The sequence below is a fragment of the Gymnodraco acuticeps genome, unplaced genomic scaffold (genome assembly GCF_902827175.1).
Source record: "Gymnodraco acuticeps unplaced genomic scaffold, fGymAcu1.1, whole genome shotgun sequence".
Classification (NCBI taxonomy): Eukaryota; Metazoa; Chordata; class Actinopteri; order Perciformes; family Bathydraconidae; genus Gymnodraco; species Gymnodraco acuticeps.
In genome coordinates this window covers 2,021,099-2,089,862 of record NW_022992284.1, presented here as the reverse complement: position 1 = coordinate 2,089,862, position 68,764 = coordinate 2,021,099, and the positions used below count along the sequence as shown (strand labels likewise).

The 68,764-nt window shown below is 42.7% G+C and overlaps 2 protein-coding genes across 5 annotated transcripts in view; both read right to left on the bottom strand.

The window, feature by feature from the left end:
* Positions 1 to 20,919: 20,919 nt before the first annotated feature.
* On the bottom strand, positions 20,920 to 41,516 carry zbtb46 (zinc finger and BTB domain containing 46). Its single transcript, XM_034207475.1, is given in 5 exon segments — positions 20,920 to 21,785; positions 21,787 to 21,891; positions 22,052 to 22,072; positions 22,074 to 22,273; positions 40,434 to 41,516. Coding segments are annotated over 4 exon segments (864 nt in total). The 5' UTR covers positions 22,239 to 22,273; positions 40,434 to 41,516; the 3' UTR covers positions 20,920 to 21,212.
* Positions 41,517 to 62,632: 21,116 nt separating this feature from the next.
* uckl1b (uridine-cytidine kinase 1-like 1b) overlaps positions 62,633 to 68,764 on the bottom strand; it is a 20,423-nt gene continuing 14,291 nt past the window's right edge. For 2 of the 4 annotated variants that reach the window (XM_034207466.1, XM_034207464.1), the window contains exons 8-15: positions 67,593 to 67,609; positions 65,746 to 65,844; positions 65,537 to 65,630; positions 65,027 to 65,089; positions 64,778 to 64,900; positions 64,392 to 64,499; positions 64,138 to 64,294; positions 62,633 to 64,018 (exon numbers count right to left, since the gene is read on the bottom strand). In XM_034207466.1, the coding sequence (XP_034063357.1) occupies positions 63,939 to 64,018; positions 64,138 to 64,294; positions 64,392 to 64,499; positions 64,778 to 64,900; positions 65,027 to 65,089; positions 65,537 to 65,630; positions 65,746 to 65,844; positions 67,593 to 67,609 (741 nt within the window). In that variant the 3' untranslated portion in view covers positions 62,633 to 63,938. Of the gene's footprint in view, positions 64,019 to 64,137; positions 64,295 to 64,391; positions 64,500 to 64,777; positions 64,901 to 65,026; positions 65,090 to 65,536; positions 65,631 to 65,745; positions 65,845 to 66,506; positions 66,527 to 67,592; positions 67,610 to 68,764 lie in introns of all 4 variants that reach the window. The other 2 variants (XM_034207465.1, XM_034207463.1) reach the window with 1 other exon arrangement.

The following is a 68,764-nucleotide window of genomic DNA, read 5'->3' as shown; positions in this document are numbered from 1 at the left end:
GACTCTCGCGCTCCTCTCTCTCTCTCTCTCTCTCTCTCTCTCTCTCTCTCTCTCTCTCTCTCTCTCACACACACACACACACTGTGTCAGTCATTTCTCTTGCTCAGTATAGATTAATGATCACAGATCAGATGGCTGGATACACGCTCTGTATGCACAGTTGCACTTACACACATAGATCCGAAAGGTGAAGAGATAGAGGTATTGAGGACGGGGGGAGAAGAAGGGGCGCGACAGATAAGAGTGACACACATACGAAGTAATCCGCGGCCATCAAACTACTCGCAGAGGAAGATATAAAAAGAGGAGATAAAGTAGGAGGAATGAAGACACAGGAGAGGAGGCACGGACAGAAAGAGAGAGAGAGGAAGATTAAAAAAAGGCGGGTGTAGAAGCGGGGGTGTTGAGCTGTAGAGGAAGCACAGAAGATACACACAAAACACACACTCATGCATCCACGCACACCCACTCCCAAACCCGCGCACAAACACACACAAAGTTAATTAAGGAGGGGGTGTAGGGGTTGGCGCAAGGGGCATGAGGTGCAGGAATTCATTAGAGCTCTGCCCCCTCCTTCAGTGGGCAGCCCAGCAGCCACAAGAGTCAATCAATAACATAGATCTGCTGTGGGCCAACAACAAATACACACACACACACAACTATAGGGAGAAAGGAGAGGCAGACAAATGGAAGGAGAGGAAGCGAGGGAGAGAGAGAGGGAGAAAAGAGGGTCACCTCTCTGACCCCCATCTCCCTCCACTCATCTGTTCATTGGACGAGCGAATGACCCCTGACCACTTTTCCCAGCATCCCTTGGACTCGTGCATCTACAGATGGAACATGTCCGCCCTCTTCATACTATACAATAACAATGCTTCAGTCACACTCTGCAGATTAAATGGCCGAGTTATGGAAAAGCTTCATGATTTCCTCACACATAACAGTCAAATTCTGGAAAATGTGTGAAACTAACATCTGTGCTGTACACATTAGGGAAAGAACTCTCTCCGTCCTTCCGACACAATCTGCCGTGCCACAAACAGAATCCTGCGTTTTGAGGATTTATCCGCATTTCTGAGACTAAGCGTGAGATATTAGAAATTAGTATTCGGCTGACCACAAACAGGCTTCCGCACCAAATAATCGGAATATACTACATAATCCTCCTTCACTTATGTAAGCTTTATCGGGCCCAGCGTAGATGGTGTGTTACTTAAACCTCATCCTGTTCCGACAGATAAAATCATTTACCCACACCAGAAAGACCCGCACCTAATCCTATGCACGCAGCTTATGGATTTCATCATACGTGTACCGGTTTCTCCAAGGATTTGTAAACACACATATTGTGCTGTCTTTCAGACGCAATAGGTTTATCTGGAGTTTTAGAGACACTGTGGTTACATCATTCCTTGTGCACATATGCTGAGTGTTAACGTTGTCATGAGACAACCTATGAATTTCAATGCCATTTGATATGCTTTGAACGGCATGGTCAGATGCAAAAAAACAATAGCATTTCCCTCATCTATTTCCCCCTCCTTTCTTCTGCCTTACAGTTGCAGTGGCCTCTCTACAGTGAAGGGAATTTTAATTTCCCCCTTCATAAAAGAGTCCGAATAATTTAGATTTCTGCTTTCTGAAGAGATCCTCCGTTTTTAATTGGTTGCCATGGTAGCCAGGCACCCTTGGCTTCAACATTTATGCTAAATAAAACCCCCTTTTAAAAGGAGAAGAGACAAATATGTGGAAATGGTGCTTCTCTTTGTTCATGTGAGTGTTTGTGTGTATGTGCGTGAGCGATGCTGCAGCTATGTGGAGGCTTGAGTGGGAAAAAAACAAAGGCGGAATAAGACTTGCCTTGGAATAAAGAGATGTGTGTTGAACTATACTTCAAATGTGTTGTGAGGGATACTGCATTTATCGTCCATTGAGAGAGTTACGACTAATGGATAGAAGATACAGTTTATGGTGCTGTGGTTGGAAGGTGCACTGTATATCTGAGTAAGTGTGTGTGTGTGTGTGTGTGTGTGTGTGTGTGTGTGTGTGTGTGTGTTTCACAAGGGGATGTTGTATTATTAGAGAGCACGCTTTGACGCAGTAAATAGAAGGAAAGAGAGGGCCTGAAAAGGGAGGGAAGGGTCAGCTGACCCAGTTTGACCCCTGATCTTCTGTTCTGATTGTGTTCAAGGAGTATGTCTCTGTGTGTTTGTGTGTGTGTGTGTATCTCACCAAGTACCCCCCTTCCTCTCTAAATGAAGAGTTCTGTTTTCCAAAATACTTTTGCCAGATAGATGAATTAATGAAGTAAATTGATACACAGCCGCTACTTACAGTATGGCACACAAACAAATGACCTGGCTGTTAATTGACACTCCTTGACACACACTCACACACAAACACATATATATATATATACTGTACACAACTTCAAATCAACAGAGACAGTATCCAAACACAATGGAGAGATTGGTGGTTAAGCAACGAGTTACTGAGACTTGTCGACCACAAGAGAGCTGTCAGAGAAGAAAGTAGGGCTTGTGTGCATGTTTGAGTATGGCAGTGCAAACAAAAGAGAAGGACTCACTCACTATGTATCTTTGTGTGTGTATATCAGTGTGTGTTTGTGTGTGCATAAGGAAGTATTGCCCCAAGTCAGCCTGGTAATGGCTTTGCCAGCCTGAGGTTCAAAAGGCCAAGGCATTACAAAAGCCGTGTTGTCACAAGACTTTGCTATGCGCTGCATTGTCCGCGCGACATTACAGCGACATGCTTCATAACAAATCGCAAGTGTATTTTTACAAGCAGCTCGGCACACTTGGACATGCGATTAGTGCGTGTTTGTCCTCGAGTGGACAAAGAGGGGAGGGAAGGTGGAACTTGCTTCCTCAGCATGCCAGAGTTTGAGAGGGTAAAAAAGTAATTTCAGCAGAGAAGGGGGAGTGAGGCACTAAAACAGCTCAAGAATTCAGAGGCAATTTAAAAAGCAGTGTGGGAGAGGGGAATGAAAAAAATGCTGGGTTAAAAAGGAGGGAGGATGGAAAGTAAAAGAGGTTGTATTCTCTCTCTCCCTTTCCCTCTGTCTTCTTTCCCTCACTTGCGCTCTCTGTTGTTTTTAGGGACTAGTCGGGCCACAACCTCCAGGAGAGATAGGGAAGGGTGGGTGGTGGTGGTGGTGTGGTGTGTGTGGATAGGGAGGGTAAGCATAAATCAAGCAGAGCCTGAAGGCTTTAGAGGAGGGAGGGGCAGAGGGAAGAGAGTGGTAAAAGACAAGGAAGAGAGAGAGAGAGCGAGATGATGGTGCTGGTGGTGATGGTGGTACTGCTGGGGGCTCGGAGTAAAAGAGAGAGTGTGGGTGGAGGGGAGGAGAGGAGAGAAGAGGAGCAGAGCGATTGCAAGAGTGGTGGGGTGAGAGGTGGATGGTGGGGTGATGGAGTGTGGGTGGGTGGGTGAGTGAAGGGGGAGTAAGGAGAGGTGAGGGGGAGGTTACAGAGGCTGTGGGAGGGAGGGTGGATAGTGATGGTGGGGGTGAGCGAGCCAGCTACATTTGAAGATGCATGTGTCTCTCTATTGCCAGCTGTCCACGTTACTCTGGTGCTTTCAATACCCCAAAAACAGACTAAAACGCATTCAGGACATCAACTGTGTGTATTGTAATAAGTTAGCAATACACAACAAAATGTACATTTGGCGCAGTGGTCTGTGCGTTTGATCATCAGATCAAGAGGGCGCTGGGGAACTCCAGTTCGAAACCCGCTCCCGCCCCACTGCGTCAGGCCGTTGTGTCCTTGGGCAAGACACTTCACCCGAATTTGCTCCTGTGGGTATTGTCCACAGTACACATTACTGTGCATTTGTAAAGCGCTTTGAGAGTCATTGATAAAGCACTATAATAAATATACGGATTATTATTATTATTATCATATATGTGTGTGTAATGTTGGGGATTTGTAAAAGGAAGTGAAGCCCTAGTGCACCTTTCGCTTTTTTCTGTTGTGTTTCCTTATGTTAACAACATTTGAAATACTCAAGGAAGATACCATGGTGTGGACCCCGCAGATTTGGCCCGCAGCTGCTGCCTCGTGGATATTTAGTTTTTTAGGGCTGCTAAGAAGATGGCCACACTCTGTAGCAGGCTAGTCGGGCTAGTCAGTCATTATGGCTCTCCCAGCTTCTCTTGTCTGTATGGGTGGTATAATCCCCCCTGTCCCCCCTGGCACTTCCTTCTCAGGATTGTAAGCAATTTCATTTAATACAATTATTGAAGGGAGCTAAAAGTTTCTCAAGTAAGGGAGCCTGAAAACTGTTGTTAAGCATTAGCTCAGGTGCTAACAGTCATACACAAATTCACACAGTGTATTAAACATGTAAAACCTGTTTCTAAATTGTCTAAAAAACATTTCTGTTTTGTAAAACAGTTTATTTAGAAGAGGTCAATAAACCTTTATGCTTTCTATGATCATTTATTTTGTCAATATCACACAATACATCATCTCAGCAGTTACGTTCACGCTGTTAGCTTTGATGACCCACGATACAATTGCTTTTTTATTCTCTTTCAGTTGTCTGCAACAGAAACATATAAAGTGAGTTCTGCTGTATTTAAGATACACAAATAGCAGGATGTGACAGTCTGCTGTATCTTTCTTGGCAGTGATGTACAGTTTTATTGCATTCTTCAAAAAAGGACAGCAATAAGAACAGATTTATAAAGGTTCTTTTTTTCAAGTGTTCTGGTGGGACGGAGATCTCTCTAAAAAGAACATGAAAAAAATACAACGTTCTGTTTTCAAAATTAGCCGCCTTGGTGTGGACGTATGAGTGAACAAGGGAATGAGTGAAGGAAGGTAGAGAGAGAGGGAGCGGGTGAGTGTGTGGGGGATGGAGGATTGCAGGGCTCAAGGTAATCTGGGGAGTTAATGCAGCTTAGAGGGACTGAGAGGAGTGGGAGGGAGGTAGATAGAGAGAGAGGGAGAGAGAGAGAGGGGAAGGGAGAGAGGAAGAGAGGGGGAGTGATGGCGGAGGGAGAGAGCGTATAAAAATAATAGGGTCAACAGGGAAAGAGAGAAATAAATGAAGATGTATCAGAAACAAAAGCCGAAGCAACTGAGGGGGGAGAACGAGAGAAAGAGAGTACAGGGAGTGTACAAGCTGGCGAGATAACAGAGTGAAGGGTGAGAGAGTGTGCGGAGTGAGATAAAGAGTGGGCTAATGAAAGGTAGGGTGAGGCTCAGCGAGTTGGCGGGTAGAAGGGAAGTCGACAGAGAGAGAGAGCGGGGGAGAAGTCTGTATGGGGAAAGAATGCTGGGTGGGGAAGGAAGGCAGACACGCAGGGCTTTGTGTTAAAAGCAAAAGAGAGAGCGATGGAGAGATTGAGAGAGAGAAAGTGGTTATGTCTTCGCTTGGGGAGGAACCGGTGAGCGGGCAAGAGCCCAAAAGCTCGGTCCAGCACCGTCCAGGGTCATGTTTGAAGGGTGAGGTGGGAGAGAGCAGTGAGAGGAGGGATAATGGAAAGCGACAATACTTTGGGTGGGGATGCTGTACAGAGACTGAGGGTGAACACTCTGACTAACCAGCTCAGAAGCTCAGGGCCACTAACTAGCCATAATAACTTCTTAACTCCTGATAATGAATTTAACAGCCGAACAAATTTGGTGAAGTCAATACGTTTCCATCTTGTTCATCTGGAGAGGATTGCAAAAATGAATAATAGAACATGTATGACCGTTCGTACGGACTGTTTGCGCCTTCAGATCTGCCGACTGCACATGTTGAACATATCAGTACAAAGACATCAAATGTAAGATGTACACAACAGTGTGTGCATCTGCTGTCTGTGGCTGTGTTTCTTTTTGAGCTATATCAGGGACTTAAACACAGCTCTGCTTTTTAAAAAGCCCAATGAGGGCACGAGATAAGTTTGTGCACAGATGGAAGGCTGACAGGCAGGTAGGCCATCCAGTCATTTTAGCCGGGCCGGCTAAAATGATTGATCGTGCTTTTTACAGCACTACGGCTTCCACAGATGACATTTTTATGGATTTTTTGTCAAAGCACTTAAGATATTCATTGCTATCGGATGTTAAGAGCATTCCATGGAATACAACAAAAAGTGTATCTCGAGCCGGTTTCTCAAACTTACCTACCCCACCTTTAAGGAGTCTACACATATGCGCAGCGTCTCTATTTTCCATCTAGGGACTGTGGTTGCATGTTATATCTGCCTCTCTCTCCCTTTATTTCCTGTGTGAAGTTATGCGGTGTGCTATAAAACAAAATGCAAAACAAAATAAGTAACAATATAGTGTAACTGTTTTCTCCTGCTCCTTGTTCATTAATCATTTAAAAATAAACCTATTAGCATTGTTTCATGCATGTTATGATTTTCTACAAATCTTCACACATTTTCCCAAAATATTAGTGTCAAACTAAAATAATCAAATAGATCTGTGCACTAGCAGTCAGAACAATTCACAATGTGTATGTATACTGTTGGTGAAGACAGCACTAGCCCATTCTTTCACCGTTTTACGGAAATAACACTATCAGGTTGGATTGTTTGACAAGTTTGCTGCCTGACAAATGCACAAAAAAGACACCACATGAAGACGTACGATCAAACACTCCAGTCGCAAACAGGCGAGCCGAGAGCAGATGACCAGCACAAGGGTTTTCTCAAAACACAGTCAATGTCACTGTGCTCCGTCCACAGAGGGACCCTCCACAGAGAGGGGAGCCGGGGGTGTGACGTGTTCCCTATAGAGCATTAGTGTGTGGGGTCGTGCTGCCCAGTGAACAGAGAGCACAAGAGCTATTGCCCCTCTCCTCTCTCCCATCTTATGATATTAAGACTGTGCTTGTATCCTTGGCAACCTGCCTCCAACAATGGAGAGAGCTCTGGCCTCAGCATGGGAGGAGGACGGTGCCATAGAGAGGGAAACCACGGATGAGGGAGATAGAGGGAGATGGAAAACTGGCAGAGAGGCTGTGCAGAAAGGGAGAGTTAGTTAGGGAAGGAGGTTGCAATGTTTGTCTCTCACAGACGGGCAACTGAAGTTACACGGAGGAAGGAAGTGAGACAAATGAGACGTGGATGAGAGGGCACAACCTGTGAAAGCAACATACTTCATGTTAGTGGATAAGTGGAGATCTGTGTCACTCTTGAGCTGATACAACTTGGATGGATCTCAAGACCAAGTAAGGTCAGATCTGGACCTTGAATCACACATTACCTCAGCAGTCGTTGTTTGACGCGGTTCTGAATCCAAAGTTGGAAAATGACTTCCATTTTATGGGTTTAATTTCCATGTCCTGACTTTATTAAAAAAGAAATAGAGACATGCAGTACTAACACTTTTTTTTATTAAAAGGATGACTTTGGAGTGATTTGTCTGTAAGAACTCACATTTACAAGGGAGTTAACACTTTTCTGTAGGTTGGAATCATGTGAGATTAGGAAGAAAAAATTCCCTCAGCATGTTCCCCCATAACGATGCTAGAGTATAACAAGTAAGAACAGTAGAAATGACACGGTGTGGACGAAGGGAAAAACCAGAGCGAGGGCCGCATGCACATAGAGGACTGTGTTCATCTTCTCTTCCCCCACTGCAGCCGAGCTGAGCCATTGAGATTAATTGCTTATGATCAAATCAGCAGAAGCAGAGCAAATTAAAGAGCGGGCCTCGTTCGTCCCCCACACCCTCCCTCACCTCCACAGCACAAACCCCCTCTCCTCCACCGAGCCAGACCCAGTGGACACTGCTTGTGACGAGCCCCGGCGCTTATTCAAAGCTACAAACGTGTCATTTCCTCTTTCCCCCCGGAGAGGAATATAAAGCTCGGAAAGGGTTTGAAATGGAGCAAGGGGTCAGTGTGTGCAGGCGTGTGCACACACATACAGTCCCCACAGCTTCAAATGGATACAGAGGCACAGGAAGTCAGTGCCCTAAGCAAAACTACTGAGATCTCACCCCGCTTCTCAAAACTGCTCCTCTCCCTGCTCGCTGTCCCTCTCTGGCTCTCTCATTAAGAAGCCATTAGAGAGAAGGGCAGCGCAGGACCACATGACCCCTTCCTAACCCTTGTTACACACCCCTGAAAGGGAGGGAGACAGAGAATGAGGGAGGGAGGGAGGGAAGGAAGGAGAGAAAGGGTTAAAAGATATAAAACAGTCAGATAGCAAAAGGGAGGAGGCCAGTGAAAACAGAGGGTGAAAGGCAGAGATGGCAGAAAGGGAAAGAGTATTATGTAAAAGTTCAAACAATGAGCAAAAAATGAAAAGCAGTCAAAGATCAGACAAAATAACCTCCATACAGAAATGTTGATGGTTTTTGAAGCAAAAACAATGGATTCATTTGAATGTTTGAATGCAGTTTATTTATAATATATATATAATATGTATCGTAGTGATGGCAGACCAAGACCGTTGTTAAAAATGATAGATTTTGAGCACTACAATAAGGAGACAATAACATGTTACTGCACTGGCAGGTCTTTGCTTCACTTGCTCTAATGAAACATTTTACGACACACTACGAGATGATTAGACATGCTGTCTGCAAACATGCTCAGTGGAAGGGTAGCGAGGACGAATACATGGTAGATAGAGGAGGTATGTATGAGTCAGAGTGGAGGAGAGAGGTAGAGAGGCGGGTGATAAGTATGCAGTGACTTTAGGAGAAGGGGATAATTTGGGAGTGGAGGGGAAGACGGCTAGGCTGCTTCCTTAGTCGGACACAGGAATGCAGAGCGGGCGGATCCCAGTGTGTGTGTGTGTGCTTCTATGTGTGTTTATGCCAGACAGGAATCCCTAACCCCCACAGACTGCGGCTCCACTTATCAAGGCTGAATAGAGGGGGTATGGAGGTGGAGAGGGGTGTAAGTGTCTTGCGCTATCAAATCCACCTCTGACCTCCATCGCTCCCTTTCTCCTATCCTGTACAACACACATCTATGCACAGAGACACACACTTAGCCTTGAAGCTGGATGACTCTGAGGCCAGAGTAAGTATGGGAAGGCCAAACAGTCCCAACCACAAAAGAAAGAAAAGCTGCGACAATTACACAACATACACTCTGTCTTTATCTATCTCACACTTCTAGAACTCTGAAACCTCTTTTACTTTTCTGTTCATCTGTCACCTTCAGGCAGTGAAGTATTCTCTTGTTCACCATCAATTCACACCCTGAAAACTGTTTAGTTTCTTTCACTCAGGTCACATGTGGTCTCAAACAGGAGAATAAGTGTTGATTTATACGCGGGAGGTTCTACCTGGAACTAACACAATGTCGGCTTAGAGACTGACTTACGAGGAAGAGGGGTGGGGGCTGAGGAGAGAGATAAGGAGAGTAGAAAGGAGATCAAATGGATTGCATGGAGTTTGCATGCTGCTGCTGGTGTATGAGGGTAGCGAAGAGGAAAGAGTTGCAAAGAGTAGGGGGAGGAAGGTGAACAATAAGGAGTACAGGAAGGCAGGTTGATATGGGGCAAAGGGGTTGGCTGAGGTGTGGGGTGCAAAGAGAACAAAGGAGAGTTTGGCCTCTTTCTGTTAAAGTAACATCAGGTGTATAATGACAATAAGCAAAGGATATTGAAAGCCAAAGTACTGATTTCAGGTCTATTCATTCAAATGAAGCCTCTTATTGAGTTATTTTTTGTATTTGTCTTTCTGAAAACGTGAAATATCTTCCTTGTGTAAAGCTAAATGTGTATATTAGGGCCGGGACTCGATTACAAAAATTAATCTAATTAATTAGAGGCTTTGTAATTAATTAATCGAAATTAATCGCATTTTTAATCGCATATACATATTTGACCTAAGAACAGTGAGAAGCAATTTTTTTTCACATGGATTTTAGTATACCATTAGGCACATTCACACCGCAGTACTTTTCCCACAAAGGTTCATGAGAATTTAGTTCATGAGAACTCTTTGAACCTGGGGGTGGATTAGGCAAATGAAGCCGCTGACGTCACTTCTTCTTCTTCTGCTTTGGGTTTACTGGCAGGCCGCAAACCACTTCACGGCGTATACTGCCGCCCAAAGTCCCCGGCCGGAAGTCCCCGGAGTTGGGGACTGGCTTCAGTAGAAGCTGCTGGGAGTCCCAGCAGCCTTCCGAGTAAATCGCCAGAACGCCGACACCTCCTCATCTCCACCGCTCCCATGTTTTATTTTGTGTTGCCATAAGTTAGTCTCTCTGCGTTTCTGCGCTGGGCTAATGCTAATAATGCTAATGCGAGGATAATAAAATGGCGGCTTCACAAAACTTTTTGGGAGTTTTACGGGGCGTGGTTTGCAATCCTCCCAGCCAATCAGAAATATAGCTCTTTTCTCACAAGAGAGCCGCACGAAATTCCCTACTCTCTAGCAGCTCTCTGCTCTCTAGCAGCTCTCTGCTCTCTAGCAGGGACTTTCGTGGGGGTAAAAAGGTTCTCATGAACTAATTTTAGTACCGGCTCTTTTTGGTGTGAACGCGATAAAAGAGGCTAACGTCCACGCTAGCTTCCACGCTAGCTGCTATATGTTTTTGCATTGAGGTGATACTTGAGGCTTGATGTGCTGCGGTGATATGCGAATTCCTTTTTGCATAATTTGCACATAACCGTGCTCTTATCGACGCTTCCATCCGTCCGTTTTTCAAAACAACATTTCCCACTGTTGTTCACTGTGGTTTGTTGTTGTCTGAAGTCATGAACGTTAGTTGGTGCTCCAGTATAATCGGTACGCCTGAAACTCATCCAGTGAGAAACGTTCCGCGGTGCAAAAATAAGTGCGATTAAAATGCGTTAATTTTTTTAACGCGTTAATTTTTGTGTAATTAATTAATCTTAATTAACGCGTTAAAGTCCCGGCCCTAGTGTATATACTTCACCTGCTGCTTTACAAACTTAAAAACATTGGGTTTTTAACAAAGAAAAGCATAACAAATTGGCAAAGTCAATACATGTTTTTATCAGCATTGCATTCTTCATTATAAATGTAATTATATAATTTATTTGTCTTTGACTTCATTGTCCTCATATTGGCCTCTCTCTGTACTTTTGGGGCCTATATAAACTTAGCAATAATCATCACAGATAATAAATGATCCCAATCCAAGTTGATAAGGCAAACTAGTAAGCAGTTATTTACACATCCAGCAAATACAAGCAACTTCAAGAAATTGAAGTCTTGTCGCAGGTAAACAGGGCGAGTGCCAATATTGACTCTATCTGTAGCTGTTTTTGCCTCTACTTACTCCTGAGAGAAATATCTGGCTTGTTACGTGCTACATTCTCCACTATGTTCAGCAGCTCATCGCTAAATGTGTCTTCAGCTTAGTGCTGAGATGGAGTGTATTGGGTTTTTACGTTTATTAGGAGACTAACATGAACGTGAACCAAAACATCCAAGACCAGAATAACACATATCAACAGAGCTGAGGGACATTTCTGATTGTCACTATGAGCCACATCTTTTCTTTTTACTCGTTTCATTTTTTTAAAGGTTGTGTGAGAAGGTTTGCTATCGTTATAAGCAATGTCTGAACGAATGACATTGACAAGTCTTCTCTCATAGTCTGCCCCTTGACTGGCCTCAGTCTGTACAGCAGGGGAACATCTTGTTTGATAAAGGGAGGTGACACCGAAAAGAATATCAATAATACACAACAATGACATTATTTTTTCATACTGTACCATTCTTTTCTATACAGCCTCTGTGAATTGTATGACATACTGCTAATTCCAGTTGAGCTCGATTTTTCTTTTTTTCACAAGGTAAAAGTAAATGAATGAAATGTCAAACACAACCAGGAAGTTCCATTTTTACAAACAGAAGCTTACAGATCCTACTGATGAGAAGGAAGCATGATCACCCACAGCCCTTCCGTCATTTGAAGCCCCTATACTCAATGTGAAACCACCACACACGCACACACACGCTGTACATACTGTAAGCAGTGGCTGTAGCTCCAGTGAACAAGATGAGTAAAAACAGAGAGTGACAGTGTGAATTGACGGGATGGGAAGTATGGTCCAAACGGACAGAGGGAAGGATGGATAGAGGAGAGAAGGAGAGGACAAATAGTTGTGAAGGACAGATAGTTTCTTCATCGCATCTATAACTATCAAACGCACACACAAATACACACGCACTTGTATGTACACAGCCCGAGCCATAATTGTCGCCTGTGGTGATTTTGGCCTCTCCCTCCGAGTGTCTCATTGCTGTTGGCCAACTCTTCTGTGTCTTTAACACTTTCTTTTTTCCTCTTTTCAAAAGGATAGGGGGGGTGGGGGGGGGGGGGGGGGTTGTCACAAGAGAAAGAATGAGGGATGAAGGAGAAAGAGAGGTCTAAAGGAAGGAGGTGTGGAGGGGTGTGACGTGGAAAAAGGGGAATGAGGGGAAGGAGGGGAAGGAGGGGAAAGGAGAGAATGAATGTGTAAGAGGAAGGGAGACTTTGCCCTCCAGCGGAACACTCCCACGATTGTGTGTACATGTGTGTGTGTGCGCAGGTTTGTGTGTTTGTGTGCGAGCTGCGCCTCGGCCAAACCGACACACCCACAGGCTGTAGACCTCTATATCCTGTTCGGGTTGTCCGTTTGTCCAAACATCATGCGCAGGCACCCCCCTCCCTCTCTCCCCTCCTTCTCTACTTCGCTCCCCCTTTCTAACTGGTCTGACGGGGGGAGAGGCCGCAGAGGGAGTGGGTACGGTAAATAGAACAAAGCCACCTTTCTAAAATAAACATACTGGGAAAGAGGAACTTCAGGTTGACTGAGAAAGAGAAAGAAAGACAGCACAGATCCAGTCATGGGCTTACTGTAAAGCACTTTCTTAAGGTTAAACTCGCAAAAAAGGTTCCTGCTTCTGCTTCCTCCTGTCAGTCAGTCTGCCACTGTATATGATATGTCTCCCTCTCTTTCTCTCCCTCTCAAACACACACACAAACACACTACTAGTCTTAATATCCCGGCTGCTTGCGCTCGAATGTTGGGTACAGTGTGACACATAAGCCACAGTGAGCACTGCTGCCAGGCTCATGGCTACAGGGCCCATTACTGGCTATCAGATCACTAGAGGAGAGGAGCGAGGCATCCTTCTCACAACATATCTCCATCTTATATCTCCAAGCGAGGAGTCTTGTCACGGACCTCATCGAAGAGGAGGACTGGCTCATATAAGGCTCAGTTTTTTTTCAGATATAAAAAAATCTGATTGATTTTAAAGTATTTGCACAAGTTTGTTGGCTCAAAATCACCCAAAAGTAGTGTGTACTTGCTGCAAGAGGCTACTTTTTACCATGATTACAAGGATAGAAACTAATAGCTTAGACCAGAAGTTTCAAACTGCGAGAGGGGGGTGCGAAAGGCAAATAAGGTGATTGCCCAATTGCTCTAATTAGCTTCAAAACTCATAACACTTCTCTTCTCGTTCAAATCTGCACACACCAACATGACACACATATTTCTAAATAAAGTGTGACGAACACTTTATGAGGATGTCAATAAATAACAGAGCTGAGTTGTAAAGTGTGTGTGTTTTTTGTACAAAGTTAACCACAACCATTAATGTAACTGTGTATAGACATTAGGGTTAGGATGGAATTTGAAGTGTGTGTTTTTGATGTGTGGGGTTTAAGCTCTGGGTACTGCTCTGAATGTTCAAACCACAGAAACTCACTCTCCTCTGCGCTTTGCCAACAGGACATCCTGTCAGGATGCATTCTGGGTAGACATTGCGATTAATGCCACATGAGTGTGTGTAAAGAAGAGTTTAACAATATAAATGTAGGATTTATAGGGATATGTATTGTTGTATGTTATATGTGTGTGTGTGTGTGTGTGTGTGTGTGGTGTGTGTGTGTGTGTGTGTGTGTGTGTGTGTGTGTGTTGTGTGTTGTGTGTGTGTGTGTCGTTGTGTGTTGTGTGTGTGTGTGTGTGTGTGTGTGTGTGCTGTGTGTGTGTGTGTGTGTAGTGTGTGTGTGTGTGTGTGTGTGTGTGGTTGTGTGTGTGTGTGTGTGTGTGCTGGTGTGGATGTGTGTGTGTTGTGTGTGGTGTGTGGTGTGTGTGTGTTGTGTGTGTGTGTGTGTGTGTGTGTGTGCCATTGATGACTCTAAAGCACATGGGCCCAACCCATGTGAGCGGGATGGCTAATCTTTAACCCCCCTGCACACACGCATCCACCAAGCATGCATTTACCAACACACACACCACTCTTCTCCGCCAGCAATCATTCTCCAGCCTGTTTCAGGGGCAGGAGGTGGAGAGGTGGGGGGTGTTGGCGTTTTGGAAAAAAGCCACAACCAGGAGTGGGAGGGGGCAGCTTCCTGTCCAAAATGGCTCTCTTAAAGCCAACCAAATTATAAATAGAGCAGGTGTCAGCATTGAGAACTGAGCGAGAGATAGTGCTGCGAGAGAAAAAGACAGACAGCAAAAGTGTGAAAAATTGTGTGAATGTGTGTGTGTGTGTGTGTGTGTCTGTGTGTGTGTGTGTGTGTGTGTCTGACTGCCCATAATGTCCAGCAGGATGTGAGGTCATATGACAAAGATGGCTGGTGGGTGTTGAGAAATGAATGGTTACCACGGTGATAATGGAACTTTGATTTTTATTTAGTGGGGAGCGATCGTGAGGCTGACAGCAGGGAGGAAGAAAGGACGATAGAGTGGAAATAACCACATTTTGACTAACGTTTCGACCATTCAACCACCAAACCCTCTGTGTAAAATACAAAGGACAGATGAGAGGGAAATTAGTGTGTGTATGTATGTGTTTTAACAGGGCACACAAAGGGGGAGGAGAGGATGGAGGGAGTGGGGGAAACTGAGGGAGGTGGGGTGAGCAGGCCACAAAAGTCAATAGGGTGGGAGGAAAGGGCTAAAATCATCTGTACATGCAGAGGACAAAGAAGCAGAGCAAACAGAGGGGTGGGGGGAGCGCGAGCGAGACGCAGGAGAGAGGCCGGGAGTACAAAGACAGTAAGAGACAGAACTGATAATAGACTGACTCTGGAAAAAGTGAGAAAGACGAACCGGGAGCCACACAAAAAAAAGAAAAGAAAAGGGGTAGACAGAAAGGAGAAAATACAGGGGGGAGAGGCCCCCAAGACGATGGGTTATCTGAACCATAGTGTGCCAAGCCCCCAATCCATGAAGAAAGGGGTTAAAAATTAAGTCCACACAGCCTAAAATATTAAATCTATTTTGGTTTTTTAATGAAGGGAGGAGTGAATTAGGTAGGGAAAATATGAGAGTAGATTATTAAGCCGGAGAGCGAGAAGAAGGTAGGAAAAAGGTGTTGTGTGGGGTGAGGGGGATTGAGAAATCTGTTCACGGTGTTTTAAATATTAAACCTATTCAAGTTTAATGAAGTGCAAATACTATGGGGAGAGTCTTAACTGGAATACAGAGAGGAAGGGGGATCCGATTCTATATTTCAAGTGTTCACCTTTAGACTGCAGAGACTTGGGGAGACAAGAGCAGGGAAGGAGAGAAAAAAAAGGAGAGAAGTTTATGCGGAAGTGCAAACTAGAGGGCAGTTCTGAGAGCTCCTGTCTGCGGGGGCCCCAGGTGAGTCGAGGCTCCGGAGCTCCAGAGGATGAAGGTCTAAACTCAAACAAGCCGAAACATGTAGCACAAGCTGCAGCGCTCCCGAACTTGCAGAAATACGACGGAAAAAGGTTACACGGAAAAATTATTTCACTTTTTTTGTTGTCTCTGTGGGCATGTGTATGTGTGTCATTGTGCGTAAGCGTATATGTATTAGTGGTTGAGGAGGGGAAACTCTGGGGCCACAGCGAGGAGAGGAAGAGAGTCAGATAAAGATGTTAGATATCAAAAAAGATTCTTGATGTAATCAATGTGCAACAGCTAGAGGGAAATGGAAACAACAACCCACGTGTGATTTGAACTGTTTCATGTCTACATAATCAGATGCTCTAAGCTGTGTGTGTGTGTGTGTTGTGGTGTGTGTGTTGGTGTGTGTGTGTGTGTGTGTGTGTGTGTGTGTGTGTGTGTGTGGTGTGTGTGTGTGTGTGTGTGTGTGTGTGGTGTGTGTGTGTGTGGTGTGTGTGTGTGTGTGTGGTGTGTGTGTGGCGTCATAACGGCCATGTACTGGATTGCCAAAATCCCCCAAGCTGCCACTAAAGGTCACCGTGTGTGAGTGTTTTTTGAATACCAAGCAAAAACAAAAGTATTCTTCCAGGGCTGTTATTATGTGGGATAAAGATCAAGTTGGTGTCTGCCCCAAGTATAAAGAAGGAGGAAAGAAATCAATGGTTAACTGTTGTTTTACCAGCTCAGGCTTCTTCTCAATCTAAAAGTGAAGTTTGGATAGATTGATCGTGTCCTATCTTCTATCGCTCTATATCTTCCAAACACCTATTTTTATTTAAAAATAAATAACTGAAATATCAAATGGCAGAAAGTGGACATACAGTATTTACTGATTAAGTTTTAATCCTGAAATATATGCAGGATATAGTATTTTATCATGGATGCAACTACCAATATGTCTATATATATATATATATATATATAACACTTTAAAATGATAAAGTGTAGTATAGCTGTAGTTTGTGTTATTAATTCAGAATATACAGCAGATAGCATGTTCAATTTGGGATGATTTCTTTCAATTGACTGTTTTGTTAATGACAAGTCAACACCACTAAAGCAAAGAATATTCAATTCACAATCAAACAAACAGAAAAAATCTGCTCATCCTCAAATGTATGCATCTGAAGCTGTTGTTTGACATTTTTGCTTGATACATGATTGATTGATTGATTATCAAAATAATGTTATTTTATGTTTATAAGCTAATTGATTATTTAAGTCAGGGTTTCAGCACTAGATTTAATTACTAGAAAAGAGGCTCACATGAGGCATACAAAAAGTATATACTAAATCGTTTTTGCAAAAGCTTCACGCTTGATTTTTAAAACACTCAGTCTTTGATTTGCAGATGCTTTTTAATCCAGGTCTGTACGAAGCAGCGGGGGGCAAACTAAAAATAATTCCAGGTAATTATAGGTTTACCACATAAGCAGGCATGCGAAGTAGAGACTATTTAAAACTCCCCTCGTCAAAAATTGTCACATTTAATATATTATTGCGTAGAAAAATATGCACACATGATCAGATCACTGAAATGCAAGTGAAGCTGATTTTCATGTAAGATTTCAAATATTTGTGGCAGCAGACAAGGTGAGCGTTAGAAAGGGGGAAGATCAACATTAGCGCGCGTGAGAGGGAAAAGGGAAGTCGAGTGCTTAGTGCCTCAATAATGACATCAAGTGAACACAGCAGATGTTTGCAAAGGAAGGGGATCTAAAGAAAACAAATCCTAATTCTTGCAGCTGTGTATGTCAACACTGGCAAACTGCATTTTCATACATACATTTAAAGGGCTCCGCACATTACATTACATTACATGGAACACAAGAACATGCTGACTGCAGTAGGGTTTGAACTTGTGACCATCTGATCCCGAGACCAAAGATCTAACCACTGCGCCACACGCCTCCGCACAAATGCACTGAGCCTTCACACAGCTATACTGTATATTGTCCCTATATTAAAGAGTAATCCAGAGAAATCCTCAGTCAAGCAGCCCTCGTGTTGTATGTAGTATAAGCGTTACTAATAGCAAGCATGTACGCCGATCACAGACGAATGAGAGAGAGAGATAGTGTGTGTCCAAGCACTTCTCATCAATAAATAATGAAGCAATTAAGCTAATTCCAGACTAAAGCCCTTTCTCCTTTAAACCTTCCACATCACTTCATGGAAACCAACAACGTGTCTTCATGGAACCCAAATGTATTTTCCAAAAAAACCGACCCTAATCTTATTAGAACGAATAACCCTAAACTGTTGAAATACAGCTTAACAAAAAAGGACTCGTACTGCTAAAAAGGATCAATTCATTAATCAATAACAGAGCTTCTCACAACAGACATCTAGAAAATGTCATAGCAGGAAATGCATAGCTGTATTTAATGATTTTATAATGGTAGCATTCTATTCATGTGTATCACATTCAAGGTGCTGATATTGTGCCTACTGTATTACTGTCAAGGTTTACTGGGACAACTAATTGAACGGAGCCATCGTTGTTGTGATTAATCAAATCTTTGCTTTTTCCTGCCGTGACAAGTTGAAATAGTCTATTATTTATTCGACAGAAAATTTAATGACAATTGGAATGGTCAATAAAAGTAATTTATCAAGATTGATGTGGTCTACATTGATATTATTTGATATCATTAATAATAAGAACATTAATAAAATTGTATTTGGAGGTGCCTTTCACTGCGCCCAAGGACACCTTACGATTCATAAAATACTCTAAAAGGTTACAAACATAATTGACACCTGTATGCTTATATTGTATGCTTCATCAAAACTACGCGCTGTAAGCCTGTCATTTAGAGGAATAATCCACCTATCACAGTGAAGATTTATTTTTAAGTTAATATTATTTAATATGTATGCAAGGGTTTTTCTTATTGGATAGCAAGTTGTTTCTATGTCTTATGTGATGAATCTTTAGTGTATACCTTGAACCCGCTTTAATGCTGTCATTGTTGTAATTAAAAACTTTAAATAGAATCGTACATCACTTTCTAATTCCTTGGCGTTTCCATATGCCTGTACATCTGTTTCGGATCTTCTAATGCAGGTGACAAATCCGGACTTAAAGGGACTTAAGACTTAAGTAGACAAACTCTCATAAATCCACAGGGGATCCAGGGTATTTTTTACCCTGACTTAAATAACCCACAAACGTCCTCACTTGGAAGGATTTATATTGTAAGAATATATATGTGCATCACATTGACGGAAGTAGAAGAGCAACTCCCACAACCAAACCATCACAACACCCCCAATCCAATAATGGCCTCACTAAACCTGTTTCAGCAATCCCCCAGACCCTTCGCTAAACACACAGAAACCACCTCCTGCAAACTGACTCGACACACAATATTAAACCTATCCTGACTGTCATACACTGCCATTCTTAAACTTCAGGTAAGCCCACTGGTAACATGATACTGCTAAATGGCAGACCCAAATAGTTAATAACCTCAAGGTACAAAGACTCTTGATTTGTCACCCATTGTGAGTATGGTCTTGAAACCTAGTTGAAAGGCAGATAAATGGTTGTCTTTTGGCTAACACCAGGTGACGCTACACCAGTAGCAACACTAGACTTCCTCTAACCTTTAGGTGATAAAACATTTGTCTGGTAATGGCTGCCTCGTCACCACAGTCAGAATAAACTCTTTTCTTTTACCAACACAAGAAACTGTCCAAAAGTATTAAGTGTGTGTGTGTGTGTGTGTGTGTGTGTGTGTGTGTGTGTGTGTGTGTGGTGTGTGTGTGTGTGTGTGTGTGTGTGTGTGTGTGTGTGTGTGTGTGTGTGTGTGTGTGTGGTTGTGTGCTGTGTTGTGTGTGTGTGTGTGTGTGTGTGTGTGTGTGTGTGTGTGTGTGTGTGTGTGTGTGTGTGTGTGTGTGTGTGTGTGTGTGTGTGTGGTGTGTGGTGTGTGTGTGTGTGTGTGTGTGTGTGTGTGTGTGTGTGGTGTGTGTGTGTGAAGATGAGATAAAGGTTGTACTCGCCTCGTAATAGTGTGTGACTGAAGGTTACAAAATCTGGGTTAGGACACTTACAGTTAAGCAGACAAACCCTTTAAGCCCGTACGGATGCTAAGATTTGGCTCTGTTTTTCTTGTCCCTCTCCTCAACCCTCTTATCCACCATTCTCGTTTCCTTTTCCCTCCTTTTGCCCTTTCCAGAAGGTCCTTCCCTAAACCCCAGGGAGAGGGGGAGGAGCCTCGGATGGCGAGGAGGAGCTGGTAATCCGTGCAGTGACCCAGGTCAATTCAATTATCCTGTTTTCTTTCGCTGGCTCGTGTGCCCATTTCACAGCCAACTCCCTTAATGCGCCCAGGATTAGCTTCTCTTACTTTTAATGATCTACCTATCGACGCCTTGGGCCCCGCACAATGTGCACACACACACACCCATCCACAATCACACACATAGTCAAATGTTTTTCAGCATTAGTTGTTGGTGTAAAGGAGTTCACTAAACAATTCTGCAAGGCTGAGGAACAAGAGACACTTTCTCAAAATAAATGTGTGTGTGTGTTTGTGAATGCATTGTCCTGTTTGTGTGGGAGTGTGTATTACATACACTGCAGTAAGAGGAGTTTTGTATTTACCGTCTGCTTTGACCAAGGCTTCACCTCACACCACCAAGATTTAAGATAAGCATCTTAGGACTGACACGTTAGGTGTAGAACCTGGCTAATCTCAACCCAGAGGGGAAAATAGGTCATTGTATACCATTAAACTGTAAGGATTGCTAACAAGCATTACAATATCCTCTCAGGATTCAAAGCCTGTAAAGTGTCTTGCGCACACTGATTAACTTTGTTATAACAAAAGTCGACAGAGAAGTTTGATTGCACCTGCTGCCCATCTGGTTAGAAAGTGTTAGAAAGAGAAGCACAAATACAATTTCCCTATAGTTACGTTTTTAAACAACACACTCACTTAATTATCTCGCCCAATCGTATTATCTCACCAATCATTAACTCATTATTTAATAAGATAACGAGTAGAGGCCAACAAGGAAACTGCATCAACTCTCGGAAACTCTTAAACCTCAAAGTCATCAACTGAGAGCCACAAAGTGTTTTCCAAGACATAAGTGCAGGTCTGCTTTCTTTTGGCCTGCATCCATCCTTGCATTTTTAAGTGCCAATAACAGTCAATTCCACCTGCTTTGGTGACAGTAAACTAATAACCTAACCAACAAATCCATTATAAAAACATTATTGGATCTGAAAAAAGCATGGTTTACTCTCACATATCATGTGAGTGCGTTTTGTGTATATCAGTAAAACCTTTTCAAAGAAGGGAGACAGTAAACAGTGTATGGAGCAGGTTGGTCAGCCTTACCTGGGATTTCCTGTCCGTTGTAGTTCCATCCGGCCACAGCCAGCATGGAGGGCAGGGGAGACCCAGGCCTACTGTCCCGTTCCCTCTCCCTGTCCCGCTCTCTGTCCCAGTTCCTCTCAGCCTGCTGGGTAATATGCCTGACAGTGTCCTTGTTCTTCCTGTTCTTCCTGCGCCCTGACCCTGAGAGGGGTTGCCAGGACCCCTCTCCAGCTCCTCCAGCAGCGCCTCCAGCCCCAGCCTCCCCCTGTCTCTGAGCGGCCCCTCTAGGAGTGTCCCGGGGATGTGAGGAGGAGGCGGGGGACACCTGTTCCTCTTTGACGGTGACAAGGCCTGTAGTCGTGTGGCCAGGCGGGCTGGGAGTCATGGCAGGCTTCCTCCTGGCTCTCATGGCTCTTAGGGGGTTTCTTGGTCCTCCTTGCCATACGTGCTGCCTCCCTCGTGGCAGCTGGCGATGGCTGAGTCCCCAGAAGAGTTGGCCGGACTGGTGCGGCGCACGAGCCAAGGGGAGGTGCTGCGACCAGACATGATGGAGGCCAGGGCTTCAGAAGCCATGCCCACGATTCCTCCACCTCCTCCTCCTCCTCCTCCTGCAACCACCCCCTGCTCCTGCTAAAACCCACTCCTCTTCCTCCTCCTCCTTCTCCTCCTCCACCTATGCCGGCAGCAGCCACAGCTCCCATCTCAAAGTCGGTCAGTTCATCGGCCATCTCAGAGCGGATGCTGATGTCCAGCGCCGCCTTGATGAAGCTGTGGCAGGCCTGGACGATGTCCGTCATCTGCAGGTAGCTGGCGGCTGACATGACCTCGATCACGTTCTTACTGGTGAGGGCGAGGTAGGTGCGCAGAGTACATGAAGTCCAGTATGGCTTTGAAGCCTGTCGCAGTGACAATGTCCAGGTGAGTGACAGTAGTCTGGAGGTGAGGGTCTGCCCCTTTTTTAACCTGAAGGGTGAGAAAGATTATTATTAACAGTCTTGTTTATTTTCATACGGTAAATGCACCTTCTGTTATGCTTTTAAAACACACAGAATGATCGGAGAGAAAAACAAGGACCTAACACATTTCCCCTCGACCCGTCTTCCCAGGTGTGGCAGTCCCTTACCTGGCAGTAAAGAGTCTTGAAAGTAGCGTGAAGAGGCCAGAAGGACGTTCTTATGGGCCTTGAAGATCTTTCCCTCCACAATGACACAGGCGTCGCAGAGGATGCCATGCTGCCTCTGCTCATTGAGCTCTCTGAGGAGCTGACGGTAGTGAGAGGAGATCTCCATGTCCTCCTTTCTGTTGTTCATCTGTGTAGCTGAACAAAAGCCTCTCCTCAAAACATCTGCTGGGAAACAAAACAAAGACAGGCAATAGGTTTACTTCAGCTGTAATATCAAAACATATAGTATAATGTGCCATCAATTGTGCAGCATGGACATTTGAGTGTACAGAAGCAGAAATATATAGTACAGGGAAAATGACATCAAAGCCACTTTTCTGGCAACATATTCAGGTATTTCTCTGTTAAGTCCATATACATGGATGATGGCTCTAGCTATATTAAAACCCCTTGCTTGGAATGTCAGATTCATTTTCACGTAAGGGGGGAAAAAATAAGTAAATTTAGCTGAACCTCTCCTTTCAAGGCGCGCCAGGGTAAGGATATCTCAGTAATGACTGTGACATAAAAAACAATGACATCAATAGAGACCACATCTCAAATGCTGTAGTTTGATGTCTAAAAACAGCCCAGTAACAAAAATCTTTTTTTTTTAAAACCGTGTGTGTGTGTGTGTGTGTGTGTGTGGTGTGTGTGTGTGTGTGTGTGTGTGTGTGTGTGTGTGTGTGTGTGTGTGTGTGTGCTGTGTGTGTGTGTGGTGTGTGATGTGTGTGTGTGTGTGTGTGTGTGTGTGTGGTGTGTGTGTGTGTGTGTGTGTGTGTGTGTGTGTGTGTGGTGTGTGTGTGTGTGTGTGTGTGTGTGTGTGTGTGTGTGTGTGTGTGTGTGTGTGTGTGTGTGTGTGTGTGTGTGTGTGTGTGTGTGTGTGTGTGTGTGTGTGTGGGTTAGCTCATTAAAATCGTCAGTTAAAAAGCGTGACACTTTCACAAAACAGTTGAGAGGGAGAAAAACACCTCATTTAGTACAAACCACTTTACCATTACATTTATCAATAAACAGCCTCAGTTCCTTGTTATTTTTTTTCTTCATCCATCTCTCAACTGTGAATATTTAATCATCTGTCTAGTTGAGACGGAAAGTCTCTGTTAAACCTCTGTTTCTGATCTTTCACAGTTCAGTCTGGGTTGTGAACACAAAGTTTTTTTTCTGAAAACTACACAGAAAAAGATCCTTAATGACAATGTGTGGACCTGCTCAACTGTCAGTGAATGAAGATACAACTTTTCAGTATTCATTGACAGGATTTTTTTTGCAGTTTACAATAAAAGCTCAAGATTAGAATGTTCACCCGAGAAAGATTTGACTAGCTTTTGGTCCCACTTGATCTCTAACATATGGTTGGATTCATATTTCCTGATATTTTCTGCTGTCTTCAGGTTAGATGACTTCTAATGTAATATTGAGCTAACTCAATAGAAGGAATGCAGGTAAAGGCCACATAGAAAGGATAGCAGAAGGAAAAAAAAGCCGACCTTAACATTGCTCCGTGTTGAACCATTCAACTAAGTGGCAAAAAAAACAAAGATCAACCTCATAAGTCCTTGCAAACACCAACACTCACAGAGGGTGAAGAAGAACACACAAACACACAGTCAGGCAGTGCATTAGCCAGAGCATTAGCAGCCGCCGCTCCCGCTCTCGTCTTGGTGAGGGCTAAATCGTGGGGACGCAGAGTGTTACCAAACGCAGCAGTGATTTGTTTTGGGAACGCCACAGCTGTCAGCTCTCATGGGCCATTCTGAGAGATGACAGCTCGGGTTGGCCAAGGTGACAGCAGCGTTTGCTCGGGGGCCGGCACACTTCAGGTCATGTTTAGCAAAGCTCTGCTCAACCTGATGGCTTGTAAGATCAGATAAATCCACAGTGTCTCCCACGTCCACTGGGACAAAACACACCTCCCATGAACAGCAGTGGACGGGCTGTAGTGATGGATGGAGTGACGGTGACAACTGCTGAAACAACATCCCAAAACTGTCTTCAATTGTATTAATGCACGGCTCTCTCACAACTTTTCACTTTGACTGGCATTTATTTAAGTCAAGGAAATCAAAAATAGTGTGGAGAAAAAAACTTGGCCGAGAATGAAGAATAACAGTGTCCCTCAGAGTTTGGAAAGGCAAGTTTTGAAGCAAAAGTGTTCTCCTTCAGCTTACATCTATTGGCAGTCCAACCTTGAGTTATTATTTTCTTTCTGTATTGCTCTCATGGAGGTATTGAGAGTCTTCACCTCTCACCTTTGCAGAGAAACCGAGGGTTTTAAAGACACAGCGACTCCTCTCTTTGCTCTTCTTCTCTCAGGGCCACTGGCCACATTAAATTGAATAGTCCCGGTATATAAGATTGGCTCTGACTGTTTGAATCACAAACACGACAGAAAAAAGTCATTTATTCACTGAGAGAAATACCTCAATACCTTTTCTACCTACCTAGCTAAAGGATATCTGTCTCAGAGATGTTTGCCTTCCCTCCATTATATTGGAGGGGATTGCAATTAAAAGTGTGCTGCTCACTTAATTGAAAAACAGTGCCCCAATTACTCAAGATAATCCACACTGTCAGTATTTTGGGGGGAGAAAGTAGATCCAGCTCTATTGTATTGGGTCTCAAAATCATAAATCAAACCACAAAGATCTGCATAACAAGATAACACTCTAGGAAACTAAGAAAATATATATTTGAAAATCCTTTTATACAGTAAAACATTCAGGATTTTGGCAGGTTTAAGGAAATCTAGCAACCAAGTATGTGGGACAAGGAGAATTACGTTCTCAGCAAATGTGCGACTATGAATGTGATGTGAATGTGGGTCCATGTTAAATGGTGCCTCAAATGCAACAAAAACAATGATCAGTGAAGGGTAGCACAGCAGCAAAGGACTAGGAGGAAGAGAGGGAGAGGTCTTATGAGATGTATTGCTTCAACAGACTCAGAGTCATACTGAGTCAGTAGTTAGGAGAGAGGTGGAACTTTAATGGAGTGCGCTTTGACCTCTAAACTCTTCGCTTGGCAAATTGGCTTGTTTAATTTCAGCATTTCCAATTCCCTCCAGTCAAAGACCCCTTTTCCAGATGAACCAATCCCAACGCTTCTATTACAATAATAATAATAATAATAATACATTTAATTTCAAAGCGCTTTTTCAGGTGCTCAAAGACGCTTTACAGTGGTTTGATAAAACATGATAAAATTGAATTAAAAAAAAGAAAATAAATAAATATTAAAACAGCAACACAACATAATTCACCAAGCCAGTCTGAAGAGGTGTGTTTTGGTCAGTGTTTTGAAAGTGGGGGGGTACAATAGGCACATAAACACCCAGAAAAGCCACTCCAGTGTTCACTATTTATTTTCTCTGAGACCTACTCCATCTTACCCCTCAAGGCGTGACCATCAATAAGGCCAAAACTGGATACTTTTTTCCCCCACTTGGCACGATAGGGGAAGGTAAGATAAAATGAACTTGCTCGAACAAACAGGTAAAGAGAGAGAGGCAGAGACATGTGTGTCTCATCCAAAGCATTAGCAGCCTCACCAAGGCTCTACAGACACTAAAGCTGCTTTTCAGGATGTCACAGAGCAGAAAAAAGCTTTTCATCCCTCTATGAAATGTCACCATGAAAAAAAAACAAGGGGAAAGTCATCAGCAGGCCAGGGTTTGACAGTCTGAGAGCGCTTATTTTGTGGTCAGAGACGATTGTTTCAGTAAAGCATTGCGACCGGAGCTCCAAGTCCCTGTCACCCCTTCTGAAGCCAAATCAAAAGTGACTGTCCTCCTAACCCCCCTTCCTTTCCCCTCACCAAAATCAAGAGCCCCGATCCCCCCCATAAAAACCACACACACACCATATACCCTGCCCCTAAATACACAAGCACATGCAAGAACAAAAAACACACATTGACACGCTTAGCAGAGCCGTCACGGCATCACACCCGGTTTGTCCTGGTCACATCAAGGCAAAGTCACTTTAGGCCCCGGCCAGACGACTAAAGAGAAGAGACGTGTGATGGAGTGAGAGAATGGGGCTTCCTCCTTCTTGTGTTTCTCTTAATTCAGCCTGTCCCTCCGAGCCACTTTCAATGCCTCCTTGACCGCATGGGACCGAGGGGAGACAGTGTGCAAGGTCCTTTTGGATCAGAGGCAGAGATACTTTGTTTGCACGAGGTGTTTCACATTCAAAGCTTTCACAGCGGGCTCATGCTGTGATTTTAAGGGGTATTGATACATCACACCACATCAGGGTCTTACAACACACAAAACATCTTCAAACAGGTTGATAATATATGAAAAACAACATAGTTTATTAAATAAAACTCGAAGCAAACTGGTCTGCTTTCTTATTATCATTCTTGCAGGCACAAGGTCTGCAGGTTTCTTTATGTGTGTTGGCACTATCGAAGCAGTTGCGTATACTCTCAGGTTGTACTTATTTAAATTAAGGGGTTTCCAGTTGGTCAGGGCATATTTTTATTTAGTGGCCGGTGTGCTGCTTGTAAAATTGCCACCCTCAGCTAATCACTCTACATTCAAATTGTGAACCTCTGCTCAACGAATGTAACAGTTCTGCTCATTATTTGATAAAACGACTTTGGATGGACGAGAATGTCAAACTCGAGTTCACAGAGGCAGTAGTAAAATAAATAAATTAAATTCCTATAAATAAATGAAGACAAAAGCAGACTGAGAAAATCGAAAAGATACATTTGATGTGCTGACTGAACTTGTTTTTGTAAATGCAAAATTACTAAAGCCAAACATGTATTTTTGGTCATTTAAATATAACTGTCAAAAGTGATAGCTCTAGTAAGACAATTGATAATTATCTCATATAATTTATCTCAGCTCCACATCGGTTTTTCAGCTCATTTTTTGGGTATATAGGCAGCTAATTCACTGCTTTGAACCTCTCTCACTGCCATCTCATTAGCATTATTTCTATAAGCAGAAGCTATATTCAGCAAACTTCATAAACTGACTGTATGCTCTGTCCATCTATCAACCTTAAAACCTTAAACCTTAAAACTCCATAATGGAGTTTTACGCTCCTAAAGTGTTGGTTTACATCAAAACAGAGTTTAGAGAGTGGTGTATACAGGTGGCTGGAAACGTATATGGTAGATGTTCACATAAGTAACTTCGGCTAACTCATAAACTCTCGACACAGTGCAGCAATACATCTCCAATATTTATGTTGGATCACACTATCAGTACATATCATTTCTACTTTTAAAGATACTCTATTTGCAGTGAATTCCCCTCCTTTCACATCTCTACTTTATCTTGGCATTGTCGTTTTAAATCAGCAGGGAGGATGCAGTAAAAACTGGCCTGAGATTGAAGAAATTAATAATTGTGAAGAAGGAGGAGGGGGATATCATGTCAGGATTCAGTAGCCAAGAATTGGCATTTATGTTGTCAACTATCCCAGCCTCAGTTACAAAAAAAGCAACACCTTTCTATTGCAGACTTGCACCAGAACACGACCATATCATGGTGGGCAGTTTCTGAAAAAAAGTTTGTCAGGTCTGCACAAAAGGGTTTTATGTGTAAAGCTTTAAAAAAACAAAAGTGAATAAATGACTTTAGCCTCAAGAACCAAAGGTTGTGAAAGATAATCTTTTACATGATATGATACAACATTTTAAAATTCTTAAAAAGGTACAGGAAGAAAGCAACATTTTCCAATAAAATGAAAAAAATGACAGCATGCATAAGGGGAATTAAAATGATATCCGGCTGGACAATGGAGGCACTGTTCTCCGAACACATGACAGTATGATTAAAAACAGCCATTACTTCCCAGAGTAAAATATATTAGTTCTTCCATTTAAAGAAAATATAAAAGTTGTATTAGACTGCGAAGGTTTACTGCTACTTTCTTCAAATCCACAATAAAATCATGAATGTGTGATTAATGTTACCGATGTTAGCTGAACATTTGCAAATGCGAGGCCCATTAAAGGTCATTAGGAACTCTGGATGAGGTTACACATAGAGGGAGCAAATGAAAAGAGAAAAAGGTAAATAGCCAAAGAATAAAGAACAGTGAAAAACAGAGAGAAAAGAGAAATGCAGAAAACATCAACTGAAGATAGAAAGATGGGGAGACAGGAAGAGAGGGGAGAATGACTCAGGCAGCCAATATTTTTTAAACAGCTTTGCTTCCACTCAACTGGGCATCAAGGCCATTATCCCGGGGTTAATCCCCAATCCGACGGAGCTGGCAGCCTTCCGGGACAAGCCAGGGTGGCAGCCCATCAACAAGGCAGGCACGGACAGAAATAACACACACACGCACACTCGCACGCAGGCATGCAAGCTGCAATTAGAAAAACGAATACATCAAAGCCATTAGCTGTGAATGGCTCATTCTTAGCGGCCTTTATTTTCTGTTGGAAATACGGTTCCTGTTCATGTTTGCCTCTCGTTTTTTTCTTGTCTGTAGAACCTCCCTGCATGTGTTCCTGTCTTCAGTGTTCATGTTTCTTTTATCCCACCACCCCTCCATCTGTCCACCTTTATTTCTCCCACCTTCCCCATCATGCCACATTTTGCCACTCTATCTTGCTCTCCCTTTCTCTCGTCCGCTCTCTGTTTCTCTTTGGCCCGGCGCCCAAAAAGTCAAGGTGGAGGTAGAGATTGACTCATAGAAGGATAGCCATGTCATGTGGAGAGGGACCAAAGAGGATCCAGGAGGCTTAGGGAGACTCTTAGCGCTACTCCCCTCCGTAAATTGCTCTCTTACAACTCAGTCCCCCTCCGACACCCACCGCCCTTAAACAATACCTGGACCCTCCACCTTTACACCTGAAGACCTCGTGCTTTTTTTGGCGCATGTTCACATTCAGTGTACCTGCCAAAAGATCTGCCTCTTTAAGCCTCCCGTCCGGCTTAGGACCCTTAGGACACTTAGGTGCACAATTCCGCAGCTCCGGGCTGTCTCCGACACCTGGTCCCATTACCTTTGGCCACGCAGGTGTTAAGCCTGGTGTCGTCTTATGGAAATCCAGGCATAGTAAGGATGGACAGGGATCATCCTAGAGTGACCTGAAACAAAGTGTAACTCTAAGAAGTGACTCTTTAACCTGACTAACTTCACCTTGAGTTACTCAACAAACCTTTAAGCTTTGGCTAGTTGACATTCATATTCAAATCGAGTCAGATAAGTCATATCAGCCCTACCTATCTCTGTTTGTCCTTTTTCTATGTCTCCCTTCTTTACAGTTGTGCATGTGTGTCTGTATGTGAGTGTAGTTTCTGGGCTATCTTTCTCTCTAGGCCCCTAAGCCTGCTATGTCTCCCATGGTAACTCCCTGACTGACGACCCGGGGCTTAGCCTAAATTCTCTCTCTATTAAAAGCTGTGAAATGCAAATAATGAAACATCTCATTACCACTGTTGGAGAACCCAAAATGAAAGGAGGGGGGAGAGTGGGAGAGGGGCGGATGAGGAGGACTGTAAAGACAACGGAGATGCAAGAAAAAGAGGGCTGTACAGGAGGGAGGGAGAAACGAGTGATAGCCGGAAATAAAGGAGTGGAACAAGGAAAGGATGGGAGAATAAGGGAGGAGAGGAGAGAAGAGGTGAAGGCACGGGAACAGATAGCTAAACAGTGAGTCTTTTGTTCGATATGTGTTGCCTCTAACACAGATGGGTAGCCAGGATTCCCACCTATGCAAACAAGGGTGGAGCCCCTGATGAACTGAGCTGTGTCAGGAGGAGTCATTTAAATGTCAAAACAACTTCCATTTATCTACTAAAACTAAACTTTGAGGTAAAAAGATCATACACTGAACAAAAATATAAATGCAACACTTTTGTTTTTTGCTCCCATTTTTCATGAGATGAACTCAAAGATCTAAAACATTTTCTATAAACACAAAATAACCATTTCTCTCAAATATTGTTCACAAATCTGAAAACATCTGTGATAGTGAACACTTCAACTTTGCTGAGATAATCCATCCCACCTCACAGGTGTGGCATATCAAGATGCTGATTAGACAGCATGATTATTGCACAGGTGTGCCTTAGGCTGGCCACAATAAAAGGCCACTCTAAAATGTGCAGTTTTGCTTTATTGGGGGGGTCTGGGGGGGTCCGAAAACCAGTCAGTATCTGGTGTGACCACCATTTGCCTCACGCAGTGCAACACATCTCCTTCGCATAGAGTTGATCAGGTTGTTGATTGTGGCCTGTGGAATGTTGGTCCACTCCTCTTCAATGGCTGTGCGAAGTTGCTGGATATTGGCAGGAACTGGAACACGCTGTCGTATACGCCGATCCAGAGCATCCCAAACATGCTCAATGGGTGACATGTCCGGTGAGTATGCTGGCCATGCAAGAACTGGGATGTTTTCAGCCTCCAGGAATTGTGTACAGATCCTTGCAACATGGGGCCGTGCATTATCATGCTGCAACATGAGGTGATGGTCGTGGATGAATGGCACAACAATGGGCCTCAGGTTCTCGTCACGGTATCTCTGTGCATTCACAATGCCATCAATAAAATGCACCTGTGTTCGTCGTCCATAACATACGCCTGCCCATACATAACCCCACCACCACCACGGGCCACTCGATTCACAACATTGACATCAGAAAACCGCTCACCCACACGACGCCACACACGCTGTCTGCCATCTGCCCTGAACAGTGAAAACCGGGATTCATCCGTGAAGAGAACACCTCTCCAACGTGCCAGATGCCATCGAATGTGAGCATTTGTCCACTCAAGTCGGTTACGACGACGAACCGGAGTCAGGTCGAGACCCCGATGAGGACGACGAGCATGCAGATGAGCTTCCCTGAGACGGTTTCTGACAGTTTGTGCAGCAATTCTTTGGTTATGCAAACCGATTGTTGCAGCAGCTGTCCGAGTGGCTGGTCTCAGACGATCTTGGAGGTGAACATGCTGGATGTGGAGGTCCTGGGCTGGTGTGGTTACACGTGGTCTGCGGTTGTGAGGCCGGTTGGATGTACTGCCAAATTCTCTGAAACGCCTTTGGAGACAGCTTATGGTAGAGAAATGAACATTCAATTCACGGGCAACAGCTCTGGTGGACATTCCTGCTGTCAGCGTGCCAATTGCACGCTCCCTCAAAACTTGCGACATCTGTGGCATTGTGCTGTGTGATAAAACTGAACATTTTAGAGTGGCCTTTTATTGTGTCCAGCCTAAGGCACACCTGTGCAATAATCATGCTGTCTAATCAGCATCTTGATATGCCACACCTGTGAGGTGGGATGGATTATCTCGACAAAGGAGAAGTTTGTAGCCTTTATTTAACCAGGTGAAACAGTTCTGATTTCAGGCGCTTCATTGGTATCAACCCAGAGAGAGGAACAAAGGCCATCCGGGGCAAGGTTGTCTCCAAGAAGACGGCTCACTATCACAGATTTTTTCAGATTTGTGAACAATATTTGAGAGAAATGGTTATTTTGTGTAAATAGAAAATGTTTTAGATCTTTGAGTTCATCTCATGAAAAATGGGAGCAAAAACAAAAGTGTTGCATTTATATGTTTGTTCAGTGTAGTTGAACAGGATATTTGTTTGGAGGTGTTTCTATCAGCTCTATCATTAAATCACCAAACAGACTTAATAAGAAATTGCAAAACTGCACTCTAGTCTAGTCAAATAATGATTTAGGTTTAGGTGTAATTCAAAGACAGGAAGGGGCTACTTCTTTGAAAAACCTATCAGTGTGGAACAGGGAAGTGAAATAACCTGCAGGGAGTGTCTGTGGTGTTGCAGCTCGGAGCTGGTAGGGGGAAATGGTAGGGGGGGATCCCATATCACAACGACAACTTCAATGTTGGGGTATCTTGGTATAAAACCAAGTTTCATCACTGCATCAGACTTATGATGTTCTCATCTACAACCTCTGACTTCAGGGGAGGGGGAGTTTTGAGGGAGGACATTGTCAGTTTCTGACTTCTGGGAACTTTTTGTGGTTTTTTGGTCATAAATAAATCATGTATTTTTCTTTTGCTTTCCTCCCCCAGAGTTATTAGTGAAAAAACTAATCAATACTCTTCGTGTTTTTAAACCAAAGCCAATATTATAATTGTTTTAACCTGAGGAAAATATTAACATATCATTTAATTTTCAGAGTCATACTGGGCAATTAAAGATGATCAGTCTGACAAACAGGCTAAAAAGAAGCCTTGAGTTATATCAGTGTAGTTGTTTGAAAGGGAAAGGAAGACACATGCTAATACTATTTCCCAAACTGTGAACATTTAACAGATGACAGACAGAGCAGCCATTTGTAATAGTTGAAAATCTCATCTGAGAACCAAGGGCATTATTATTCTGCTGCTAGAGGCTCCACTCTTCTAGAAAGGTTTTCCACAACATTTTAAAACCTGGCTGCAGGGATGTTGGCTCGCAGTCAGTGTTCCTGTTCATACCAAAAGTGTTCGATGGGATTTAGTGTGAAGGCCAGTAAAGTTCTCCAAACTTGAAAAAAACATTCTTTGACATGTTAGAATGGAAAAGAGCTTTCTCAAAATAGGTGGAAAATTGGAAGCCTATTTTATCAAAAATATCAAAGCAAGCTGAAGACATCCCATGACTGGAACTAAACAACCAAACCCTTACATATATCAGCCCAGTAATTGGAGTGTAATTGAGTTTTTCAAAACAATGCTGTGTAACAGAAACGCTATAATTCACATTTTGATGACCTTTAGGTGAGCCTACTTTTGATTTCCACTCTGTGTGATCATGTGACCACTCATTGATAAACTACAAAAATTAATCAACAGAATTTTACCCCTACTGCATCTTACTCACTTTAACCCACAATTGCTTTTTGTCTTCCAGTTTCATTTCTTTTTTTCATTTAATCTCAGTTTAGTTTGAAAGAAACAACCAAATAGCTTTGTGGCTAAAGTGATGATCACAGTATACGTCTATAGAGCAGCTCGCAACTTCCATTTACCACCAACCCTGATCTCTGTCTCTGCCAACGAGCCTTTCAAAGTGTGTGTGTGTGTGTGTGTGTGTGTGTGTGTGTGTGTGTGTGTGTGTGTGTGTGTGTGTGTGTGTGTGTGTGTGTGTGGTGTGTGATGGTGTGTGTGTGTGTGTGTGTGTGTGTGTGTGTGTGGTGTGTGTGTGTGGTGTGTGTGTGTGTGTGTGTGTGTGGTGTGTGTGTTGTGTGTGTGTGTGTGTGTGTGTGTGTGTGTGTGTCTTGTTGTCCAGACCTTTTCATAGGTCTTAAAACAAAACCTGTCACAGCGAAAAAGGAAGCTGTCACGACCGAGCTAGACGGGAATGTACATGACTGTAGCTCACAGAACCCAGGCGGCCTGTTCCCGAGCTGTTAGAGCCACCAGCTACAAAGGTCTCACACTATAACACACACACACACACACACACACACACACACACACACACACATATATATTGTAGAACAATTGATGATCAGTATAAAGGAAATTAAACAAAGAGCTACCATGAGGAAGAAAATGTCAAGAGTGAACATATGGTACAACACTACCAGCCCTAAAGGAACTTAAAGCTAATTGTTGTTTGTTCAAATGTGTGGTTTTGCAATGTGCAAGTGAATGACTGAATGATGGTGACTCATTGCTGGTGGCCGGTAGCTATCTGTTGCCGAGGCGGGTGTCCAGAGAGTGTGTCTGTGTGTGTAAGAGTTACGTGGTGTGACTGTAGCTCTGTCAGACGGCAAACAGAGGAATCTTTCTCAAATCCACACTGGGCCGCAGCTTACAATGAGCTCACGCAAAGAGGGGAGCAATGAATCTGCGTCTTACGTGTGTACTCACAAGGACAACAGGCACACCCTCCATCCCCTCTGAGCAAATATTAAAAGAGACTTCACTCCCAGCTAATCTCATTCACGAACACTCCTGAGCACACACAAACAAGAAAAACACATAATTTAACTGAATTAACCTAGTCCTTTACATGCAATGTTCCCTTATAACTTACCATCGCTCCACAGCCTCCTGGACAACAACTGAACAGCACATTGATTTACATATAGATAGAGAAGTGTTTATAAAAACACATTTGTATATAATAGCCCGAGGCTGTGTTGTCACTCATCAGGCTGATCAAAAAGCAGCTTCTATACAACACTGATGAATCTTGGAGCGCTTTAGAGAATCTGTCCTTCAACAGTGGAAAAAAAGGAGGTGAGATAAAGGGAGAGAAATCAAGGGGAGAGGAGAGGAGCATCTAAATATAGAGACTCACATTTTGGAGTCAGAAAAGAGACAGTGAAGGGTAAGAAGGAGGGTGGGAGACGGGAGATGCAAGAGGGAAAGGAAAAGTGAAGAGAGATGGGGAACAAATAAGAAAGCAATATAAGAAAAGTAGTGATGAAGAAAACAAAAGAAGAATGGAAGACAGATGGGGCGTCAGTGTAGCTCGAGATCGATGGTTGCAGAGCCTCAGTGGGCTCCTCTACTCTACTGTAGCATTGCTAACTGGACTACTGGAGAACATGGAGGACACTTCATTTTGTCTGCGAGACTTAAGAGTTCAATATGCCGCACAGTGTATCACCACAGACGTTCATCAATACGTAGCATCGATACTGAGGGTCTGCCCCTTCAGCGATCTTTTTAACAGTTCCAACATAGACCGGCTTGCGGTCTTGTGCTGAGTAAACTCTAATAGTGATCAGTGAAGACGCAAAATCATTGAAGTTCTTTGTCTTCCTTGTTTGTGCCGTGATTGGCTCTTCAGGGAGGAATAGCAGCAAGGAAACTGATGAAAAACAAACAGCAGATTGCAAGGAAAGTTTCAGGAAGAGTTTCCTTTGTTTAAGTGTAATTGATGGAACTCTTCTATGGACTTTTGCATGGTGTGGCTTGAGGCTATACCACGTCCACTGTGATTGACGAAGAACGACCAGACAAATGCCTCACCTGGATCCTCTTTTCTGTCCTGTCCTCTCCTGTCATCCTTTCTACCTCCTTCTTATCTGTCAGTCTATCCACTCAGAGCACGTCTGCTCCAATGTGGTTTGACGTTTGACTGTCACCTGTTGACTAACATGAAAAGCAATGGCTCGCAGGCTTTTGCTTATTTTCCCCAACGACAGACATGGAAAGAACTCTAAATGTAAGTACAGTACCAGACTTAAGGGAAACAAAGAGAGAGAGGTATAGACAATAGGTCCACTGTTCAAACCTCCATGCTCTTGCTCACCATCGCTAAGGACAACACCCACCTTGGAAACCTAGTTTTGAAGAAGTCACACATTCCCACATCGTGAGGCAGTGCCAGTATCAGGTGTCCATCCAAACCACCAACCACTGACAATCAACCGCCACCCCCTTCGTGACACACCAGCACACACGCGAAAACAAACGAGAGAAGGGGGGTGGCACAGAAGACAGGAGGAAGAGAGGAAGGGGTGCGGGGGTGAGAAAGAGAGAGTAAAAAAGAAGAGGACAAGAGATAGAGCCAGCCAGAGACAAAGGCAGACAGAATGACAATGGATGAAAAGAGGAACAGTGGGGAAAAAATAAAATAGACAGGACGAGATGAGGTGAAAAGCACATTGCCAGCTCACCGTGTGCATTCACAGGGCGACAAGAGAACACAAAGACAGTAACAATGAGGATGTGTGCATGCATCGGTGATGTATGTGTGGATGCAACATTGGAAGGTGCATCAACAAGGCCGTTGGGGAAATTTTCCCCTCACCACTGAAAAGGGGATGTGAACCTACTCACTTCTGTTCACATTTGGATTGGCTTCACCTCTATTGTTAATAAAAAGGGAACTGACTTAGGGGAGCTCATGAAGTGTCCAGAAGCAATGATAACCCTCCATTTTAATCACTGATTATAAAGTTACACTTTTTCAGTGCTGAAAAAGGAATACAAATCATCCAAGTTCTTCTCACATTCTAACCTAAAGCAAGAAGTTATCTTAACAACAATTGTTTCTGTTTCAGCAGAAAACTGGAAAACACGTTCAATGGTTGCTAACTGTTGGATTGAGGGGATGTATAAATATGAGCTAGGGTCAGGGGGAAGGATAAAAATGGGAAAGAGAACAGGGAGAGGGTAGAAATGAGAAAAGGAGTAGAGGAAGGGTAAAAATGAGAAATGGAGTAGGGGAGGCCACAGGAGGCACCTGGCCCACTTACAGCAGAGGAGGGGGTGGTGGAGGAGGAGGAGGAGGAGGAGGAGGAGGAGGAGGAGGAGGAGGAGGAGGAGGAGGAGGAGGAGGAGGAGGAGGAGGAGGAGGAGGAGGAGGAGGAGGAGGAGGAGGAGGAGGAGGAGGAGGAGGAGGAGGAGGAGGAGGAGGAGAGTTTGAAGATTAAGGAGTGGGAGGGAAAAGGAGAAGGTGGATGAAGAGGAATAGCAGAGAGAGGAGGAGGACGGAAAAGGTGAGGAGAAAATAAAAGGATGGGAGATGAGGAGGCAAGAAATAAACGAAGAGTTGAAATAATGGGAAGGGGAGGAAGGCAGAGGGGGAGGTGAGATCAGGAGAGACAGAGAGGAGGTGGGGGCTGGAGAAGAAGAAGAAGAGGTGGCCTTGTGATGCGGAGAATGGAGGTGGTGTGTGCGTACGCTGGATGAATGTGTGCGTGTGTCTTTGTGTGGGTGTCTGAAATTATGACGAAAAACTAACACCTCACCCAAAGTATGAATAACCGACCACAACAGGCCAATGAAGGTTCAATCTTCTTCTCCCAGCACATTGGAACAGCCTGCCTATACCACTAATATCCCACTAATACCACCCACAGTCCTCGCTCCACCTCACATCAATGAATATTTCATGTCCTGATGGCACTTTTAAAGCAAAAACTAATTAGCAAATCCAAGTTGATCTGGCATTAGTCATATCAGGCCAATTAAAAGCCCAGTCCTACTGTACATGTTAATGGCAGCGAAGTGGAATAATTGTATGTTGAGCAGGGGAGAGAATGTTAAACAGGCCTTGTTAGCAGCACTTTAGCACTCTAGCCAGAGTCCATGGCTGGATTACAAAACTCTACAAAGCAGGATAATGTTCGTCAGAAACACACACAGAGGCACACACACGTTTGAAAGCGCCAAATGAAAACTCTATCCATTAATTACAGTGTCGCCATCAATTCCATGGAGGTCAGGTCTGATGCTTATAGCTAAAGAAGATAAATATTTCCAGGGAAAATTATGGTTTTATGCTTTGGTAATAATATTAAACAGGGATCCAAATATTGGCAGAAGCTCACAGGTCAGATGTTAGGCAGTATCGGTGGGAGAAAACCATTTTCTTCTCCACACACTGTTTCTGCGGTCAGCTCCAGTCAACAGAAGGTTATGGAGACAGTTTTTGTATGGTTTTGAGTACAGAAAGGTGATGGTTCGTATTTGAGTCTTTCCAACCTTCCCTCTGGTTGTTTTTTTAACGCAGGAGTTTAGATTGAGACAGACAGCCACACACAGACTAAACTGTGCTGCACACAAAAGCGACAGAATAACAAGGGCTAGAACTCTTACGGAGTGGATGTCTGTTTCATCACACCCCCTCCCCATTTTCTCCCCTTAACGTTCCCTCTTTTCCTTCCTCTCTCTGCCTCCCTTGTCTCCCTCTCTCACCTGAGCTTTGATATGGAAATCTCTCACCAGCCACAGCCCGAGGCTAGTTGACTGTTTCTAAAGATGTATTTGCTCAAAGCCGCTCAATTTCTCATCAAATACTCACACTGTGTGTATAAAAGACAAACTCTTTCACTCGGAAAAAAACAACTAACAACCGCATTCAAATACAAGGCTTTCAGCTGTCGGTTCACTGCAAAGACATTTTTTACCAACCAAAACCTTCATTTCATTATGAGCTTATGAAATGGGTCTAAAAATATAGTGATCCTTCTGCAAAATGTATAGCTGATATGACTAAATATTTGGTAAATACTTTGTGTGTGTATCTTTGTCTCTGTGTGTGTAGACAGTTCTTTCCCCCTTGTTTACCAGTCCTGCTCAGCTAGATAATTATACTGCAATACGATGCCCAACCTGCACATCGGAGACATATAAAGTGACAAGTGGAAACCATTAAAGAACAAAAGAAAAAGTGTAAGATTTTCCAAAGTAGTTAAATAATTTAGAGTAAGTTGGAAAGCCTGTTTAAGAAGACAACATATTTTGTCCGTTCCTGGTGAAAGAATGAAAATCATGAAAACAATAACCGGTCCCTTGTCAGTTCATTAGTGGAGTCATATCAGCGGTTTATAATGAGGAAATTAGAATCACTAGGTCACAGCAGATCAATGTAATCTTTCAAAGAGTTGTGAACAGTGAGAAAACACATTTGACAAGTTTCAGTCAGGATATCTTTAAACATAAGGTGAGTTTTAGTTTGGAGGTATTTCAAAATTCAAAGCATTATACATACCACTATAAGAAAGTCACATTAATGCTAATTATTCTTTGCAAAAAATATAGTCTGGAGATAATATATACTTTTTCTATCCTTTACATTTTCCTTTCATTTTGAGAAAGCTAATTGAAATGCATTAACCTGACGTGTGAAATTACTGCCATCCTCACTTTAATTGTTGCAATATTTGTTATGACAGCATCTGAAAAAGTGAAAATCCACAGGTAATAAAAGCAACAATTAGGAGTACACATAAAGAGGATTCTATTTCAAGGCTGGACCGACGCTGGACATTGATGCAATTGGTAACTGCTGTTAGAAAATGTTGTAAATTCCAGAAAAACAATTCATGACACTGATAAGCATTGTGTGATCACGAGGCTCTGGTTGGAGTGAGTTGGTATGCTCTGCATTCCTAAATAAAAGAAACACACACCCTGATAAAAACACAAACTGAAAACCATCTTCTCTTTTCTCAGGAATGTGTGATCCAAAAAGGTGTTTTGCAAAATCAACAACTCCTAAGAAAGATTCTGACAACCTGCCGTTTTCACTGAATAAATGCCCTCTTTGCATTTATTTTTTTAGCAACAATCAAATTATAAATACGCTTCTGGACTTTCAATTCTTGTTTGTAGATTATACAAATTAGAGGTAAAGCTGAAAATTACCTCCTAATTTAAAATTCATAGACAAAAGAACAAAAGGAAAGAACAAGAGAGCTTATTGCTTTCATTGACATTCTGCTTTGCGTGCAGGTGCATGCCCACACACACACACACACACACACACACACACAGAGCTATGAAATATTAACACCTACGTGAAAAGACAAGTGGGGTGTTGGAGAGTATTCCTGTGTGGTGAGCGTGTGTGTGTGTGTGTGTGTGTGTGTGTGTGTGTGTGTGTGTGTGTGTGTGTGTGTGTGTGTGTGTGTGTGTGTGTGTGTGTGTGTGTGTGTGTGTGTGTGTGTGTGTGTGTGTGTGTGTGTGTGTATTTTGAGGTGGGAATATCTTAAACTCACCTGTTCTATCTGCTGGGGGGAGGATGAGCTTGTCAGATAGGTGGATAGGGAAGACAGCTGTTACACACAAACTCTCCCACACAACCACACACACACCCCCCACAGCATCCGTGTAACCCCACAGGGATTAGGAACACCTGTATTCAGCACTGCACAATGAGCTATAGAGGCAGTTAAGCTAAAAAGCCTTGGGAGTTATTAGGGGATGGGGGAGGGAGCTGCTTTGGATACGGAGGTTAATGTTCGCAAAACTGTCTTGATTCCAAATCAGACGTGAGAATGATAATATTCACAGTGTGACAAATGGAAGACAGAGTTGTCAGAAAACTCAGGAGAGCCTTGGCGTGTCATGTACGATGTGTACACGCGAGTGTAAATGGTTCATTTTGCAGTGTGTTAGCCAAACAGGTGTTCCCATTAACAAGTGAGCTCCGAGGGGGGATCAGGAAGAGAAAACTGGCAGAGAGAGATAGAGACAGAGATGAATGGAGTACAAGGTGGCTAACAGGGAACAAATGAGTGCTTAGGGATCATTTGCCCTCTTTTTGTCTATATCTAGGGAATGTACACCAGATTTAAACTTACTGCTCAGTTTATTGTCAGGTTGTCTATAAAAACATTTACTCTTGTGAGGGGGTAGCACACTATCCTCAGGGTTTGCGTAACTTAAACAGACTAACCTGCTACCACACAGTTCAGGAGTACCACCTACATACCAGCAGGCTTACACACACGCAAACAGTGAAGAGGCAAGTGTCACAAGCTCCAAACCTGACTCCCACCCAAACCAAGCCCCTCGTCTCATATTCTCACCCTCTTTTTACACCCTGACACACCCTCACCATGCACACAAATCCAAGTGAGTGACAACTCCACCACTTTCAACAAATAGCACATCAGCTTTAAACCAAGAAAAACCTAAAAAATATAGATTCAACTCACCTATAATGTTTAATCAACTTTAAAAAGGTCCATTCATGAGAGATAACACAAGAGGGAAAGCGCTTCAAATCCTCCTTTGCAATCCCACAAGCACACGAGCAGCTAATATTTTTTCCATCTTTCGGCCGATCTCGCCTACACTACTCCTCCACTCATCCTTGTAGCTGCTGTCTTGGTCTGTATTATATTTTCCCCGTGGAACACACAGATGGAGAAGGTGCAGACACACACAAAGATACACACATGCACACACTGATGTCCACTGCTCTTGTAATGGAAACACTGCACAGATCTACCTCGGGGGAAGAAACCTCAGTGGTTGAGCAGGGGGCAAACACACAGACACAAAGCATTCTGGGAGATGTTCCGAGCCTCGATGCCAAGGTGTAGTAATGCCATTATAGTTGAGGATTGTCAAGATTTAAAACAAAAGATAAGCTACCTCCTGTTCGATAGTTACAAAATGAGCACGGATGAACATGCATTCAACACGAGCTTACAGTAATTTAATTACTGAATAAAGACTTTGGAGGGTTTAACATATCAAGCACCAACCCTTAACTCCACAGCAGGGAGGACAAAACAAGCAGACAAATCCAGTGAGGTTTAAGACAATTTGGAAAAAATCACTAGATTGTCTCTTAATCCAGTTAGCCACTGTCAAACAGAGTAAGATGCTTGGATCTAACTGGCTGTACTGTTTCAACTCAAACTGAGAGTGTGAACTTAAAAGCAAAGTAAAACATGGCTGGCTGGCACTTTTAAGTTCCTCAAACTAGGATAAAATAAAAACACAGAGACTATTCTGGAGAGGCAGAGAATCTCCTATTAAATGTGTAGTGGTATATAATTTGCCTAAAGTTAGCAGAACGACTGAGTTTCTGTGTTTTCAGTGGATGTACATTTACTATTATCTACTCAACAACAATGCTTTGCATTTCCCATAATTAAGTGTAATAATTAAAGTAAACAATAAAAAAGGAATCTGTGGGTCAATCTAAGCTGGTTTTATAAACAAAGTTGGGAAACCCTAGTGCAGAGATGATGATTAGCTGAGCTCTGTGTTACTTTGACAGATTATTTTGTTGGAGACTCACCTGGCAGCAGGCAGCGCTGGAGGAGCACGACTCACTGTTTACACATATGAGCGTGAATGAAGTGGGGCTGTTCCCCTTTCTCACATGGTAAGCATGGTAGAAAATGGAGGAAGACGGAACTGACCGGTTTGAGAGGGCAGACACAGACAGCAGACACACACAGAGCAGGAGACAGACAGGGAAGCTGCGAGAGAGAGACGCTTTCAGCTCCAGTCGCCAACAAACACTTGACGCCACACTTTAACTCTCGGATCAGATAATTATCAGCGGTAGCTCAACAATTAGAAAAAATACACCGACAGGCAGCATCATCTGCAAACAAAATCCCCCCTCATCTTGTCTGATACTCTGGGGCTGGGTGTTGACGCAGCAGAAATGTCCAGCTGGAGAAATCCCCCTTTTGGAGGTTAATCGAGTGGAGAAGGAGGAGGGTTTAAGCCCTTGTCTTCCAGCCTCTGAGCGCTTTCATTTTGAATCCCCTCCAGACGGCTGCACGGAGCATCACCCTTTATTTTGTGTGCCATCATGGTATCTGTGCACGACAATTTCCCCCGCAGCCGATGTAGGCGATAGGTTGTCACGCTGTTCAAAACTTTGCAAATTTCCCCAGGATCGGCTGTTTTCATTCAACTCGATCAGCTGACAGAAAGCCAAACAGAGGATCACGTATGTTCTGAAAGTGTTGCATATTACTGGATATCTAGCGGGATATTTCTTAAAAGTACAAAGAATACATGTGTGCAGGAGGTGTATGAAATGTATTTAAATAATATTTGCGCAACTGCGTTATCCATTTAGTTAATTGCATGTCTTTTAATTTACATTTTAGAGCAGTTTGCCAAAAATAAACACAAGTCTAGACAAATTAAAGTAATCATCAATAGCGTTTTCCCATTGAAAATCACCTGCCTGTGTTCTCTGATAGTGTGTGAAATGTACAATGTGCGAATCAACGACTGACAGCGTCTCCAAATATCAACACGCGCAACAGACAGCTGGCGATCACGTATGGAACAGGTAGGCGTACTTTCAGACTGTCGCCTGCTCACTCGCCCGGCTATTTAGCTGTCAGAAATACACTCATGCCGTGGCTAACATGATGCCAATGGACGGGAATAAAAGAAATCAGCGGAAACATAAAGACAGGCCTTCATATACAGTAGCTTTTCCGACGGCCAACTGTAACAGCGCAACGATTTCGAGGAGTTTCATTGTGTCATGTCTCCAACCTGTGCGCCTACCAACTATCAGCTGTAGACGCGATGGCTCCGAGGCACTAAACTAATTGTTGACATGATATAAACGCATGGAAATCCTGCTATACCCGCCACCGTCTCAATGAAACCTGTTAGCAGAGGATCGGGGCTCAGTGCTGGTAAAAAAAAAGGGAGCTACTACTGATATAAGGAAGTCAGACATACCTGTTACCCCATGGGGTCTGGGGTGGACGCGGTGTCGGTCCTTTGGAGTCCAATCTGGTGTGACAGCCTGGGAGAAGAAAGGAGGGGATGTCCAAAGCACTAGGTACTGTCCTTCCTCTCCTCTGTATGCTTTCTTTAAGTGTTATTCCCCCTGTTTTCTCCCACTCCCCGCTCTTCTTCCTCCACCAGCCCCTTTTTTCTCTTTCTCTCTTTCCCTCCCTTGCTTTTCCGTGTCTTGGTATCAGGAGCCTCCCCCTCCTCCTCCTTCTCCTCTGTGCATTTATATGTCTCTTTCTCTTCCTCTCTCACCGTCTCTGTCTATCTCACTCTCCCCCCTACACTCACTCTCCGCTCTCTCTCTCTATCTCTCTCTCTCTGTCCCCGTATCTCCTCTCTCTCTCTCTCTCTCTCCCTCTCTCTCTCTCTCTCTCTCTCTCTCTCTCTCTCTCTGGGCAGAGTCAGGAAATGAGACAACGTGAACACACACACCGCGAGTATTCATCTGATCTAAGGCGAGTCCCACTCCTATAAGACTCCCTCAGGCAAATTATATCATAAATAAAACACGACATAATAATACTAAGATGACTTAGTATTATTAGTATTATCATTATTATTATTTTTATTATTAGTATTATTAGTATCATTATTATTATTATATTGTGGGCTAAGATGTGAGCAGGGAGTTGTCATGAGTCTCTGGTTCATGGGGCTTCTGGTGTGTGCTCTGTTGCCATAGGGCTCAGTAAGGACCCCAGGCTTACTGTAACGTACCCCCTCTTGTGGCACAAACAAGAAAACACCAGTCAGTCACAGTATAAAAATACAACACTGACATTTACAGTTTGACACTGTTTGGCTGGAAAACACCGCTCTGAGCCATGTGATGTTCTACATGCAGGCCGGTTTTTGGTAAGAAGTCTGGGGTAATTCCACCACCCTGACCTCTCCCCTTCACGCATGATGGATTTTTTTCTCATTACACTTTGTACGTTATAGGGGAAGTTATGAGGGGGCAAACCTTTTTGAATGCTTGCAATGGACTATAGAGAGATTTGGGAAGCAGTTTCATAAACAGCTAGAAATAGCTAAGTAATGATGCAAGGGAAGAATTTAAATTAATTAATGTAGCCAAATACTCAAAGGTGAAAGAAGTACTCAGAACCTTTACATTTGTTAATGTACCAATAAAACAACATACAAATACTACCTGTTAAGTGAACTTGCAGTAGCCAGAATACAACTAAATTGTTTTTGATATATATCAGCAAAATATTTGAAAAAGTTCAAAAAAAAGAAATGTTGCAGAAAATAGCCCTGGTTATGACTCTATTATCTTTTACATGTTATCAGATGTCAGTATGGTTTCCTCAATTGGAATACAGCATTTAAGAGTTGTAGATTGGATGTGTGTCTAGTTTTTAATTCCTTACATTAAGTTAGATAGTTTAGTGCAAAAGATAATATATTAATTGTCTGACAAATAGCTTAACTACTAGTGTTCAGAAAAATGAAGTGGAATAAAAAGTACAATATATTCTGAAGTACAGTACTTGAGTAAATGTACTTTTCACCAATGAAAGCACTGTATGTAAGGCATTACATACAGTACCTTACATACAGGCATTTGACTCTGATTAAAATAACTGGCAGTACAGTATAGGACTGCCTATTTATTTTTTTAATGATTAAGTTACATTTAGTATTGTTGGCAGGAGTGTGATTGTTCAATTGTGTGTAAATGTCCGTCGTAATGCGGAACCGTGGAGGGGCTTGTTTCTCTGGAAATAATGTGCTGTAATCAGGAATCACTTTAGGTTTGAGGAAGTGGGAAAAGTTTAAGGGGAAGAGAACTGGTGGCAAAGCATAATGTGTAGTATGTGTGTGAGTGTGTGTGTGTGTGTGTGTGTGTGTGTGTGTGTGTGTGTGTGTGTGTGTGTGTGTGTGTGTGTGTGTGTGTGTGTGTGTGTGTGTGTGTGTGTGTGTGTGTGTGTGTGTGTGTGTGTGTGTGTGTGTGTGTGTGTGTGTGTGTGTGTGTGTGTGTGTGTGTGTGTGTGTGTGTGTGTGTGTGTGTGTGTGTGTGTGTGGAAAGTGATGCGCAGCAGGGGGTAGAGCCGTGCCTCCATCAGTCTGGGTGGCTGGCTGCCGAGGGCTGGATAAGGGAGAATGTCAGGCCATGTGGATTAAGGCTGTACATATCGCTCTCTCTCCCTCAAAATTCCCCAAACACAATCCCTGCCTGAAACAAGCTGCTTTACTCAGAGCCGGTTCCCTCGCCAATGAGGCCTTGCAATCCGCCTGACACGACAAGCATGACCCCGGCCCACCGCTGCACCACCTCCTCAACATCAGCCTCCTGTCTCTCTCCCCCTTTCCCTCTCCCTCCTCCTCTGTCCGCTCTTCGATGGGTTTAGGCATCATTAGGCCACTTACACATGTATTCATTCCTAGGAACACTCATCACAACAATCCACTCAGGAGGGAGAGTAGTGGTGTGAGGGGGCAAGCAAGAATTCTGTACGACGGTGGTTTGTGTGTGTATGTGTGTGTGTGTGTGTGTGTGTGTGTGTGTGTGTGTGTGTGTGTGTGTGTGTGTGTGTGTGTGTGTGTGTGTGTGTGTGTGTGTGTGTGTGTGTGTGTGTGTGTGGTACTTATGTTCACAAAGGGTCCTTGAAACACAAGGTGATGCGTGTGTTGTGGACTTGTGTGTGTGTTTGCATTTGGGAGGGGGGTTAGTGTGTCAGACTGAAATGCTGCTTATCCAATGGGACTGTCCCTCTTCTAGAAATTATTGCTTGTTGTTTATACTTTAATAGTTTGTATCTAAGGCTTGGGATAAAGCATTTAAAAATCAGTCAGACGAGAGAAGAGACACACATCTTTGCTCAGAGCAGAAGTGAGACCAGATCCCTTCGTTATGACTTGCGTTTGAATAGCTACAAACTATGAGCTAACGCAATTTTGGAAAACTTTTTGAAGTCGAGTATTAATTTGCTCTCCCAGCGTGCCCCCCTGCTGAGGAATGCAGCGGTGTAATTGGTCACATCAAATTAAACAGCAAAAAATCTACAACTGTCGTAAAAATAGCACTTGGCTCTTTCAAAGCCACATACTACCCTTCACTATCAATTTACCAAGGGGAACAGCTGTGTGCTGCCTCTGCCATCCTAGCCCTGCTTGTATAGAAAGCAGAGCCTGCAGCTGGAAAAGCACTATCTCTACCAGGTGCAGGCAGGGGATGGGGGAAGGCTTTACAAAGGAATATTTGGCACAAGGTGTGAGACAACAATATGTGTGAAGGTGCAGCTTAGTGATACTCAAATCAGTATTGGGAAACGACAAGGCTTTTATAAAGGGTCCACCCACAGAGGGAAAGAGCAAATTAAGAGTATGGGAACCAAGAGGTAGGAAGGAAGAGAAGACGGAAAGAATTGAGGGGCAAGAGGTAAGGAAGGAAGGATGGCATTAATAAAAAGTGGAAAGGAATCCAAAGAATGAGCAGATTTCTTAAGGAAAGTGATAATGAATGAATTGCAATAAAGAATGATGCAAGGAGAAGCAGAATGAATCGAGGTTATTGGATTTAAAGGATGTATAATCATCTGGAAGATACAGAGAATGTGTTTGTGCCCGCTGCCCACACATTTTGCTCCTGTGTGAATGCGACATGCAGGGGAGGGGGGGGGGGGGGGGTGTTCACACCACTGCCTGTCCTTGTATCACCCATAGGACTTCCTTCCCTCCCTACAGGGGCCTTTGTGGGTATTGTATGTATATGATGGAAAGATGCCGCTGGACGAGGATGCAGATAGCGCTGGTCCTCCCTCAAGTCTCGGTGTTTTTTGATAAGGACGACTCCTGGCTGACCTCACTCTGTCCATCTGCGTGTCTGGAGAAAACACTTTTCCCATTTCAGGAATAATCTTCCTCCCAAATGAAAAATAGGCAGACTCAAATTCAGGCTTTTCATACGCTGCATTTCTGAGGTTTCGGCCCCTGTCTGCTTCGCTCTAACCCTCCTAGCCACTTTACTTCAGGGGAATTCAGATCTTTCCTTGTTTTTCATATCTTACCTCCCGCTCGCTGTGTTATGAATCCTACATTAAACTGCCCTTGCTGTCTCTTCATCTCACTATCTCCGTCTCTCTTTCTGCATGTCTACCCTCTTGATCCCTTCCTCCACTGTCCTACCCCCCCTCCAAATCTCATTTACTTCATTGGAAGTAGTAGGAGAACGAGAGAGGGAGATAGAGGAGTACAATACGACCTTCTCTTCCCCGAAGCAAGAACATCTTCTTATTGTGGAGGTCACCGTCTCAGTGCAGCCCCACGCTCTGAACACTACTCTGCTTGTTTTAATGATGCACATAGCGGAGGGAGAGGGAGGGAAAGAAAGAGAAGGAGAGAGTGAGAGAGACACGAAAGGGGGAGTGGATGGAGATGGGAGGATTAGGCTATTTTTTTCCACCAACTCTGTTCACCCCCACTCCCTCTCCTACCTTCCCTCCCCCTCTTCTGCTCAGAAAGTGCACCTCTCTTTCCACATCCATCTTGAAAGGTTCTTCTAAGCTGTCTAACCTCTCTGCAATATTATATATTATTGCCTGCCTCAACCCACACTGAAACCTGGGTTGCTATGCTACAATAATATGACCTCTCATCTCTTCTCCTTCACTACATTTCCTTTTTCATTGCTTCCTCTCGTTTCAGCAGGGAGGCAGGGGAAGGGGTTAACAGCATCCCCCGTTCAGTTCCCCCCCACCAGGCCACTCTGTCTCTTTAACGACCTTCTTGGGCTCAGTGCTGCTGTTAGATTTGACCCCGCTGACCGGTTGGGGTCATGACCCCATTCCGCACCACAACAAATTATTTCTGACCCTCACAGGGCTAGGATATAATTTGTGCTAGTTACAATCTAGCTATGAACTTATGTATCTATCTATGTATCTATCCATCTACAATATGTATCTATCTGTCTACTTTATCCATCTATCTATCTATCCATCCATTCATCCTTCTATCTATCTACTTTTGATAGAGGAAGAATCCAAATAATGTATTTAAAGCTGATAACATTTACTTCATAATACAACGTATCAAATAACACGATCAGTAATAAACCTACAGAGAGTTATCAGTTGAGTTTAGCTCCTCTCCCCTGTACACAACTTTATAGTTATTCATTGTTCAGCCATCCAGCTCACAGCTTTATTGTTTTGGTTCCCTCTCACTTACACATACATAGCATATTTTTCGGCCTCAGTAGGCAGCTGTTATAACCTGATCAGTACCAAAGCTCAAACAAACAAGTTAGAGACCAGAGATAGTGAATATAGTGGAGTTGAGCAAAAATAGAGCCAGATATTTCCTTCAGTAGTGGGTAGACACCAACAACAGTAGTAGTAAATAAGCAACTATTGGTAATACTAATAGGTTAAAAATACTCAAAATGTTATATTATGTCAATGTGTTTACAAGTTGCTTCACATGTTGTTGTCCTTCATTGACAATGTCCCTACAGAAATGTATGGAACAAAGCACAAAGTAGAATGTGCTCATTATCCAGAATAGCCCCGATCTCCCTTTAAAAATATATATCTTAAAGGGCCCATGTCATGCTTTTCTGGTTATTACCCGTCCCCTTGTGTGTTATGAAGGTTTTTATGCATGTAAACGGTCTGCAGAGTCAAAAACCCTCAAAGTACACCCTGTAGGGAGTAAAACTCTAACACGCCTCGTTGGAGATTTCTCATTTTCTTCCTGGGCACTCTGACGTGGGGATACCCAGAGGCCACACCCTCTGTCAGCCTTTCATGAAACAAAGCTTCCCAAACCTTTCAGCGATTCATGCCGGATATGTACAGCGTATAGGCACTGAAGAACGATGCTGTTCCTTCTTTGTTTGGATCAGCGGGAGATTCGGGTACACAACCTGTAAGTATTCATTGGTGTTTGTGTATTTATGATGTTTAAAACAAACAAGGTATCTACCACAACTGTTTCAATGCGGGTAAACGTTTTTCGGGCTGCTAACTTGGGATCGCGGAGAAATGCTCTCCGCAGACCCATTCTCACAGCGTTATAAACCTTTTTCTTACTCAATATCAAGCCACACTTATGGTTTTTACTTCGGATGTGAGTGTTTGTGTGTGCTCAGGATGAATTTAGCTTGTTCTCGCTGTATCGCCGAGAGGCTCGTTCGCTCCTCGCAGCAGCTCGCAGCAACGAGCCTCTCAACGTCCCGACCAATCAGAGAACACTGGGCTCACAGGGAGGGAGGGGGGGGGGCAGGAGCTCCAACAAGCCGTTTAGGACAGAGTGTGAATACACATACTTTACAGAGATGCTGTATGAGAAACCAATGTGAGTTTGAAAAATTGCACAGTATAAATCTATTTTAGTAGACCTCAACAATGGAATTATGATCAGTAGAAATGGCCATGACATGAGACCTTTAATTAACAACACTTGTTGAATTATTATAGGGTGTAAAAAGTGCACTTTACTTCATATTCTACTCCATTGTAGTACATGAGTAAATATAATCAGTTACCTTCTCCCACGGATACCTCCCTGAATCCGTTCTACCTGCAAAAGATAATTGAAATAAGATGGCGAGATAGAGATATAGAAAGATATGGGCTGATATGAACTGCTGGTTCTGAGACTCTCTACGCAAAGCCAAAATTCCCTGTTACATCATCTCCAATCCCTTCCTCCTCATCCTCCTCGTTCTCTCCCTCTGCCATCCTCCTCTTTCTCTCTTATCTCTGCTGGCCTCGTCTCTTGGGGGTCGTTCGTTTTTGTCATAATCACCTTGGAGATTGGGGACCGGTGCCCATGGTAGAGCTGAGCTGAGCGGAGGAGAGGAGGAAAGAGGATGAGAAAAGAGAGAGAGAGGGTGAGATGAGCAGTGGAGGACAGTCTTGCGGGGGGGGCTGACGGCTTGTCTGGCTCAGCCCGGGCTAATGTGAGGGGACAGCCTTGGCTTTGCCTTAACCACACTTGTGCTGCCGATGCCAGGCAGAGAGGGGAACACAGAATAGACGGATAAAACGCTCTCCTTTTCAGCGCTGCTTTTCTCCCGCCTGCAATGACTGCATATGGAGGCGCGTGGGGCCCCAATGTCACACCCTGTAGGTGTTTAAGCTGCTTACTTACACCAACAAGAGAAGGAGATGAGGCAATAGAAGACAGGGAGATAGAAAGGAAGAAGGATCTGGAAGAGGGATGAGATAGGGAGAATGGGAGAGAGTTAGAAGAGGCTGGGGGCGGAGGTCACGGTAGAAGGAGGTTGTAATGTGTAAGTATCCCATTTGTCTGTCTTAGCACAAAGTAAAGTGATGTTTTATGTGGAGGAATATTCATCACTCATTATGTCGGTGCAGTATGAGTGTCTGTCGTGCATCTCAGCGTGACGATGATACTGCACCGACAACCGGAACAGTCATCAGGACGATAATGTGATAAGTGTTTTCATCCAGCCTCACCCTGCTGACTCTTTTTTCTGTGAGATAAAACATTTCCCAGATCTTTACACTCTTTCAGAAGGAGAGGCTGACTGGAAAGCCGTGGGATGAAGCAGTCAGTCATCTGGATTGGGAGTTGGGGGTCGATGTGTGTTGTGTGAGTTTGAAAAACATCCTATGATGCTGTCAGGCATATGTGTGTTTTCAGGTCTGTGTTTGTCTCACTGAGGTGTGAGGGGGGTGATGATGAAGCATGTTGGGGGGAGGGGGTCAGCATGGGGGCAGGGTGTGATAAGGGTGGACACAAGAAAGGCTTTTGTTGGGATCTTTTGGGGCTGCTATGTAAGAATAGACACGCACATACAAGGGAAGGGTCAGAAGGTGACCGCTGGACAAAGACGACTCGCGTAGACACACGTTCGACATTGTGCTCTCGCTCTTTTTCACCGTGAGCTGTTGTAACTCGTATTTCTGTCCTCTCAGCAGCCTCCTTGTTGATGCATGCTGGGTAGGTTCTCAGACACTCCCTCCTCAGGTCACTGGCTCTGTTTGTCCTAGCCCTCCTTGCCTTCAACCCTTTACCACCCTCCCTCCCCTCCAACTCCTCTCAGCCTCTTATCCTCGCCTGACCAGTTCCTCTAATTTGGTTTCTAATTTTTTTTTCCTGTACCTCATCTCCTCTCCCTTCAGCTATGTGGGGATAAAGTACAGCCCCTCCCCTTGGCTGTGTTTGTGTTAACTCTGAGGGTATGTGTGTGTATTTGCACAGTGTATGTATGTGTACGTAAATCTACTCAGGTACTCGATGTATTTACCCATGCAGTCCTTAGAAATGATGATTTAACACCAGTGGCCTTTGGGAAAAAGGTTAACATGCTGAGAAACGTTGGCTTACGCCATTTCTACACATACTCTCATTCTGTGTCTTTCACACACACACACACACACACACACACACACACACACACACACACACACACACACACACACACACACACACACACACACACACACACACACAGCAAAGGGAGAAATTACTTGAAGATCAGACAAACGTGTTAAATGTGAGCCACAAGTCAGACTGCAGTCAATTTGTTATACATCTGAGGCCGACTGATCAACCGGTGTGTGTGTGTGTGTGTGTGTGTGTGTGTGTGTGTGTGTGTGTGTGTGTGTGTGTGTGTGTGTGTGTGTGTGTGTGTGTGTGTGTGTGTGTGTGTGTGTGTGTTGTGTGTGTGTGTGTGTGTGTGTGTGTGTGTGTGTGTGTGTGAGAGCTGAAGGTGGAGATAGAAATTGAGCACAGCATGGTGGTAGAGCTTACAGTAAATGGAGACATTTAGGAAAGCAATAGATAGACAGACACAAACACACAGATCAAACAGGTTTGAGCATTACAGTACACTGGGGAACAAAATAAAAAAGAGAGAGTCTGATTCGGAGAGAGAGGGAGGATGTGAGTGAAGGTGAATAGAAACCCCAATCAATACGCCATCCAAGAACAGCTTGAGCAAGCGAAGAAACAGACAAACTGAGATGGAGGGAGAAAGAGAGGAAAAGTGGGTCAAATAATGAGACAAAAGGAGGAGTGTTTGCATGGAGGAGATGGAGAGAAAGTCTGACTGGGGTCAGGAGAGAGAGGACGGAGCATGGACAAGGGAGTCACAAGCCCCCGACCCCTGCTGACCCGTCAGCCAGGAGGGCCCGAGGAGCTCAGGGCAGGAGAGGGGATGGGAAGAGGAAAGGTCTTGGGGGAGGAGAAGATGGTATTGATGTGGCAAAGAGAAGGGGGGTGGGATGTGATGTGTTGATGAGAAGGGGATGTTGATCAGCAAACATCCAAGGGCAGTAACGAAACCTTTTATCTTCTGCTCACACCCAAAGAACATGTGGTATGTCTCTTTAAACCTTCAAATTGAATTCACCTGGATTCTGTAGTCTGTCTCACGCAACTGCTCATGTCCTTAAACAAACTCTATGATATCTGACTGTCATTACGTATCTTGTGCGTATCACAGATTTGGCTGGAAAAGTTGCCTTTCTCCATGGAGAGCACTTACTGTAACACCAAACTCCATTTGAATAGAAATAATATATTTATTGTAAAGAACAAAGTGTCCGCCACTTTATAGTCTTGTCTGATTCTCCAGAGACTCAAATTCTCCCACAATGCAACATAATATGTGGTGAGTACTTACAATAATAGTCATTAATCAAGAGCCAGCAACCATCACAGTGTTAAGGCTGCATTACTAACCAGCCAAAGCTGACAACTGTCCCAGGGGCCCATCGAGACGGCAAGGGCCCCAAAAACTCCATGCTTGCTGCGTCAACAAGACAGCTGGATTTCATGGTTTGATATCTAATCATGAATAGGGTATACTTTTGCCCATCTGGCACAGGGACCAAACAGTACATCTGGATACACAGCATTAAATGACATAGTGTGAGGAACACAGGGTTTATAGGTGTTCCCTCACAGGTTAATCTCCTCCAGAGGCCTTCTTCAAGGAAGACATTTTGAAATGTCACAGTAGGAAAAGCAAAGGTGTACAAAAATAGATTTAATAATGGCTGGATTCCATTTAGCTGCTCAGGGTACTGGTTTTGTGCATGCTGGCTTATTTTCACTCTGTCATGGCTTACTGAGACTCCTGAGAGAACAGTCATGGTTAATCTTATTAGTAGCACCCATGCTTTTCTTTATGATAATACAAAATGTCAAAAAATTGCTAAATTATACACTGTAATAATCTGATGGAAAATGTAATACCTTCAGGCATGGTTCTGCACCTACAGGTAAGGGACACAATTAATGCATCAACTTTAGAAACTCATTTTGATTGAGAGTTTTTGGGTATATTTGTCCCCGGAACATCTACCATGTTTTTTAAGTAATCCTATCCCACATCTCTAAATGTGCCATTTTTCATTATGATTAACTTGCATCTCAAGGAACATATACATAGTGGCCGTATATCATGAGATACATTAGCCAGATTTCCCTTTAACTCTAGAAATCAGTCAGCAAAATGCCAGAAAGCAGTGGCGTAACCGGGGCCCAGAGCCGGCGAGGGGGCCCCAATGGCATTGACCGGTTCACGCAGTCTTCAAAGTGACCAAGCAACCTAAATGTATTTGTAATTTGTCTGTCCAATGACCTTGCTCCCTCTCATGTCATGTGATACCTTCCGTTTAATCAACCTCAAAAGATAGGTACTGTAGCTATAGCAGCAGCAATTTCGGCAGCATTATAAAAAATTGAATAGATTGCATTTATAATGTACAGCAAACCAAAGCACAAGAGCGGCGCTCAAAAGAGAAAGGACAAGAGAGAACAAAGAGATGTAACAGCTAAACCGACAAACTTTTTTGTCATACATCGTCCTCGAAATCTCGATTAATTCTGTAAAGTGATTGTGTGATTAGTTCGCTGTGCCGTTGTCTGGCTGTGGTGGTCTGAGGCCAGGGCAGGCTGTTGTTGATAGCCTACATGTGGCGCTTATGAGTGGTTGTGTGTGTCCGTGTGTGTGTGTGTGTGTGTGTGTGTGTGAGCGCATCAGCGTGCGTTTATGTTCTGGGCGATGGGGGGGCCCCAAAACAATATTTGCAACGGGGCCAATCACAACCGTGTTACGCCACTGCCAGAAAGTAATTAAGGAAATTAGTGTTGGTGTGTGTGAAAGCTGTAACTTAAAGCCACACAATCAACCAGGTGAATAAACACAATGCTTTAAATGATTTGTTTGAAATCACAAACACCCTTTTTAATCCACCTTCTTTTAGTGATGTGTATTGCGCCGAGGCTTCAGAGCATGGTTATAGTAATCCAGGAAGTTTTTGGTGAAGCGTGTATCGAGGCTTGTATCGTTTTAGGCCAGTGACGTCATCGATGACAAACGAAGCCTCGTTGCCCCTCGATACCACGTGACTGCTCAGGTAGTGCTTCAGATCGGTGGAACCACAACACTCACATTACCCTCCTGTACCCGGGCCCATAGACAAATAAATTAATGGGAGATAAATAAATAAGGAAAACAAATGTGTATGTATAAATGCATGAATGTATAAATAAACACATGAATAAATGCAGGTGTTAAGTTCAGGTGTTTAATAGTCTTATGGCCTGTACAATATTGATACAAATTGATTACAAGAAAATATGATTTCACGTTCGTTGTTTAGAGTTATTCTAAGGCTTTACTCATTGGGAACTCGGTATGAGAAAGATATGTTGAGATGTCATATCTGCCTGTTTTACACACGTTGACCAACAGGGGGGTTTGTGTTGAAATTAAGCCTCATGAGATGAACCCTTTAGCGAACCAATTGGCTGGAAAAGCTTCATAAGGCTTCATCTCGCCATCACTACCTTATTTTTGCAAGATTGAATGCAAACCTAATTAAATAAGGTGTTAAATGTAAAGTGCTAACCCTGTTCCTGCCAGTGTCTTGTAGCTCACAGTCCTCTTGCCAAAAGGCTGAGCTGCTGAATCACACCTTACGTTCTTATAAGTGTGTCTTTTCTCCTTATAAGGAAGTTATAAGGGTATACTTTCATGTGATTTCTACTAATTATCATCCTACATAATTCAATTGTTTAGCTTTGGCCCCTAACATTTTCACATAATGGCTCAATGAATATAGGCCAAATTGTGTCCATTTATTTGTTGTCCTCTGTGAGCTGAGCTATTGAGGCATCTGAACATTTTTGGGACATCTTTATGAACTTGGTGTTAAGAGTATACATATATTGATAGAAATATTGATGTATTCTCATAACCATTTTGAGAAATATTGGCAAAAATAAACATAACTGACATAATCTATTGTGCAAATTGCTTGGAATTAAGTCTGTGTGAAGATAACTTGTTTCTTAATTAAATTGTTTATTAACTTAAATAACATTATGCATTATACTTAACATTATCCAATAAAAACACTAACATTGTTCAATCTGCAATTCAACTCATACTCACACTTTACTTGAATAAAATTGCCAATATAATGGTGGGATGACTTTGGCAATCTAACGCTATACAGATAATTACTCATTATAATGTACTATATAGGAAGAGCTACCTTGAGGCTTTGAAACACAAACATCTTTTCCTTATCCTATACTCAGATGCGCCTTCACACACTCATTGTGTCTCTATTGAGTAAAATCAATAGATATTGCAGGATGTTGAGTACTTCGGTGGAAATGTTTTGCGTAATGATCACAACCAACATTCCTCCCTCTGTTGCTCTTCACGTACCACCATCCTCTCTCCCACACCCTCAATTTCCATCTCTCCTCTCATCCCGTCTCTCCCTCCTTCTTTCTTTCTCTCTCTCTCTTCTCACACACACACACTCTCCCTTTTCTTCAGCCTCCTCACAGTCCAGATGGCCTAACTGCCCCCACACTTACTCCCCCACATACACTCACTCCTCCTCCCCCCTACGGGAACAGCACTCCCTTTTGAGGAGTAGACCTTACCCCCTCCCAGCCCCCAAAACACCCTCTACCAATGGAGCTCACACACACAATGTATACACCCCCCCACATACACACACACTCTGCAACACATCTCTACTGTCCCTCCACAGACCACAGGCTTATATACGCCCACTCACACACACACACTGACGCACAAGATCTCGTTCACAATTCTCCTCTGCCGCAGAACAATGTCTGATGAGAGAAAAGCGAGATGCTGGTACTGTAGGTGTATTCAGATGTGACTATAACATGGCTTCACACTTTTAGGCATTTTTGTTGTTTTATTCTACTTATAAGAATAAAACAACAACACATATATGTCTTGTATCTGCTTACAGACACCTTTCAGTTGTGACTCAGCAGTTGCTAAGCAGATGCAGGATCTTTAGAATATCTTTCAATGAGATGCTTGAGGACGAGACACTGGCATTTGACCGGACTCCCATCAGGAGCGAAGACATACCTGGGTCAAGCACAAACATGCTTACACTCGTGTTAACTTGTAGTTGGCTAGCGGGGAGGTCAGGCACGGAGCAGCAGAGAGAAACTGAGAGATTGTTGTCGAGCGAGGTGTGACCACTACAGTATGAGGAAAGAGGACTATTGTTGGAGTGTGTGCTTGTGTTGATTGGCCAGGGAATAAAGGAGAAAGAGGGGAGAGAAGGTGTATGAGCAGAGGGTTTGGCGTGTGATGGTGGTGTGAGGGGGTGTAGGCCAGGGGAGGAGGGTGTAGTTAACGGTTACAGTGCTCACAGGAAGCCATGGGGCTGGGAAAAGGGAAGTGAACTACCCCCACACTGTTCCAAGGCCGCGGCGGCGCTCTCCTCTGAGCTGGAACCAACTGACCTCAGCTCACACCACACCTTTCAACCCTCTAACACACACACACACACACACACACACACACAATCCATCACCACGAGAGTTACATATAATTGAATTTAGTTTGAATAAACGTTTATTGTGATATATGAACTATCTTAAGCTATTACTTCTCAAAGCTATCTTAAGCTATTACTTAAGATAGTATACTTCTAAATATTGATGCAATAGTGCCCGGAAGTTTCAATTGTAAATTAAATGAATTAGGCAATGGGCTAGAATAAGTACAATTTATTAAATGACAAAAGCCTCTAAGACATAGGATATTATAGTAAGCAACATATATATATATAGCATAGCATACATAGTATAGCAACAACCTTAATCTGATAATGTTTTTTGTTTATAAACCAGCAATAATTTGGCAAAAATATGATTAAAATTGAATTCCTTCAAGTCGAGCACCTTTTTATTTTCTTCCGTGACATGAGTTGACCTGAACGTCCTCACCGTGGCTCAGACTGCGCTGTTTGCCAGCCGCCTTGGCTCACACTTGGCCACCATGATCTGTCTTTTCTGTCCACGCACATGTTCATTCAACTCATTCATACGGAGCCAACTGACCCCGGGCGACAAGCTCAAAACCCTTCAACCCCCTGTCCGCTGACTCACAAACAGAACGCTGTGGGGCAACAAAGGTTAAAGCCAGGAGAGCTAGCGTGAAAAGACACACACATTCACACACAAACGCACACAGACTGTAGTCATTCAAATATTAAAAACATTTATTTTTAATTGAACAATATACAGACAGATGACAGAAATAAGCAGGTTCCCTTCTTCACCCATACGATAAAAGCCAGTGTGTAATATACATTGAGAGTCAGCATTCACCAATGTGACCCTGGTCATCCAGGTTGCCCATTATGTTACCTTGGTGACCGGGTTTAATCTCTCCACAGAGAGCTGGATCCCAATTTGACCCTTAACCCCGATGAAAGAAAGGTCACCGGGGTCACACACTCCTCTTGTCCATTTTCTACAGGACCCATTTCCTAGTGCTTGTTAAATCAGTTTGCATGCAGTGACAGAAAGCTACTGTGAATACGTTTACATTGAACCAAGTTGCTTTCATTTGATTACTGCAAACCAGAATAAAAGATAATGTGGGTTCATAGTAGGGAAACAAAAATAACAACGGTAGCGACACTTCATTTGCGGTGTGACAGGGTGCACCTGCTGTCTCTTTAGACCCTTTTCATAAAGACCTTTGAGTTAAAACAATACCTGAAAACCAACATGGGCCAATAAACCAATGGCGGACATTGTGGTACATTAATAAACCCAAAGCACATGTTTGTTTTTAAGGCGCATAAAACATTTTCACACTCTACAAAAAAGTATTATATGCCCTCTATTCAACTTTGCTCTGTTGGATAAAAAATAAACATTGTCAGAGACGCAAAAGTTGGATCATTAACTGTATGATTTTGACATGTCTAAATATAACATGCTTCTGGAGTAACATAATACGGAAACAGTGAAGCGCTCTTATTATCTGGTATGGAAACATTGCATTGATAGTTAGTAGGAAACAGAACGGCAAACGTTATCATACTCAATTAAAAAATAAAATTTGACACCTGTGAGTTTAACGTTTGATTTATACATACATCTAAGTGAGAGGTCATAATGTGAAAAAGAGCTAGCCTCATATTCTCCTGAAAGGTTTTCTCCTGAAAAACAAAGGATAGTGGGCTTCCTAAAGTTGAATGCCGCTTTGTAAATTATTTTCACACACTTTTTTTATTCTAATAAACAGTTCATAAAGCAAAGACACAAAGTGAATGAATCTCCCAGGCTGACAGCGACCAGAACAATCTAGAAGTCGGCTTTCAGAGAAAAAAAGAAAACTGAAGTGTTGCGAGATGCTGCAAATACCACGGTGCATCTGACAGTACTATTTTTGGATAGTTTTGAGAAAAGATACCCGACAATAATTATTGTGTTTCATTACATTTTAGGGTTAGGGTTGTGTTTTATGCAGGATGATTAAGCACATGTTGAATTACATTTGCGTTACTAACTGGCAGAAATAGAAATTCTCAGATTCTTTAACATTTATTTAAGCTTTTATATTTTTCGGCACGGACAATCTATGCACAACAATGATGTATAAATAATAGCTGCACTGCACACATACACATCTGGATACAAGTCAAATATTGAAATTTGTTTCTTGAACCAAATCAAATATCCATTGACTGTATCTCTCCATGATAATGCGTTTTTCTTTAGTATTCGTTCGTCAAAATAGTTGGTAATAAAGCAGTTAAAGGATTATAATATCCGATAGCCTGTCTTTCCTATTCACTAACACGTCTCATCAGTACGGAAATATGAAGGTACTTAAAATATAAGTACATAGAAATACTTTCTCATCCTATATTTGGTATTTTATTTGGCATTCATCATTTATTCTAGTCTGACAAATTGTGATCAGAAATGATTTGTTTTGCAGATGTCAAATAAGATAATAATAATAATAATAGCAGACTGAATTACCAGCTTTATTCTTAAGTAGGATCCAATAACAATGTTAACAAGGTTAAATATATCATAAAACGTGGGTACATACAATAAAATATAACTCGTGTTTTAAAATAACAGATTTCAGCTGTGTCCTCGTGTCGTTACGATGTGAAAGCAGCTTGTGAGGTGACCTTCACCATCCTTCTTTCAGTCATTTTCAGTAATTATGTAGCCATTCATGAAGACATTTAAAAAAAAATCCTTGAATGGTTGATTGAGGTGATTTAGCTTTGAAATCAAATAAAAAATAACTAAAGTAATGTTCACATCAGTGACAGCCTGTGCTCTCTGGTTAGTGTGTACACTGCTCCCTCTACTGGGGATATGTTCGGGGAACTGTTGCTGCTGTGTGTTAATATTTTACCTGGGGAAGTCAGTGTGAGGATAAGAGCCCCTTTCAAAGGCCATTTCAATATATTATTGCCATTTGTATTAAGTGGAAGAAATTATTTTTGCTACATTGTTTAGATATGCATTATTTGATTTCATTCGATATATTAGAGGGACCGGAAAGGTATATTTTGACAATAAAGTCAGGCAAGTTTTAGATATTGAATGCAATATTCAGAAATTACACAGTAAACTAATTATTAATCAGGTTGTTTATCTGATGTTTAGATCTTTGCTTATTTTATAACAGAATGCATATCATCACAGTCCTGGCAGATTTTCTTTTTTGGTGTTTCTCGTCCTAATCTGCTGGGGTGAGTTAGCTTTTCATGGGCTGACGAACCTGAGATTGAGCCTGAAATCACCATTCTCAGGTAGGACAGTCCTCGAAGAACTACTCAAGAATTAAAGCGGGCTTTGGGCTCCACGAGCCTCAGCACACAGTGTCCACACTGAGCGCAACTCCTTCGACAAAAACAAAATAACTTGATTAAAAATATGTAACATATGTATATTTGACATAATTGTGGTCTTCTGGGTAATTTATGCAATACAATTTATTTGAACAAACACAACTTTATAAAAAGAAAGAAATCACATTAACATAATAGTGTTAGTCGCACTAGTATAGTTTTAACTAATTATCTTAAATATAACAACAGTATCTCCTAAAATAAGCTGGATTGTAGGTTTGTGATGTTTGTGACCAAAATAGACTGTTTTTGAATGTTAGGATTTTGGCGGCAGAAAAAAAAATTCACCCAATTAGATACAAAAAAAAAGTAAAAAATACTATTTAAAAAACATTACTTAAAGCAACAACTGAAATATTCTAGTTAATTTTGGTTTTATAATTCCACATTATACTGTAAAACATTTATCCCGTTTATCTTCAAAGAAGGATACAGGTGTTGTTCCCAGTCTAAAATGTAATCTAACTTCAAAATATTAGGTTTAACCTTATGAACTCAACAATGCAATTCATGAAAGGCTGTGTGTAAATGCTCTCATTCAAAAATATAACAGTTAACACCACATCTGGCTCTCTGTTGTTAGCTAATGCACTGAAACCACTCAGTGAGCAATTAAACACTCCTCGAACGCAGCCTAATGCACACACTGCCTCTTATACTAAAAACATCTAAATCACCCTGATCTGACTTTATGAGGATAGCCCCGTCTCTTAGAAATGTAACTCTCATGATAAACTATGCAGATGGAGAGCACAGGAGAACACAAACACACCGATAAAGCGAGAGTGAAAGGGGAGAAATGGAGAGACAATACTTTACCCTTTTCAGCAGACTAATCCAAACCCTCCTCTCATGATTCAGAAATCCACCGTCTGAATTATTCATCCTCAACTCTCTGCATTAAGCCACTGCTGTGTTGGCCTTCTCACACCATCACTTCAACATTAACAATCTAGACACACTCTCTGCCAGATAGCACATTAACCAAGCAAATAGCAACCATAAATACAAAGTTATGTTTTATGTTTCCTCCCTTTCATCTCGCACCAATCAACACAATGATGGAGGATTGTGGCAAGTTTGTGAAGTCTCCTTCTCTCTAAGAGCTTCCTCTGTGTACTTCTTACCCACATGGCAGACCCTCTGACTCCTCGGACCCAGTGAAGGCAGACAGGGAAACAATCTTCATCTTTGAAAAGTCAAGAGCAAAAGAAGGCGCACAGGAAGAGAGCAGATCAACCTGGAGCCAAGCTACTGAAGGGAGGATGAAAAAGAAGCAGGTTGTTGAGCTGAAAAAAGGCCACTCCTGCTGCCCTCACTAAGCTGTGACCTCATCATGTTCTGAACTACGAATAAGGATGCAACTCACACAATTATACACACACACACACACACACACACACACACACACACACACACACACACACACACACACACACACACACACACACACACACACACACACACACACACACACACACACACCACCTTCCTGTTTGTTAGTGCAGTGCTGGTGGTAAACTTTCCACTGACATCTCCACTCAAAGGACCAAATAGGATGTTTTCATGCAGTTTGACATTAAGAAATAAAGTACATATGCATTGAATTATAATAGTATTTAAGGAATGTCACCAAACAATGGCAAGTATAAATATTATGCTTGGGTGAAGAGGGAGTGATACATATTGTGACTGAAAAATGAATAGCCGCCAACAAAGGTTTAAATAGACAGCTAATTTTTACGCTTTAAATGATCACTTTATAACATGTTTACACCGCACTACATCTTTACTTTGATTTGCTTGTGTTGAAAGGTGCTGTATAAATAAATGTGCCTTGCCTTAATGTAACTGGATATTATATTTTCATCAGAAGTCAGCCATTTTAAATGTTGAAGAACATTAAACAATTAATAACAAGACAATAAAAGCTTTCAGTTGTAAGACAGCTGCATATTTAATTCTGGATTCAACTAGAGCACATGAATAAAAATGCTTCTGCCGAGCTTCCTGATACATTTAGATCTTGCACGTCTTTTGAGTGTCATCCTCACTCCCCCTTCCTGTGAAGAAAGCTGCCTCTTGTGGGTCAATATCCGCCTAATAGGCTGCTGCTTTGTAATTGTCCATCAGCCTCATCAAATGTGTGTCAATCAAACGTTACCGTGGCGGCCGTCTTGACAGCTGTCAGAGTGATAATTATGGAAAGTGATGGGAGATATCAAGGTTCCTTTCCATGAGAAGAGGACAACCACAATATCCTTCCTGTTCATTTTCAAGTAAAGGTCTTACAATGTTTGATGAAGGGAAACAATATAGAGGTTAGAGGTTTACGCTTAGTGCTATGTGTGTTTTAATAACCCTGACCTCATGGGTTTAACTGACACTAAAGACTTTAACTGGGTTGAGCTTGTTGAAAATATGACATCAATTAAATAATACACGTTGAGCCATTTGAAAAGCTAAACTGCACTTTTATTTAACATATAAAAACATGCAGCAGCAGTAAACACATAACAGCACGCAGTCAAAACACAATGGATGAATGTTCAGTTCAATGACTCATTAACGGTTGTATTCAGCAGTAACCGCCGACAGTAGTAACAGTGCTTTTATAGCTAACGTGGCTACAAGTAGCATGTTCACGTTAGTATTTTGTTCCCCTTAAGGGTGTACAGTTGTTTTTGTCAAATAAATGTAAAAAGAAAAAGTAAAAATAAATAGCTTTTTAAATTATCATACAGTATATAAAGGCCTATATAATGATTTTTTTGTAAACAAATGATGCAATACATAATTATAATTAATTGTGAACTTGTTGAAGATCCTATTAATGAAACTACATTTCAATTTCAAAATGATATTCAACATTCCTCTTCTTCCGATTTCTCATTGCAACAGTTCAAATAACCAAATGAACCAACATTGTGGGGTGTGACCAAACCCTGGCAAACATTTCAAAAAAGATAAAGGGGCACCAACTTTAACAGACCGACCACATTCATTTCAATACTAAGTATAAATATCAGATACATAACTTGCCTGCTGACTGGTCAGGTCTATACATAGAAATATGTAAATGAATGATATGCTGCATAAATATACACCACATGTGCATACTTTTGGCTGTAAACTGAAAAAGGCTTTTCTAACCTAACTGGTTGGGTCAGCATTCACAAAGTGGAAAAAGTGTGAACCAGAGAGCTGAAAGAAAGACGGCTACACCCACGCATTGTTTCGATCGAATGGTCTTCAGAAAGTGCCTACGGCGATGGAAGTTGAGCAACACAAGTTCATGTTCCGATTTTACTTTTGAGAAAGTTGTGAGGAATATGGTTTAAAATAACCTTAAAAGCTTGATGTCTTTTCCTTTTACGGCACGTGCAAATTCACATTCAGTGTCGTCTACACAGTACACGGCTTAAGGCTAAAGATTTATTGTCGAAGCAACATGCCAGCAAGTTTCAGATATTGCATTAATTTAAAAAGTAAAATAAAATATTTGGACTAAATGTACATGTAAAAATAACTCAACTTTTCACAACAGCATTTACATGAGATAAAATAATATACTTTAAAATTCAAACAAGGTGACAAGCAATGTTTTGTTCTGTTTCAGTTGATTTGTCAGGGCTCCCGGTTTGGTTTGGAGGACACGTTACAGCCCAACAGCAGCAAAGGGTACGTCCTCATACTGTCCTCCGAAATGCACGGCTCTGAATCACCTAATAACTTAGTACACTGCTAAAAATGCAATCAATAACTGGGCTCATCCATCTCGTCGTCGCTCCAGTCAGGGGGTGCATCTGTTCCAAAGTATCGATCCCCAAAGTTTCCTACAACAGAGAAAACATCAGCGTTAATTGAAATATAATTGACATCAAGTATTGATAATGCGGAGAAAGACGGTAAATATAATGCAATAACAGCATATCTTCATTTCAACATTACTCACCAATGCCAGGTATGATGTGGAAGAGGTCGTTGACTTTCTTGTCGACAGCAGTGGTGATGATTTTGACCTGTGGGAATGCGTACGCCACCGAATGGACTCCCATCTCTGCCATTAGCAAGGACACGAGCAGGATCTTGTTCTCCTGAACGTCATGGTCCTGGGAATGAAAACACACACACACGTGAATAAAGAATACATGAGGGAAGCGATTCATTGCATGCAGCATAGACTTGTGACCAATCAGGCGCACCCACCAGGAGGACTCGCACAGCCATCATGGCAGCAGCTCCCGTGGACACAGTGCAGTCCATCAGGATCACGTGGTCTTCACTGATTTCTTTTGGTAGACGCAGGTAATGAAGCTGAAAATATTTAACAGGAAGTGGGTTCAAACTAACATGTATTTAAATGATAAGTACTATCCTGTAGCTACATCTTGATATATGATATGAGCAAAAAGTAGGATGGAACAACAGGACCATGACTAATTGCAAGAAACTCATTGTAAAATATTGTTAAAGAATTTGTACATGTTTTTTTTTTTTTTAAAGTTTCCATATGTGAAAAAGGACAATAAAAGTAGATTAAAGTGAAGTTAATGCAAAATGTTTCACACAAATTGCATATTTTGAATCTGTACCTCTGGTTCTCCTGTGTCCTGGTTGGTTTGGATGAGGATTTTGCCGATGCGGACATCTTTGCACACCGCCCTCAGAGCAGGCTCCATGGTCTCCCCGGCGCGCAGGATGGACACGCCTGTAATCTAAAGAAAAACAAATGGAAAGAAAAATAATAATAATAATTTAAACAGAGGTTAATTGCATCAAACTCTTTTCAATGGTCCTTAAAATTAAAAAAGGTCGTCAGGAAGTAAATGGAGTTCACTCACCCTCCTCCCGTCAAAAGTCCTGCCTTCATAATCCTCTCCCTGGGGGGTCTGCACTAAGTGGACCTGAGATAATATAAAAACAGTGTGAGTACAATGCTGATCACAGCACTGTAGTGTTCTTTAGAAGTCAATCATTTCATTTTCGAATTTCAGTCATGTGTGTTAAGCTGTATCTTATGGTTAAGGTATGGAAACTTTCTATTGTGGTGACCCAATACGTTTCCATCCGACTCTCTTTTTAGCAAATACAAGCACTTACTCTTTTTCCATTCAGCTCCCATTTGCGTTTCTCTTTCACCATTTCAAGGCCACACATTATACTGTATGTGACTCTGCTGCTTTGTCAGCTTCTTCCTACCCATTGGCAATATGACCCTTTCTTTCTCCAGTCTCCATCTACGCCCAGATATCTAATGGTTCATAGTCAATAATCTCCTGCTTCATACAAAAGATTAAAGCACCTTCGTGCAGCCCCATACATAATTAACAGTATAAATAGGTGTTTATCACCTGCGAGGGGAGGAAGGAGAGTGCTCGCTCAATCAGCAGACGCATCAGCCTCTTGGAGTAGAAGATGAACTCATCGCGGCTGGTTTCCTTGTTTCTAAATGTGGTCATGAACAAAAGAACGGTACAGGATTTATGATGATGGCAGCTTTTGTACACAAGCGTTTTTTTTCTCCTTTAATGGAAACAGATGTTGATTTCTTAGCTCATACCTGATGATGGTGTGCATGCCCTTAACCTGGGGTGTGCTGTCCAGAACACTGAGGGTCTGGGGGAGGGGTTGGGCCTGGTGTGCAGAAGCCAGTGCTGCTCTGTAACCACGGCAACAAATAGTAGAGCGGGGGTGGTGCGGGGAAAGAGGGACAGAAGCATGAATACAATGCACATAATTACAATGAAGTGTGCAGGTTTACACCCAAGCGTGCACACACGTACTGTATGCACATTCAGAAAACAAACAAACCCACACCGACGTGTAAGTACATGCAGAAAACAAAGTATATCACAAAGAACTTCTGAGGAGTAGTTAGAGTAGAGATAATGGTACTGTGTAACCACTTTATAGGATTGCTTGGGGAAAATGCAGAAGCACAAAACTGCAAAGCTCACAGCGCCTGAGTATTTCTGTGGGAAATTACAACAGCAGAGGCCGTGATAATGGAAAATAAATTGAAACTGATCAGTTGTTAAATGAACATAATGTATATGGAGGGAAATGTCACTGTGTATAATGAATAAATGCATGATGGACATTTTGCACAATAGGTCTCTACTATTGTAATAGTTCCCTCAGACTCCACACACTAACATTAGGTTTGAATATGTAGTTAGCTGGGTCTACCCTGGCTCTAGAGCAACACACTGTTACAAATCCTCAGTGATGCAGTCATGTTGACATGACAGTATCCACTATGTCACCGAGTACACACTAGCCAGATGCAAAGAAAAGAGAAATCATAGCAAATCTGCTCACATATCCCAGCGGAGTTTCCTCTATAGGGAGTTTTTTCGACGAAACACAACAATCACAACACGGGACATAAAGACAAAAAAAAAAAACAGAAAGGGGGAAAACATGAGAAGAGACAACATCAGGTGGATGGAGAGATGGAGGGATTATCACACGCAGTGAAAAGTGTGACAGCTGAAGCTTTACATTGTCAGATGTGCTTACGACTATCCCATTTTAAGATAAATAATATCTGATGATTTAAGCAACGGGACATGCTTTGAAAGCTATTTACAGATTCTGTGGAAAAATACATTTTTGATCAGATTTTGATATCTATAGACGTGCATCAATTGCTGCGTGGGAGGTGCACGAGCTGTCTTGCGGCTGTCACTCTTTTACCGTGTAGAACAGTAAAGGTTGGTATTTCAGCTCACAGGCCCCGGCACATCCTGTGTCTAAAGACAGGCACCAAGCTCACTTCCTCTCTCTCTCTCTCTCTCTCTGTCTCAGATACTGTGGCCGACATTCAATGGAAAAACTCAGCGCTTTGTAGCAGGGTATTGGAAACTTTCTGTGTGGCTGAGGTATGTGACAGTCAACAATAGATGTAGCAAGAGCTGCCTCTCTCTCGCTCTCTTCTGTTATAGTCTTTCTCTCCTATTCGTGCTGCCACTGAGAGGAGGGGTCAGTGACTTGACTCATTGGTGTATTTTTAGACACAGCAGGCAGGAAGAGTGTAAGTTGTCATTTCTCTAAAAAAGGTAGAGAGAAGAAAAACCAACTGCTTGACATGAAATGCTGGCTGCACCACACCACATCCTTTGATCTAAGTGTAATGTTGGCAGCGGTTTTAAAGTAGTTATTATAGTAAGTCAGGGTGGACAACAATATGTTGGCATGGTCTCACGCTCTTGTGACTGATCTCCAATTAGTGGTATTTGCTGTAGAGATAAGACAGCGCCACATGGTGAGGTGCCATGGCAGCCAGCAGATCAGTGGAAGCTAGAGGTTGGTTTAGCTGGCCTCTTTTCCTCTCTCCCCGTAAGAAGCTGGGGGAACGGACAGATGGTGAGGAGAGAACGATAGACAGGATAAAGGCCACTCTACCTGACGCTGAGCTCGCGCTGAGAGCCATGGGGGCAGTGGGGGGAGAGAGGGTGAGAAAGCAGTACATCAGCATGTGTGTTAATGTGTGTGTATGGTGGGGAGAAAAAGAGCAAACTAACAAAGTGCTCCCCACGAGCTAAAATGGGCCTTTGGTGAAAGTTAGTGCAGGTTGTCAAACAAATCCAAAAGTCAAACGGCACACTGTGTTAAAGGGATTATTCTGAAGGATGAACCATGGGGTTTCTATCAGGGACTGATGACACCTCTTTGTTCATCAGGACTGAATTATTTCAGAACAAATATGTAATCATATTTTAATTGATATGAAAGCTTTTAACACTTATACATTTAAAGTAAAGCCTTGAAGTTAGTATGATATGGATGATTATCAACTGAAGATTAATAGTGTTAAAGCAAATGGTAAAAGTTAGAATCACTTATTTAACTGCACATGTATTTTTTGTTTTTGTTAGTCAGCAGGTAAATCATTACAGGGTTCATACACTTGTTCACCAATGATTTTCCATGACTTCTCCATGACCTTTACCTAATTTTCCATGACCGAAAACATTACTCTTTCTCAGCTTACCACTGAAAATGGTTTATTTTAACATGGAACAGGAAAATAAGGTCTGCATATGAAAGATGTTGTGTCTAAAACAAATCAAATAGTAGGCTTACTAGCTTCTACACGCTAAAGCAACTAAAATCTCTCACCAGCAAAATACCTCGACAGTTAAATGCCATTTTGCATTTCATTACTATACGATACAGTATTTATTATCGTTATAGTATTACTATTTTGGCGATTAGATAACATATACCTTATATTTGATGCAATTTTGGTTACATTTCCATGACTTTTCCAAAACTTTAGGGAAAATATTGTTTTCCATAACTTTTCCAGGGCCTGGAATTAGCATTTTGAATTTCCATGACTTTTCCAGGTTTTTAATGACCGTAAGAACCCTGTCATTAACGTTACTATGATGTGAATTCATTTTTAAAAGGCTTAAATTAAATGGATTGACCTGAAGGACATCTTAACCAATTGAATATGGAGAAGCAGAAAATGTAATCAATTACCAAAAGACATTAAAAAAAAAATCCAGAAATGAACATTCAATCTTTTGGTTGCAGGTTCACTTTGTTTGTTTTACAATTAGTGCTGT